Raw genomic sequence first — 69,469 nt, forward strand, 5'->3', positions numbered from 1 at the left:
TCTTTGTCAGCGTGGAGCTGGAGTCTTGTCAGCGTCGACGCGTCGGGCCCCCCCCACCCCCCCCCCCCCCCCCCCCCACCCGTCGCCCGCACCGCGCCCTGACGCCCCCCTCCCCTGCTTGGTACGTCCAGGTCCGTCCACCCCGCACGCCGCCGCTACGAAACAGCCCTCCTCCCTCCTCGCCGCCGACCCCGTCCACGGTTACTGACCTCCCCAACCCCCCACCCGCTTTTCTCCCGGACAGCGACGTACTCGGCCCAACCCCCGCGCGCGCCGTCCGCGTCCGCGTCCGCGTCCCGTCCCGTCCCGCGCCGAGCCGACTGTGAGTTGAGTCAGCTAAGCTACATCCAGTGCGTTCGCTTTAGCGCTTTATTACTACTTGTACCACTACTAGTAGTGCTAGTGTGCTATACTGCCCTGCTGGTAGCCTGGTACCCAGCGCCCACCTTCGCTGAGCGTTCGACGCCGAGTGAGTACTGAGTGCGTCGAGCCCGTCGCCGTCCGTCGTCATCGCCGCGAAAAGCGCCCGCCCGCGGCGCAGCCATCGCCCATCATAAAAATACTGTGTGGTTGTCTCCCGCACGTGCCGGAACGCAACTTGGAGCTCTTTCTTTCTTTCTTTTTTCCCGCCTCCTGAGAGAACACAACTTGCAGATATGCAGTACTAGTAATCAGTTGATGGTTGCCGCGTAGATACAGAGAGGGTGAACTTGACGGCGAAGGAAAACGAACGAAAATCTTTTTTTCTTGTAACTTGTGTGTGCTCGAGCATCTGCCCTATAGCCCCTTGACGACCGGAAGAGCCAACGCGAGAGCTTTCGTAGAGTACCGTCTTTTTTATCGATGAAAGAAACCGCCGCAGATACGTTCACGGACATTACAGCGATTCGCGATGTTTGGTGTCCGCAACCGAAACGAAGAGGATGAGATAAACAAATGTTTGAAGGCAATCTTGCGCAACTGAACCTATAAACAAGCCACTGAACAGAATAACCAGTGGGCATGCATGCTGCTGCACCCTGATACAATAATGCATCTCCTAGAAACCAAAAAAGAATCATATACAGCTAGAAATCAGCTCGCCGTATCTTGGAGGTGAACTGAATCCAAGGCCAAGTCAAGGAGAAACAAAAAATGTGATAATTCCCCCCCAAGGGCCAATATCGACCACAAAGATTTGATAATATTCTGACTGAAACAGACCTCCATTTTTAGAGCATAAAAAGATTTAGATGATATATTCTGACTGAAACAGGCCTCCATCTCTTTGTCATGAAAATTCTGCTTCATAACTGCATACAAATAGAATACAACACACAGGTCGGTGGCTAGCCTACTTCACGACGATGTTAACACAAGTCCTTGTTAACAAACGTGCAACTTCAATCATCCATCAAATTTTCTTTTTCACCATCCAACACTAAAGATATGGTATAGCGTCATTTTTTTAAAGAGGGGTTAATACTGAAACGTCAGTGCTGGCGACCTCTTGCCTTGGGGGAAAATTGTTGGCCAAGTCGGATCCACGAGGGTACCAGATGACTCCTGGATGTCTCAACGTTTTCGAGTCGCCTGCGACCACCTAACGCCCAGCTAGCAACTGCCAAAAGACAATCGAAGACGAACATGACTACATGAGCATAAAAAAAAACTGGGGCAACTGAACGAGCATGAGCATAAAAAAATATAGAGAAGAACATGAACATGTGGAATCGGCCAATGGGCGTCCACTGTATCTGCATCTGTAATTGACTATACCTAATTGGGAAAAGAATACCATGCACTTCCTCTTGTTGGATTGGTCTCCTCGCTGCCTCGACAGTTGCTAGGTGCGCTAGCTCATCTCGTGCTTCCCAAAGATGCCTACAAGAACAACAGGCACATGAGGTCACTGGTCAGTAAGCAGCCAATAGGGTCTTGAATTCTGATTTACACAGCACTCTAAATGTACTGATGCTCCAGTTACATGTCACTTGTCAGCAAGTAGCCAGTACGATCTTGAACTCTGATTTACACAGCGTTCTAAATGTAATGATGCTTCTGTTACATGTACTAATAATGAACAAGACAGGTCAACTACGAAGTGGCAGAAAAAAAAAAGGAGAGCCAATAGAACAATTTATGCCAATAGAACAATTTATACTTTTGTAGTATTGCAGTCAAATTTACTCACAGTTTTGTGCATACTTCTAACAATTTGAAAGTGCAAGGAAGTAAGTTACTTTGGATCTGATTGGCCAGCAATCAATCCTGTAACAGCAAAGTAAACTTATTTAGAACTACATGCCTGTCCTTGGATCCACAGGGAATTCGGATAACTATGGAGCCTGGATGATTAAAGAACTGCAAGCCAGCAAACAATGCTCATCTCATCGTTTTGGTTTTCCTTATCACTATAATAAACAAACCCCACTCGTCACTTTCCAAACAAACCAGCAAGAGAAGCAGCAGCAACTTTGCAATATACCGGGGAAGATTATGGATCCACAGGTTAGTCTGTATGACAAAAATAGTTCAACTTGGCAGATGAACAAAACTAAAAAACAAAAACTCAATTTGCAGTTCATCCCTTCTCACTTTGACCAAAATGAGCATGACCATATTATTGATGCACTTTAATGATCTGAGATTGCATAAAGTTCCAAGATATTTGCAAAGTTGCAGAAAGTAATGTTAGAAATTAGCTTTTTTGTGATTAATGGAAATTCTACAGGAATGCAAGGGCAGTAAGATACCGTAAGCACCATCTAGTTATGTTAGGCCATAGTGGTAAAATCTAAAAAGTGGATGTTTTTAACCCCCCCCCCCCCCACCCCCACAAAAAAAAAGGAAAGAAGAAGAAGTTTATAAGATTGGCATGCTGATCAAGAAAAAGAGATATTAAAGAAATAAAGTCAAGTGGTTATCTGATGAATGTAAAGGAATAAATAGGACTGTCTTATGCATTCATGTGAACCAACAAGAGAAAAAAAAAAAACCTTGAGGCTAAAGCAATGTAGACTCATCAACACAACTTTGTTTTCTCCCCTGAGGTTAAAGCAGAAGAAAACGATATGGACTCAACAGCACAACTTCTGTGAGATCTGTTATAGTCATCAGTCATCAAGTGCAAGTGTGCAACTGCCAGACTGGAAGCAACAAGAACCCTAGAAGCCATGAATGCATCATTCCTCAAAAGGGCCATTCAACGCAGTGGATCTACTATGTGCACATTTGGATCTTTGGATGCATTTCTGGAGACCATCACCTAACCCAACAGTGCCATTCTCACATGGAAGCATTGTGAAGATACTGTTCTTTAGGACCATGATGAGTTAACAATGAGAACTAATAGAAGATCTGCTATTTACTTAGTATATATACTGTAGGTCGTAAGTTAAGCTTCTCATGGACTGGACCACCAGAATAGATACTTTTTTTATTGTTTAGATGGCTAGGAAATCATGATACTTTGGACCATAAAGTTATAGACTTCTGTTCCAACTAGTGTGTGCTATAAGCTACACCTGATTAAGATTCCTCAGAAATTTCCAGAATAAAAAGGAAAATTTGCAAGCAACAGTGAGTACATGAGGTTAAGAAGTTATTTTTTTCAAAAGTAGACCAGAGCCAAGAGATCCGAGAAGCATTGAAGAATCAGAGAGTATGCATCTAATATACATCTCACAACTATTGCCATCTGTTGATGTTACAAACACAAGAATTATCTTTGGTTCACTTAATGCACAATAGCATGCAGGTCGGCTGAGCTTTCATGAAACAACATTTGAACATTCAAGATCTGAAGAAACAAAGTTAAAGTGCTGAATCAATGCAAGATAGATTGCCTATCTAGTACTTCCTCCGTTTCATAATGTAAGTCATTCTAGCATTGCCCATATTCATATAGATGTTAATGAATCTAGGCACACATATATGTCTAGATTCATTAACATCAATATGAATGTGGAAAATGCTAGAATGACTTACATTGTGAAACGGAGGGAGTAGATGCTAATCGCTGCTGCCTCCAAAATAGGTGCCACCCTTGGCTCCTCTTAACCACCCCCATGGGCCACTAGAGCCAACCATGGTGCTACCACTACAGGAAATGCAGTGTTATTGTGACCACTGATTCTGACATTGCCATCCCATGGGAACATCGCCAAAGCCAGCCATGGCGTAGCTGTACCCATGAAATGGCAGCTCAAGGACAAGATGCTTACCAAGAGGGGGAGAAGCTGCTGTTTACCAATTCCAGCATGGGTCCATGTGGTTAATTGGTTATTGCAGTGATGCAACTTCAGTGCACGTACTACATACAAGAACACGGCTAGTATTTCTTAGCTACCAAGTTATCGTCAGTATTAGGTTCTTGTACAGATGGAGTGCAGTAAACTCTATCTTGGTTAACTAGAATAGATTGAGTTGTGGGGGGACCAAACCTCTATACAAAATTGCAATAGTCTGCACCCTCCCACATTGACCCACCCTGTGGAGATGCCTCCATGGCACCATAGCCCCATTTGGGTCACAGGACACATCGACTAGGCTGAATGGCACTTATCCCAACCACGCTAATCACAAGTCAAAAGTCAAAACCCCTTGCTTGATTTCTAAGTTTAAAGGCAATGTTGGCCCTTTCAGAACGGAACAGTGTTCTAAACAGAGTAACAGTCAACACAAATGCGTCGCTCCACCAATCTCTGACAGAATTCAAGTAAATTACTCTCGTCAGCAAATTATATATACCAATTTTTCAAATCGCAATATGGAATTGTACTTATGAAAAAGGCTTGCCTTGAGATATATAATATACATATATCTATTACTTTTGGTGGTGCCCGCAAAAAGAGAAGACTTTGACTTTTTCCTAGCCCCCACAGGCCAAACTTCACACAAGAAAAATATGATAATCGAATACCCTTATTATGGATTTTTTTTTCATCGCTCTAGACAATAGGAATAACGTCTTTTAGAGGCATTAAAAATATATAGAACAAACTATTTTTATAAAAAAAATCATTGCAACGCACGGGCACTATGCTAGTGTAATCAAATTTTACTAATCATGGAAGCACTAAGTGACTGATTCTGGCTAGTAAAATTAGGACCCACCCCCCCCCCCCCCAAAAAAAAAAAAAGGAGGGTGGGGTGGGGAGTATGGGTTTGGCAAACAGTGTTGACTAACTGATAATTCGCATTTCTGTGACACAACTACTAGACAGTAAAACATCCAAAATGCATGTTAGGGCATAAGCCATTAGAGACTAGAGGCATAAATATGTATTCTAAATCCCAAGAAAACTCCAGAGACATTGAAAAATATTATTTCAGACAGGCCACATTTGTTCAAGTACAAATGGATTGAACCAGGAGCAAATAAGCACAATTAAACAACATCATCCAACAACTACTCCCTCCGTTTCACAATGTAAGTCATTCTAGCATTTCCCACATTCATATTGATATTAATGAATCTAGACATATATATGTCTAGATTCATTAATATCAATATGAATGTGGGAAATGCTAGAATGACTTACATTGTGAAACGGAGTAAGTAGCAAATAGCAGCAATACCACTAATTCGTTTGCTCTCGTCGAAAAATCATTTGACAATAGTTTGTAGGTTATAACTGTTGTTTCTGAATTAGACTTAGAAGCAGTTGTGGCTTAAACATAATGAGTTTGCTATCTTCCGATAATATTTGCTTTGTTATCTTGTGAAACATCACTTTTCCTGTGATTTAGCCTGATATGATCTGCAGGGAGCTGATACTGTTGTGTAAAATTTAAGTATTGTCTCAGTTTTAGCTAGTAGTATTTATCATAAACCAATTCTGTTACGAACAAACAAGAAGAATCTACACAAGCAACATACAGTAACACTTATACGTATGTAAACAATGTGCAAAAACGCAGCACCAGAATTCCTAAGGACACGAGAACTGATTTTTAGAGGAAATGCAGCGAGATGCAAAATTTGCAACCTTTTTCTAGTCTGCAAAGAATTAAGTGGCAAATAATAATCCAGCTAAGCTCATCCATAAAACATAGCATTTCCTCAATACAACTCCATCCATTCATAACATCCGGGTGAAATCAGAACAGGAAGAATCAAGCCTCGTATCACAATACCTCTAAGCAATAGAGAGACATCTACTCCAGGGTCTAACATATTCCGTCAGAAACAAGATCAAACACAACCCAAAAAAAAAATTAAAAATTAAGAGCCATCTTTTTCTTGACGATATTGTTTCATTCACTTGTAGCATTATCTCTAAAAGATTTTACATGGATATCCATCACTACTATCAATTCCTATCCAAGAAACCCAAGATTTTACACAACAGAAAGGGGAAAAAAAGTAGCAATAAGGAATAATCAGCTAGGCAAGAAGAGACTAACTACCGGGAGAGGCGCGGCACTGGTCGAAGCGGCGGAGCACCTCCGGGTCGTGCATGGAGAGCACGAAGCGCGAGAGCGCCTCGAGGAAGAGCGCCGCCTGGTACCCCCCGGCGGCGGCGACGAGCTCCGAAAGAACGCCTCGACGGAGCCTGTTGGCATCGAGGGCGACGTCCTTGAGCTCCTCCAAGAACGCCTCCACGTCAGCCGCGCCGGACACCTCGGCGGAGATGAAGGCCTCCTGGACACGGCGGAGGCGGTCGGAGATTGAGGGGACGGCCGCGCGGATCCGGCGGTCGACGCGGTCGGTAGCGGCGAGGAGCCGCGGGGAGGGCGAAAGCGACCGGAGGAGGGAGGTTACGAGGGACGGGTGGAGGTCGCCGACCCACAGGAAGGGGAGCTCGAGAGGCGAGCGCCAGTCTCCGGCGGAGACGGCCTGGGCGGGGTCCTGGCGGGCGGCGGCGTCGAGGGCGGACCAGTGCGCCTGGAAGTGGGCCTCGACGGCGGCGGCGGAGGAGGAAAGCGGGTCGTCCCAGCCTCCGGACGAGGAGGAGGAGGAGGAGGAGAGCGCGCGGCGGAGCAGGGGGAGGAGCGGCGAGCGGAGGGTGGATAGCCAGGCGGCGAAGAACTCCCGCATCGGCCGCCTGGCCCCCGGAGCCCCGCGACCAGGAGGAGGAGGAGGAGGAGGCCTCGGCATTCTTGCGGCTGCGGTGGCGCGGCGAGGGGAGGCGGTGGTTGGCCGTGCCCGGCGTTAGGGATTCCGGGGGAGATCGCCGCCGATTGGAGATTCGGAGGGAGGGAAGCGTGGGTGGGGAACGGAGACGGAGGTGGGCCTCGACTGCGAGTGATGTAGGAGAGTTATGGGCTGGCCCATTTGCTTTGTGTTTCTTTGACATTCAAACATGGTCTAAATCCAAAAAAGGTTTTATAATTTTTAATCATATTTTACAATATTTCCCTTTAATATATGATACAACTCCTAGTGCAAAGTGAAACAAGATATACTTTACTTGGTGCAATGTGTATTTAGTCTGTTGTACATCTATGTATATGCTGTCCCATGATAAAAGAAAATGTATACGCTGTTCCTTGAGAGCAACTTTTGTTGGATCCATGAATACATCCTTGAACGGTTTTTAAGGTTGAGGGAAAAAAGTTTGTTGTTGTCCCTACTAGACCCCTGAAATAGAAATACACCTAAATCTTCCCACATCCTCATCTGTCTTTTATAAAAGGAGGACATCTCTGCCACGTTCACCCTTCTCATCCTTCATTCCTTCCGCCCTCCTCATCCTTCATTCCTTCCTTTGGTGCGGCCTTCACCGCACCGCCGGTCTATTCCAACCATTTATGCGCCGACCGCTCCCTCCCTTCTCTACTCATTCTTGTACTCATTCTCGTATCATCTCGCTCGGCTAGCCTCTGCTCATTCTCGTATCATCGCCTCCGAGTGAAAATTCTTGCATCACCTCCCTCCCTCCGGTGAAACACGCCCGCAATTCACTTTAGACGTTTAACATTTCTACTTAAGAGAAACGTCCAGGGTCTTCTGTCTAGCTACACAAGATGGTAGGCTAGACGATCTAGGTTTGAAGCTTTATCCTTTTTAATTATTTGATATTATATCCTTCCCTAATATTCACGGACATTTCTACTTAAGATAACACCCATGCCTTCATGGACATATTAATTCATTTTTAAAATTTAAGAAAGTTGTTTTAAAAAATCATATTAATTCATTTTTAAAATTTAAAATAATTAATACTTAATTAATTATGCGTGCGCTAATGGCTCACCTCGTTTTGCGGATCTTCTCAATCTTCTCTTTTCCTCTCCTCTCAATAACTCCTAATTGTCGCGGATTATTATCTACTTAGGTATAAGAATAAATTAAAAAACAAAATAATAAATAGATTTCAAAAGATTATTTAGCAACGCAGTAAAAAAATATAAGAAAAAAAATGCTTTTTAATACCATAGACCAAAAAATCCTATAAATAATCTGAAAAAACGGGGCCTCAGCCGCTACCCGTGTGGCTTACATGAACGATGAACCCGGCCGTAACAAACAGCCCAGCGGCCCAGCCCACGCACGCCTCCGCGCCGCGCCTCAACACGACGGCGACCGAGCCGGCGCGGGCTGCTTCCGGCTCCTCTTCCGCAACGTCCCGCCGCAGCTCCGCCCCGACTCCGACGACGACGCCCTCCTCTTCCCGCTCTGCGAGGCCTCCGCCACGGCGGGGTCCTCTCCTCCTCCTCCTCCCGCCGCCGCCGCGCTCCTCCGGTTCACGCGTAGCGCGCGGCGCAGCCCCTGATCGCTCTCCCCGAGATGCTTCACCTGCATCATCTCGTCATATCGATCGATCATGAGATCCCGGCTATTACATATTATCAGGGGAAACGAATTCGAATGCCGAGCAGGGGAGGATAGGAGTTTCACGCGAGTACGCGACGGCACCTGTACGGCTTATAATACCTTGCAGAAGAGGGAGCAGTAGTCGTGCCCGGACGGCAGCGGCCGCGCGCACGCGGCGCAGGGGTTCTCCACGCTCGCCGACCGCTTCCTCGCCGTGCGCTCGTTCAGGAACACCACCTCGTGGTCACTCAACGTGTGCGACTGCATGCCCGATACCATGTAGGAGTAAGACTCATGATCAGTACAGTACGTCTGTACGTGACGATCGAATTGGTAGCTAATTAAAGGAACGCTTGAACCGTGGCAACCCGAGATCGCTGTACCTGGATGCCGTTGCAATCGAATAGCTTTAGGTCGTCGACGCGGACGACGAAGCAGGACGCATACTTCCAAATCTGTTATATTTTCCTCCATGTCAGACCAAGTAAAGATCGGCCAAAAGCTCGAAACACGTACGGCGTCGACAGGGCATGGCTGGGGGGGGGGGGGGGGGGGGCAGGGCATCTCACCGCGGAGAAACGAGGGACGGCGTCGTCGTATCAATTTACCTGTAGGACGCCGTGCGAGGCGTCGTGGGGGAGGCAGTGGCGGCAGAGCGCGGCGGCGCAGTCGACGCAGAAGTGGTTCTTGTCGTTCTTGCGCTCCCCCGGGTGCGCGCCGCACGAGTCGAAGAACTCCTCCGACAGCAGGCCGCGCAGCCACTGCGGGGCGCCGCGAACGGCCGGCGACTGCATCCAAGGTCACCGACGACGACGACGACGATCGAGCTGCGGGTTGGCACCACCGGCACGGTCAAGGCTGCGTGCTTAGACCACAGTGCGGCTCGAATGGATGGGATCATGGGATCGATCGAGGAATGCGGGCTTGAGACGATTGTCTCGATTCAAAAAGCGAAAAACTCGGTGGTTCGGCACCGCCATATGTGGGCGCGGCTGCTCTCATCGTCTCTGCTGCACGCATCTCTCGCGCTCTTCTGTTCTTGTCTCAGGCTCTAGCCTCTAGGCCACTCAATCACTCATCCTAGTCATAGGAAAGAAGTCCATCTTAGGTCCCTCAACTAAGTCCATCTTTTGTTGTTAAAGAAGTTTTATCTCGTGTTTGATTGGGACCAGGGGCAGATCCAGGAACAAAAAAAATCTTGGGGGGCAGGGGGCTCAATTACACAATTTTTTCAACTTCCAGCCAACTAGGAACCTTTAGTTTATCATTCATCGTGAAAAAATCGAAGGGGGTGCTCCGGGGGGGGGTATCCATGAGTTTTGTGGGTGTAGGGGGGACTCAAGTCCCCCTGCACCCCGCACCCACGTCCGCCCCTGATTGGGACTTGTATCAACCCAAAGGTATAAATATTCAGGGTCATTGTAATCTATCTACACAAATCGATACAATTACTTTTGGCGCATTGCCACCTTTTATTCCAGCAAGTTCTTAGTTTTGAGTTACGTTGCATCGTTTCAATCTCTGGTGAGGAAGTAAGTTCGGTCAATTGTATTATACTGTTGTTTAGAGTCATAATGGCATAGTTATGACTTTCTCAGTTAAATCCGATATTCTAACTAAGTTGGTGTTTCTCTAAGCATACTGTTGTTTTTGATTGATCAATATATTCGTCGCGTTTGTGTAGATCTATCGGCTAAATAAGTTTATTATCGTTAATATTATACTGTCTTAGTTAGGTCCGATCTATTAGGGCTTGTTCACTTTGCTACCATTTTCAACCTTACCAAGTTTTGGCAAATCTAAATTTTGGTAAGGTTGCCAAAATTTTGGCAAGATTGCCAAATTTTGGCAAGATTTAATATGTACCTATTAAAATTTAGCAACAAACTAAATGTAGCCACTTTTTTTTAACTTTGCTAAAAAAGGTAAGGTTGAAAATGGTAGCAAAGTGAACAAGCCCTTAGTTTGCTACTAATAAGTTTAATTTTAGTAAACCGATAGATTTTTATGCAATATTCCATCATAGTTCTAGCCGATAAGTTATCAACATTATGAGTTTTAGCTATTAGATGTATGGGCAAACTAGTCGATATACATGTGAATCTACTTACATGGGATTTCCATCCGATGTATGCTTTTAACCATTGGAGCTGCATCTATCACACTATGTCAATATTAGTCGATTGGTTCATTGGTTCAATTCTTTCTATCAATTCTTGTAAATTGAAGGATCAAATTAATTGACACGCCATGAACCCCAACTTTAGAATTTGCATTGGATTTAAGCAGATCTCTCAGATCTTTCTATGCTACGACATATTTTGTGTCAAAAAAAACATATCATAATTGTTAATACAGATCCTCTATGATCGACTTTGTGGTTGAGGGAAGAGACTCAGTCTCAACCTGCAGTAGAGGGAGGCAAAATAAACGTTTTCACTCATACAACAAACAGTACTAGGAGAATTGTCATGCCGTATTGGGCCCCCATATTCGTGGGCCTGAAGCTACGGCCCGCCTGTATATGATGCTCTGGATTCTTGCATGGACAGCCCAAGCACTAACAAGCAAGGCCCACGAGCCCCAAGCTCCCAAGCCAGCCCAGCCAGGTTTCGATTCGTGATCGGTGCAGATGCGGTCTACCGGTCTACCCGTCTCCGGCGCTACGAGATTCGATCTGAGCCGCACAAAATGAACGGACGGCTGGAGATGTCCACAGGTCTGGAATTGGGGAGCGGTTCCGGTAGGGCCGGTGGCCTCCCCGTCGGCGATCGCCGCTCGCGTCGCCGCCGACGACACCAGGAGCTCCGCCTGCCCGCCGCGCGCCGCCGAGCGCAGGAGGAGGCGAGGTTGGAAGGCGGTCACTCTGGCGTGGTACGTACTGAGCTCGTCTGGTCTTTCTCGTGCCTCCGGCTCCGCTTCGTTCGTCAACTAGGGTTTCCATGTTCATCGCTTCGACGCTTCCTGTAACTTCAGTGTGGGCTTCTCTTTGTTAGGTGTGGTTGAATCAGGTGAAGTTTATGGCGTGCAGTTTTTCTTCATTAGATTACAGACTCCAGGAAAAATGATAATGGTCGCAATTTGCAGACGTTTCACTGCAATGGAGTACAGAGAGGTCAGGAGGAGCATTTGATGAATCAAGTAAAGGTGTACAGAAAAATAAGCCTACTGGTTCGGAACTTTTCATCTCTATTTCCATTTTGTTGTTATTAAGAGGTCAGGAGGAGGCTGGGTGGTGAGGTTGTACAATTTTCTTTATCTTTTTTTTCCCATTTCAATCGCACGCTAATAATTATTTGGGTTTAAATCATATATTCCAGTCACTATCAACTTATTAGAATTAAAAACAATTCTAGTGCTACATTTCTAATCTTGGCATGTTTTGATGGTATAGAACCGAAATGTCCGTCATCTTTAATAAATGCCATTTAGATCATTGGGAACAATTGAGCTGGTGAAGCAGGGAATTAACCATTATGGGGGTTAGAATTGCTATAGTACCTAGACTATGTGAAAATCGCTGATAGAGCAATCTTTCATTTGTTTTAGCTAAGAATATGAGATTGACAATGCAAAAGCTAAATAAGTTTACTGGGGTAAACATGGCCAGTATTGTGATTTAAAGAATTATTAGTAGGAAACATGGTGATAGTAACATGTATGCTAGTTACTACTATTCATTTACACTTGAAGTTGGTTTTCCTTCATAACTTTTTGCAAGGTTTGATTGGTTTTAATTTATGTGCTTGCCCACCCAAATTCAAGGTAAACCATCAGTTTCAATGATTATATGGGCACCAGTCCTTGCCACAGTCCAAATCTCCTTGCTTACCTCGGTCCATGCTTAGTCATCTTGTCTGTTCATCTCATCATGTTTTCCTGATGACCATGTGACATGTCACACAAATGTACAGAATTCAATAGAAGTCAGTTTTTGAGTACTCATATCCGTGGTCTGTCAGTGAATTGTGAAAAGGTAAATATGTCCATGTTTCTTAGCTCCGGTTTGCTCCATTCAATTAATTTCTCCAGGCCTTATGTCTTCTCAGAGGCATACATTGCATACAGATATGTATTGAAAACATTCCTTTGCCTGCATTCACAGTCACATTTACATGGGTGCAGACAAAGGGTGGGAATTTGGATGCGAAGCAACCATGTTTATTGTGCGATCAGCGTTCGGCAGGTCAGTCTGATAATGCAGCGTATCTGTACCACCGCTGTGTGCATGTGGATGGCCGCTCTGAGGCGTGACATGTCGTAGTCACCTATGCAGGTATTTGCACAGTTCTGATTTAATTATTGATCTGTGTACTGAAATAACAGTATATCAACCCAAATGAGTAAGCTATAATCCTTTTGGAACCGTCTTACTACTTTTGCTTGTGATAACATCATTTAGCTTCCTGGAATAGTTCATATATGTTTCTTGCTTCTTCAATTTTACATTGCAGGAATGCATGGTATGATTGTATAACTTGTTACTCAACTTCCGAAGTCCTAACGGCATTTCAAATGAGCTTCCAAATTGTTGAATTTGCTCTTCAAGGAAAATCCACTAGAAAAAAATGTTGCTGACAATACCCAATGACAGGTGGATCCTGCTGCAGTTTACATCGGCATGTAGCAATTTGGTTCGATGATACTGCTCTGATGTCCTTGACGAGGAGGGAAATAAGGGTATTCTTTATGACCGTTTTGTCTGTAATTGCACCAGTAAAGAATGGAGAACTCTATATCTGAACATTTTGGGCTTTAGTTTTACCTCTTCTGAAACTTCTGATGACAATTTCTTCTGCATTTTTTCATGTTCCAGGTATATAAAATAAACCCGTATCGACCTTTGTCTGTCTGCTGTTTGTGGTGTCCTACATTGCAGGAGCTAATCTGATTTGAATTTTTATGTTTTTAGAACAAGTTAAGAAAGCAAGCAGTTGTGCCAAACAAGGGAGTACAAAGCAGTTGGGTCATAAAAATTCAGGACAGGATCTGTTCCTCTGTGCGTGCACTGTGAAACATATGCCATCATAGTGTTCATAACCACTGGCCCATTCAAGGGATGAGCTTATTTAAGAGAGCAACAGAAGAACTTCTGAAATGACCAGGGAAAAGATGCAAAAGCCGTGATATTGTGGTAGTAGTACACAAAGACATTCCTTCGTCATTGATCTCCAACGGGAGCAGTGTCTGATTACACAGTAACCGACCTACTCAAGCAATCATGCGTGTTCGTTGCTTAAAGGATGGCTTTTCTTTGCTTTGCAAGTCTTGATCCCTTCCTGTTCCTCCAATGGCAAGCAAAAGCTATGGCTTACCCAGCACTTTTGAGTTAGGACTATGGCTATTATGTGAAGAGCCATCAGTTTACTTGTACGGAAAATAAAAGCGAAGCTGGCATAGTGATGTAATAATGGTATGTATGTCACTAACAATCTCCAGTGTGGCGTCTTCAGTAACATAGTGTTGTTCAGTTAGTTTGCACTCTTGTTTTCATGTGTTTTACTAGCATAGATGGTCAGGGTTGTTCTACCATTTCCTTGTCACTGGACAACTGAGTAGATCACAATTATAGCTACCAATAAATGAGGTCGCTGCTGGTTTGCTGGGGTAGCACTTCACAAAGAGAGACTATTCAATTTTGGATATCATTTTCTGTCAGTGGCCACCTGCTAATTAGTTCGGCGTTTCATGCTGGTTAAAAGAAGTGCACATCAAGAAGAGGAGTAACTATAACCATGTGATGGACCGAATGAACTTATGATACATCATGTGTTTTACTATCTCTCTAGGTCAGAAATACTAGGACAACCCAGATGAGGAACAGTACTTCTTGTTGCTGTAGCTTGGACTTAAAAGGCCAGTCATGTGCTGAACTGCAGATACTTGATGTGCTCTCTTACCTTCAGGATTAAACAAGTGACTGCTTCCTTCATTGCAGTTGGGTTTTATTTCCAGTTTAATGAGCCTATGATTCTGTGAGTCGTCTTCTCTGCATAGTATTATAAACAGAAGAATAGAAGCTAGCATCTGCTGCTTGCTGGAAGTAAAATATTGCTAACACAGGTTCCTGCATCAAGACAACAGTGGTGGAGGTGGGGGACCTTTGGAGCAGGAGTTTAGGACCAACGCATGGCCCCTCCTTGTGCATGCATCATTGTACATATATGTACGTATACCTGTACATTCATATTTACGAGTATATACTACTACATTTAAAGAACACTTGATCATGCTTTCAAATGTATCTTTCAGACTTTCACCGTACCGTCCGCAATTGTGGTCCAAGCACTGTTACAACTGAGTATGTGTACCTTTGAGAAGGTGATTCAAACTTCAGTCATGGCACCTTGAGTTTGCTACTCATTTGGGTTGCCTGGCTTTTAAGGCCTTGAGAAGTTTGAGCTTTTCAAGTAACTTGTGCAGGTGTGCTTTATACATGGATTCCCCTTTATTTGGGTAGATTCAGTTGGACTACAAAGTGAGCACAAACTATACCTGAAAGCTGAAAGAGAAAAAGAGGATCAGGGATTGGAAGGATGGATTCAAGCTTTAGACAGAACATGTTGTAATGTCGCCTGAAAAGCTTGCGCACGGTTTGAGTGGTAGCTGCTTTGCTTAGTTACAAACTCTAGGTTTGATCTTTCTAAAAATCGTAAATTAGGAATGTGTAATCTTGCGGAACTGCTATTGACAGAGTGTACAAATGGTGAAATGGGTCAAAGTTGCCGGTCTTAAAATCGGAATGGTTTCTTTCAGCTCATTCCAATGGAGAAACCAAGTTCAGTCAAGCCAGATGTTCTCAAAAGAGCATTACATGGATAACATTTTCGGGGAAGTAAAAAGCCATTGTTCATGATCGCAAGCTCGCAAGAAAAGCAATGCCGGTGATGATGGCGATGGTACAGCACTAGTGGCTGGGCCGTAATCAGTAAGTATGGAGCAAGAACTCGAAGCTGTATACCCGTGTATTGCATTTCTCAGTTCATAAATATAACGAGATGCTAGCATACTTATCTATTGCTGCCTTCGAAGAAAAGGCGCCAAAGGATGAGCAATAAGCACGCGAGTATATTGCTCATGATTATTCAATCGCCCAGCAGGGCAGTGCTTGGGTTGTGGCAATATTCAAATCCAGCAGAGACGATCTGTTTCTGAAGACCGGAGACGATGATAACATACGAGCCTGACATCCAGGGTATCCATATTCATCTCTGAATAACCTGCCTATTGAAAATCCGCTTCTCGGTTTCTACGATCCCGATACTGCCTAGTATATCTTAATATGCCCCCGTACTCTACTTACTTGAGAAAAATCCATACATAGGCAGATTTTGCATTTGATTATTTGAAACAATATTCTTCGTACAAACCCTTGTGCAACATATTCACACGTGCCACACCACAGTCCACAGCTGATGGTAAAAGAGATCCTTCTGGAAATAAGCTGTAGAATGGCTGTATTTTCGTTATAAAAAGATAAAATAAAATTATGGTAAACGCCGCTGTTCTCCGCGAAACCATCCAAACTCCTAATCCGTAGCAGAGTGAAGTACTCACATGGCGAACAGGCGCCTGAATTAATGACGAGCCCAGCCCAGCTGCTGAGCAAGTGTGCCAAACCCGAACGCCTCCATTAACGCGGCGCCCCTAGCTCTCTCCTGCTCACTTGCCCAGCAGCCAGGCAGCACTGCCTCTGCCTGCGCCCCACGACACGCCGTCCCAAGCGAGCGCGGCGTCGCGGTCCCTCTCGTCGCTCGCTCTGATGATCTGATGCCCCATGGCCAAGCCGTCGCCTTGCCTCCATCCATTCCTTTTGTCTTTCCTGATTTCCTCCCGCCCGGAGGAAAAGCCTAAAAAGCCTCTCCCTCCCCGTCGAACACGACAACTCCAGGGAATAAACAACATCACCACAAACGCCACACGCTGCAGTGCAGAGGACGCAATCCAACAATGCGGTGCACATCAGGCGGCTGTGCGCCTGTGCGGGGTGCAGCACAGTGGCTGTACATGCCTTGAACTCACTCGCAGAAGATGTATAGCGATGGGGAGAGAGATTAATTGGATTTGGACAGGGGTAATCATAACTGATGAGATCATTTTACACACACCTAGCTATGCAGTTGATGGCGGTTGGTTGATTAATTAACCCATGAGCAGTGACAAAAATTAGCGGGCAGGGGGTTATCGGGACGTTTTTACAGCTTGTAGATGATGAGGAAGCAGGGGAGCACGGCTCGCCGGTCGAACACCATCAGCTCGCCCTTGCCGGCGCGGACGGAGTCGTACTCCTTGCTGGGCACGGGCTCGGCGTCGGCTCCGGCGCCGGAGGTTGCTGGCCCATCCGCCACGCGGCCGGCGATCACCCTGCACAGGAACATGGCCCGCCTGCCGGACGCCGGCCCGCGCCCGTTGGCGTGCGCGCCGCCGCTGCCGTCGAACGTCCGGATACGCAGCGCGTCCTCGCCCGCGGCCGAGGAGCACCCGTCATCAGGCGGCGCCGGGGAGAAGCGCATCATCTCGTTGCCGTCGGCGGCGCTGCGGGAGGCCCCACCGGCCCGAGCGCGCACGGCGGCGCGGTAGTCCTCGAAGCGCGCCACGGCGCGCGCGGGGTTGTGGACGCGGAACAGCATCTCCACCTCTGCCGTTGACGCGCCGGCGGCGGCGGTGGAAGCTACCGCGGCGGGCAAAGCCGCCTGTGTCGCCGGAAGCGGAGACCACGACGAGAGGAAGATAATCTCGACAACCTGCCGCGACGAGTGCCCCGCCGGGAGCTCGGTGAGCGCCGGGACCGGACCAAGCGGGACAGGAGGAGGCGACGACGGCGGAACGGATGCCGCCTTAGCCTTGGGCTTCCTCGGCTTGGCCGGACTTACCTTCGAACTCGCCGCCGGCTTGGCCTTAGACGACGATGACGACGACGACGAGACGTTCTTGTGGTTGTGGGCGTCGCCGGAGCTAGCGCAGCTGGAGCGAGGCAGGTGCAGGTGGGGCTTCTTGGGCAGCGCCGTGATGGCCGCGGCGACGTCTCCAATCGCCGTGGACTTACAATGGAACGACCGGACCCAGCTCCCCGCCGCCATCGGGCGGCGGCGGCGTGGCGGAAGCTTCTCCGGCATTTAGTAGCGACCGGTCACCGGTGGTGTAGTTAGTAGTAGTAAGCTAGCTGGAGAGAAGTGGAGAGGACGTACGCTTATTATGGTACTAGTATCCCTGTTGCTCGGCAATTTGTATATGGCCTAAACTTTGGAGTATTGAGATATAGGAGATGCTTCTGGCAAACTGAGTAACTGACCAGGTTGCGCAGCAGTCAGTGCATGAGTAGTACAGCTTATTTTATGGGAAGGAAATTACTGTGTATATTTACTGTTTACCTCAGATATCAACAGTGACATCATAAGGTAGCTAGGCTCGTACTCCCTCCGTCCAAAAAAAGACAAACTCTGGTTTCCGTGTCTAACATTTGACCGTCCGTCTTATTTAAAAAAATTATGAAAAAAATTAAAAAGACAATTCACACATAAAATATTAATCATATTTTATCATCTAACAACAATAAAAATACGAATTATAAAAAAATTTCATATAAGACGAACAGTTAAAATTGGATATGAAAAACTAGGGTTTGTCTTTTTTTTTTTTATGAAGGGAGTAGAGTCGTAGGAATCGTGTCGAACAGGCAAGGTATGTGGCTTTTTTTTTTTCTGCTGTATCCTGATGGCCGGTGTTACTGTTGGAACAGTTTAGACATCTCAGGTGCTGTTAAACTTTAGTATACGTACTTAGACACTAATTTAAAGTATTAAATATAGATTATTTATAAAACTAATTATATAAATGAAAGCTAATTTGTGAGATTTTTTAAACCTAATTAATCTATAATTAGAGAATATTTACTGTAGCATCACATAGACTAATTATGGATTAATTAGGCTCAATAGATTCGTCTCGCGAATTAGTCTAAAATTATATATGGGTTTTATTAATAGTCTATGTTTAATATTTATAATTATTGTCCAACATGCGATGTGATAGGAACTTAAAAAGCCGATCTTTACCCGTAGTACGTACGTGTTGCAGGCATTGCAGCATGGCTTTTTTTTTTCTGAGGCACTGCATATTGGTATAGCGTGGCATTTTGGCCGCTTGGTTATTATGGTCCCTATCAATTGGATTTTAGTCCATTGATATATGTTTCCTAGCTACATAATTGCACTCATTTTTTAAAGTAAATTACACATTGGACCATTTCAAAGTTTCTTTTCAGACAACCTTTTAAACAATGTTTTCACTTTAAACCAACCTTTTAAACAAAGTTTTCACTTAACCAGATAAATATATCATTCGTTGCATCATCCTTCCTTTCAATATATCCGGGGGCGGATGCAGAAACAAAAAGTTGGGGGGACTCAACATACCGAGTACACCGATATAAACACATAATCTCAGTATTAAACTATATTAAAATGCTATTATGAGACATTTAGCACCTCCTATCTTATCAACTATGATGAAAAAATTGAGGGAGGGGGGAGGGCTTAGGGGGGTATCCATGGGTTTTGTGGGTGTAGAGAGTCCCCCTGCACCTACGTTGGATCCGCCCCTGAATATATCTATTTTTCTCCCTTAACGCCAATCAATCTACTTAATCAACGATCCTGCAATGAGGAGAGAGCTTCAGCACTACCAATCCCATCACTGCTCGATCAGTCGCTGCTACGATTGCTTCAAGCCCAAGGCCAAAGCACAAGCCTGGTGATAAGGGTGGAGCCTGAGCTTGAGCCTGAGGCCTAAGGAACGGACGGAGTTGAACACTGAATGGAGCAGGGGCGCGAAGACTCCCTTTTAAATCTAGTTTTACAGATATGTAAAATTTGGAAATTTAAAAAATCTGGCTTCACCCTGCTGAGGAACGTAATTATTGAAACGAGACTGGACCGATAGTCCAATCGAAAAAAAAAAGAACAAAAAAAACTAGGCTAGAGCTCGAGCTCGTACCTTCTTTTTCATCCGAGCTTCTAACAATAAGTTAATGTGTCCCGGCTGGCGTGAAAAAAAGATGAGCGAAAGGTGTATTTTTAAAGACCCTAATGACAAATATTGCCGCTCAATAAAATTTAAAGAGTAAAATGCACTAGCGGTTCTTAAACTTGTCATGAGGTTTCACTTAGGTCCACGAACTTGCAAAGCGCACATCCAGATCCTTAAACTTGGTTTATTATATCATCCCGGTCCAAAGCGTCGTTTAACCGTGATCTTGCCTACCACGTACAATGACATGGTGGTTTTTTCCTTTCCCCTTTTCTTTTTCCTCCTATTCTTTTATCTTCTTCCTCCACTAAAGCCACCTCGAGCTTCCCCCGCGTCGAAGAGGCCGAAGAAGAGAGAAATAAAAGAGGAAGAAGGGAGAAAAAAAGAAATAACAATAATAATAATAATAATAATGTGCCATGTTGACATCTACATGTCATGCCACGTAGGGAAGACCACGGTTAAATGAGATTTTGGATAGGAATGATACAATAAACCAAGTTTAGAGACCTCGATACACACCTTGTAAGTTCGTGGACATGAAATCTGCTTACAAGTTTAAGGACCGCCAGTGCAATTTAACAACTTCAATCCATCCGTTCACACAGACACTCCATCCCGATCACTAGTACAGTACGTGGGAATTAAATGCTGCACTAATTGTCGTTTGGTTTGCAAATTAAATGAAAATCCCATTCAGAACATTTCGGCTTTAAACACGAGATACGATCATACGACAATGCATGGTCGTACATAAAAAAAAACAGAACAGAAGAAAACACCATTCATCAATCGAACCTGTTAGGTTGTTCCCATCACGTACACCCGGCCATGCACGCACGCGCCCAGTACACAGTACAATTAATCGAAATCCGAACACTCATCGTCTTCCACTTGGAGCTTTCCTCCACACCAATGCACAAGCTAGGCATGTGCACAGTAATCCTTGGCACACACAGTCACACAACCGTCACCCATATGGCATCGCAACTCTCTCGCTCCCTCCAAAAGCTCACTGCCACACCACGCAACATGGACCGATCGAAGCAGCTAGCCGTCCCGATCGTGAGATTCCACGTACGCGAGTCGTACAGGTCCAGTGGCAATGCATGCGCGCGCAGCCGTTGCGCTGCTGTGCACGTCAGCCGCGCGTCGCGTAAACCGCCCGCCTGCCTACCTCCTCGTCTCGTCGACTCGTCGTCTCTTCCCCCCAAAAAACGTTCCGCAACGGCAAGCGCGCCGCCGTGACATCGGCGCCAGATTCCAGAAACACACACGGGCAAAACGCGCCAGATCGGTCGATCGATCGAGATGGCACCGATTGGCGATTGGTCGCGCTCGTCTGCGTGGTGCCACTGGTGCGTGCGGGATTGAGATCCACTTCGAAGTCCCCGTGTCTTTGACGACACCCACGCTGTTGCTTGCCCGCCCGCTCGGTGGATTGGATGATATTGTTTCGTTGTCTAAGAGCAGGTACAATAGCAAGCTATAAGATAACTATAAACATATTTTAAAAAGATAAAGAAAGAAAAAGAAAAGCAGCGAGCTACAGATATGTAGCCAGCTGTAGCACGGACTCCAAGACGTACTGTGTGTATGACAGGTGAGACCAGATATTAATAGTATAGTAAACAACTATTGTATGAATTGGCTATTACATTGGCTATAGATTTTGGAGTTAGTAGTGGACTATACTATTAAGTTGTGTTCGGTACCCTTAGTTCCCAACATCTCTCCCTCGTGTTCTGCATACACGCTTTTTAAACTGCTAAACAGTGTGTTTTTTTCAAAAAGTTTCTATACGAAAGTTGCTTAAAAAAATCATATTAATCCATTTTTGAAAAAAAATAACGTAATACTTATATCGACGTTTGATGTCGCGGTTCCGGTATTTGCATAGTATATGGGGATCGTTGGTACTAGGATATATGCGAGATTGTACTAAAAAAGATGGAGACGGGGATTTTTATACAGGTTCGGGCCCCTGAATTGTCAGGTAATAACCCTACTCCTGTTGGCCGAAGCCGGTCGTTGCTCTTATTCACCATAATCACACCGGTACAATATTTGGGGTAACCTATCTATCTGTTGTCGACATGGTGGTCTGAGTGCTGACTCGCAGTCCGTGTCCGGCGAGATCAGAGACAACGTTAGATCCCTCTTGACGATAGTCGTAGGTACCGTATGGGGACTACTAGGCTTATCTCCGATGTTGATATCCGGCGGCTTGTCTTGGCGTATGTTGGCTTGTATGTTGATCTATTGTTTCGTGTCCCCTTTCCTCCTAGGGGGCCTTGTATTTATATCCATAGGTGTCCCTTTGTTCAAGTAGAACTAGGGAAACCAATATGAATACAATCCGAGTGGTCCTTGTCGTTTTTATGTAGAACTCTATTTATCCTTCCTTATGCAGAACTCCTCATATATCCGAAGGTTGTTTCCGTATAAGACATGATATGTGGTGGGTCCTACTGAGATTTAGTCAACTACTATTAGGTATGTGGTATCTATAACCCTGACAATTTAATTAATCACATGTTAATGGACCACTATGTTTTTCGTGCGCAGCATTTGGGTTTCCAACCCAGAAGTCCGAACACAGCCTTAAAACTTGCTACGATCCTGTTTGGCGCGCAGGTTGGCAAGTTAGGCTGGAGGGACGCCATATGATTCCGGGGCGATCGTCGTCCGGTACACGATCGAGCGGGATTATTGGATCTAGTTGCACCTAGGCAGCTACGATCATCTTCTTTTTAATCAGAGTTGCTATTTTGTTTTGTTCTGTTGTCTGGATAGTATGCGTATGTTTAGGACCCATGTGATCAAGGTTGACATGTCTTTATCCAATTGTTGCGCAGCATAGCTAGCTAGTAATAGTATAGTGCTAGACAGTAGACACATAGATACATTACACAGAGTTAACAATGCATGTTACTTCTTTGAAAAGTAGCAAAATGGCTCATGATTGCAGGTGTGGATATATTTATATATGCAACGTACATGATCGGTAGAAGACATACGGATGGACTCAAATTAGCTATCCGAGTTTTATTGTTGCCGAAGGCAAACTATCCTTTTCGATTTTGATTTATTTGAAGTTTGAAATGTCGCTGCAAGTTCGTAGATCAGCGTGTACGCATTTGAACAAAGGCAAATGAGTAAGGTGCGAAAAAGTGATCTTTCTCTTCGTCCGCAGGATCGCGGTCTCTCCCGCACCTTTTAACACAAACGAAATTCGCACGAGCCAATGCATACTGCATACTTTGCCCCCATTCAGTCCTACGATCGAGGACTCGAGGTGAGAAAGTAAACAAAAAAGAATACGACACATGACATTTTATAGTACAGGACTCAAGGTGATACCGATATGAAACTAACAGAAACGTGGGGACGCGCGAGAATATTCACCACAACCCGAGTTAAAAAAAAGAGAGCTCCGAATTGAACTACGTACTCAGCACCAGTATACCTGAGTACCACTGGTCCGTTCTATACACGTTTAAATTTGAAAGTTCAAACAAAGTCAAACAGAAAGGATTACGATTACTAAGAGAGATTAGCGACAGGAGAAAGCCATGCAAATGCAAAGCGTTGGAATCTGTAATAAGATACTCCGGCCCAAGCCAAGTTCGAGGGGGATTTGAACGGAGAGAGGCTGAGAATTCCGAGGCAGTTGCCGGCCCAAGCCTTGGCACGCCCACGCGGATCAGGATCCTCTGCAGTCGACTGCACCGTGCCATTGTCACTGACATGTGGGTCCCCAGTCGAAGTCGACTGCAGAGGATCCCAATCCCGGCCACGCGGGCGGCTGTACGCTGCGGCTGCGGCTGCAGCGCGTGCGTGCGGAGACGTGCCGAAGTGTTGGCCCACGGCGGTGGCTGCCGCGCCCTGCCCGATGGAGAGAGGGAGGCCGGCCGCGGGCCTCGATCTTCGATCTTGGGGAGGAGGCCGGCCGATATGACGATATCCCGCGCAGATGGACCTGCACGTCCTGGCTCGTCGAGACGTCAATGTGCGGCAGCGTTGGCCGTTTGTTGCAGATGGGGAACGTGGAAATGCTGCTGGGGATGGATGGCTGGACGGCTGGAGCCTGGACCGCTTGTGTAGCTGATCTCCTCTGTGATGTACCGCAGTTTTTGCCAGCGTAGTAAAAACGACGTGTACCGTCACTGCCACACCGCCACCTGCGATCCTGGGAAAAAAATGGCTCGTTGGTTGCGACTTACTACTAACATAAGTCCCTAATTAGGGGTTGGATACAACATGGGCCAGTTTGGTCACGCACAAGATGTGACGATACAGGCATACAGCCATATAGGCCCAATAACCCAAACCAAACCAAAACATGGATCTCCGCAGTTTGCTGTTTCGGTCGGATTAATCCATTCCACTTTACTCCAGCCAATCCTGGTTCCCGAAATCCAAACGAACGCAAAGCCCCCAAAAAAAAGAGTAAAGCGAAGGGCACCTTGGGGCTCGCGTCTGCCGGCGCGCATGGCTCCCGCATCCACCTCGCCGCCGGCGAAGGCCCAAGTGACGACGGCGCCGGCGAAGTCTCCCCTCGTCGGCGGACTTGGGGATCTGGACGCGGCCGTGTCCCTCCGCCTCCACGCCCTGTTCCTCCCGGTTCCCCGCCTCCTCCTCAAGGCCCTCGAGGTCGCCGGCGACGGCCGAATCTGGCTCCCCGTGCCCATATCCCTCCTCCTGATCTCCACCACCACCTCTTCCAAGGTATCCCCTCTCCTCGTCGGCCTCGTCGCCGGCCTCGTGCTCGACATCCTCTTCGTCGGCGCCGCCAAGCTCATCGTCCGCCGCCCTCGCCCGGCCTACAACGCCGCGGACATGTACGTGGCCGTCGCCGCCGACCACTGGTCCTTCCCCAGCGGCCACTCCTCCCGCGCCTTCCTCGTCGCCGCCTTCCTCGCGGCCGGCGGCTTCCCCCGCGAGGCGCTCTTCCTCTGGGCCGCCTCCACGTCGGCGTCCAGGGTGCTTCTTGGCCGGCACTACGTCCTCGACGTCGTCGCCGGGGCTTGCCTCGGGGTGTTCGAGGCCTGGCTCAGCTCTTTGTTGTTGAGGGCGATGTGTGCTCGCATCAGCTTCCTTGTGTGCTAGCTATTGTTCTCGCACGATTGGTTGCAGCATTTCTGTCCCGATTTGCAAATTTTGTGAGCAATTCAAGTTTAGCGAATACATTTTGTTCTTAATTCTTGATGAATTGAGCATTATGCGAAGCAGCAAAGGAGTGATCACCCCAATTGCTTCTCTAAGATTAGTTAATTGGTAGAATGGTTGCTATATATACTCCATTGGTAGAGTAAATTACTGCTCTTTCATTTCTGATTGTTGCAGATTAGAGTGATACTCTAACATTGTTAATCTGAGTATCTGGCTGACTTCATATATAAAATGTGTTCTTGACGGATTGTTCATTGTCTATGTTGCTATGCATTTGAACAGCATAGCATTGCTAGATATTCCATGGCAGATTGATCTACCATTTATAAACTCAGCAGAGGGAAGTGTTAACAGCTGCAAGAATTTTATGTTAGTAACATGGATCATTCATCATCGATCTCAGGTCAGTACTCCTCTTATCCAGTTCCAGTGAGATGTGCATATTGCTCTAGATGACTAGATCAGCACTGAATTAACAGATAAGTATGGTACTATTTTTCAGTGTTGTCATGGATAGTAGACATTATGGTCTATGGGCCTGAAACTGAGAGATCATACAGAAAGCAATCAATAATCAATACTACCAGGTACTGCTTGAAAGTTGAGTAAGAAAGCAACTTAACTCTATACTATTCGTCTCAATGGGATGTCATCATGTCAATTCAGGACATAGACTGTATTACTGACAACAATACTGGATGAGAAAACAAAGGAGCCAGTGGCCCCATTGCTGGATGAAATTTGGAATACTTGGCTGCACGACCTGGGAGAATGCAAGATGCGAGTGTGCCTGCTGTCCCTGTTCATATCCTGGTGTTGCTGGAGAGATGGAATAGCAAAAGCTGAAAAGAAGGTTGTTTCTTGCGTGGAAGCTTTGGATCTGAACAGTGACCTATCGTTGCTTAGCTCCAAATAAATATCCTGAATGCTTATCTGGTTATCTGGCAATAAGCGCTAGTAGAGTAAAAGGCTTCTGTTTTCTGTCTGAAATGGCGGTTCTCTTGCCCTTTGAATTTCAACATAGAAGTTTGTTTTGTGGATTTAAACTAGAGACAAATACTAACCTTTCAATGTAGCAGTGATTTTAGCATTTAGTTATGTTATGTAGATTGCCAATCAAACAATGTGGGAAACAAGCTGGTGACTGGCCACGGTGTTCAGAAATTGAGCAACAAGCTGGTACGCCATGAGCCCACACGATTTGATAGCTTTCGGTGTACATTCGATCATAGCATCAATAATTCCTCCATTTGGATTGGATACTCGGTGCATGTCAGCTCACAACCCACGTTCCATGTCGGAGTAAAACTCAAATGTAAGCGTATAAGAGTAATTCTAAACTAAAATTAAAATTTTCCCAAATTTGGAATGCAAGGTGCTGTTATTTTGGTAAGGGTGGCAAGAAGAGTTCGACGTTTCGACGCTGAGTCAGACAGAGATATAGAACCAAAAAGAAAAGAACAGGTAAACGGAAAGCAAAAGGAGTTGGGATATTTTTCCCAGGCGACGTGGGCGGCGTATCCAGCCAATCCCAACTGGCGCTGGCGCGAGCCGAGGCGAGACCAACTACCAATCAACCAACTAACCGAACAGCGCGCGCAAGAGATGAAGCGGAAAGCTAGCAGCAGCAGCAGCCCAGATTGCCCACGACTCAAACTCCCAATCCCCAACCAATCGCCTATAATCCTTAGTATAGTTAGTTTATTCCAACCCGAATTCCAACCTCCCAAGAATTCAATCTCTTGTTCCGTTTCGCTTCTTTTAATTCAAGATTGAATCAATTACATAGCGTGTTTGCTTGTCGTTGATGCTTTGCTTCCTGGAGGAGGAAACGCCCGCACACGCCGCCGACCACCTCTCCGTTTCCTTGGATCTTTCAGCTTCCTGTTCCTCACGAGATCGAGAAGGGGGAAAAAGAAAACGTCGGTTTTTAGTCTCGTTTGCCTCGATCCTCTCGTTCTTGGTTGGTTGGCGCCATGAGTAACACCCTGCTTCGAATCTACCCTTCCGAGCTGAAGATACCCTGTGAGTGCTTCGACGACCTGTCCTTTGTTTTTCTTGCTGTTTCTTGATTGTTTAGGACTGATTCAGATCGCCTCTGTTTCGATGCTCTGATGAGCAGTCGAGCTCAAGAGGCAGAATTCGGGGATCCTGGAGCTCACGAATAAGACCGATCATCATGTAGCCTTCAAGGTGAACACAAGTTGACAGTTTTTTTTTTTGTCAGAGTTGCTGTAACCTGATTAGGTTGAGTTGACTGAATGTCTGAATTTCTTGGGTACTGGTTGCTCGATCTGCAGGTGAAAACGACGAACCCTAGGAAGTACTCGGTGAGACCAACCACCGGAATCGTTCTGCCCAGAGGGTCTTGCGGAATCACAAGTTCGTCTTGCTTCCTCTGCTGCTGTACATTGCCCAACTGATCAGTTCATCGTGTTTATAAACGCATTGCTGTTCTTGCTCTGAAAAATCGTTGCAGTATCTATGCAACCGCCGAAGGAGATCCCTACGGATTACCACTGCAAGGACAAGTTTCTCATCCAAAGCGTCGTGGTAGAGGATGGCACAACGCAGAAGGACATTCACAGTGACATGGTAAAATCCTGCAGTCTCAATCGAGTTCATAGATGCTGATTGATTTATGAGTGATGTACTAAATGTTAAATGTTGCGGTTTGTAGTTCAGTAAAGAGGCAGGCAAGGTGGTCGAGGAGTTCAAGCTGAGGGTGGTCTACATCCCTGCCAATCCTCCCTCCCCTGTGCCAGAGGAAGAAGAGGATGAGATTGATTCCCTTGATTCAGATGTGGACCATGAAGTGCAAATGCCATCTACGTTCGATGCTGTTAGTACTGACATTGTTGTTTATATCAAAATAACAATGATGATATGCTTGTTCCTAATGATAATTTATTTATGTTCAGGCATCAAGGAAGGGATATACATCTGGATCGCAAGCTTCACATGACGAGGTTATTATCTTTAAGCATTGCTCGTTGGCAGAATATTCCTTAGAGCTTACTATTGAACTAGACATTAAAGATCATAAACACGTACTCCCTCCGTTTCACAATGTAAGTCATTCTAGCATTTCCCATATTCATATTGATGTTAATGAAATTCATTAACATCAATATGAATATGGGAAATGCTAGAATGACTTACATTGTGAAACGGAGGAAGTAGTAGTTTGTTGATTTGTTCAGTATAGGAATTCTACTGTTCTAAACAACTAACACCCAGCATTTTAATTGCATTGCTAACATTCTTGATTGTTTCGTGGTTCTTTAGGGCGTCTCTTTGACCAAAGCTGTATTGAGTAAATATGTAGATGAAAATCAGAAGCTTCAACAAGAACTGGTATGGATTTTCTTTAGATAAGAATTTGGAGAAAATTGATACTTTCAATGTTTTAAAAAAGAACTGACCGTTTAATTCGCTTCAACTTCTCCATAATTGAATAATTGAGTGATTCGTATGAAATTATTTTTTCTTGCTACCTTTAATGAGGTTCATATCATGATATTTGTTACGAGACATTGCTCCCTTTCGATAGTTCTTTTTTACTTAACCTTTTTTGCATACAACATATCGTAAATTTACAACATCTGCGTGCAAAAGCACCAGATCCACCAAAAGAAAAGAGAAGCAAGACTAGGGCAGATCAATTACTTAACCCCAAGTTGATCTATTGCAGGATCTTCTTAAGAAGAAAAGGTCATCATCCGATGGGGGTTTCACAGCTCTGTTTGTGCCTTTTGTCTTTGCGTTCTTCGTCTTCATTGGATACTTAATGGCGGGAAGCAATGTTTAGCCAGAATAGCTGCAAAACATACGCATCGTTTTGCAGAATTTTGTCCCTCTGGCTGATCAATTCTTTCTGTTTCTCTTGGTAGAAATATATTTCTTCATTATAGGTGGTTGTCTTCCGTTCTTGTGAAGTATAATATACCTCTTAAAGAATGGGAGAGAACCATTCATTGTAGATAGACAAATAGGCGTTCTATCTCTGAATTGTTCATATATAATAAACCTATGGTTCATTATACACACACGTTTGCTTGTAAATGCGGTTGAGTGTAAATTTGCCTGCAGTATGGTCCTGGGTGAGTTCCAGAATCCTTTCACAGAGTACGTACCCGGTTCCAAATTCAGCGGATGAGATTACATATTGTAGTAACATTGTGATCCTCTGCTCCTGGTCATTGTTCACCCAAAAGCTTGAAACTAAGCAAATATTAATCAAAAGGTCTCTAAACACTCACAGTGACCAAGAAACACTTTTTATTAATCTCAGTATTGAACAATCCGTTAGGTCAGCAGGAACCACCAGGGCCTCCAACCCCCAGAACAAAGGTGGTAAATATGTGGTATAAAGTAAACTTACGTAAAAGCTCATGTAAATCCTGACTAAAAAGTCATCTAAGTTACACAACTATATAAAACTTGTCCAAATTTGACATATAAAAATAACAAATTTTGAACCTATCTCATAAACAAAATCGAGTTTGGACAAGATTTTTACATGTGTAATTTTTTCATTTGAATTTTGATGACTTTAGTCAAGGTCTACACGTGATTTTATCTAAGTTAAAGGTTTCCACCATATATTTACCTAAACACAGGTCTTTTTGGGGAAAATTTGAGATTATAAGAAGCATTTTGTAAGCAACCAACTATAACTAGTGAGAATTTGGAAAACAAAAATGAGTTTCCTAGCTTCTAATTTTCTAGATTCTGTAGCTACGACATTGTTAACCTTAGTTTTGGGAAGCTTAAGATGCTAAAAGACAACTGGTAAGCAACCCAGCTTCTAAGAATTTTAAAAAATAAAATGGGATTTCTAGATTCCATAGCTATGTCCCTGTCGCGGACGCACAAAAGACGCATACCATTCTATTAGAAGCAGTACGATCTTATTTGGTGGAGTTGAAAATTATAAGAAACAACTGACAAGCAATCAACCAACATATACTGAATATGGGAAAGTTTCTTTTAGCTTTTCTAAATTAAGTACTGATTCTTAAACTTAAGTGAGAATCTAGCCTGTTCAGGGGCGACGGCTAAAGGACATAGCACCACTAGTCTACGCGATTGCAAAAAAGAAGAATGCAAGCCTGCAACAAGTATCGCTTTCCCGATCAATGGTTGGTTGACCTCGGTTTGCCGGTAACCTCAGGCTGGACGACAGAACTAATTAGCCAACTTGTCAATGTCTGGGTGCTGTTCATAGCCTGCAGTTGACAGAGTACGAAAAGGACAAGATTACATGGAAGCTAACTAGTCACGGCGAATACATGACGACATTGGCCTACAACGCACAACTTCTTGGCATAAAAGCTTCAATTTCAATGCCCCTATCTGGAAGCCCTAGGCGCCGCGCAAATGTAAAACATTCGCTTCGCTTGGCTTGTTATCCAAAATAGAGTATGGACCTCCGACAGATTGGCAACCCGTGGGTAATCGAAAATGGCTCCATCTGCCCCCTTTGTCGAAGGAATCAGGAAACGGCCCTCACCTCCTGGTGGAGTGTAGATATGTGAAAGAATCTAGGCGACACTTGCAGACTGGACAGCATGTGAACAAATAAGACCAACGTTATGGCAACAAGCCTCGACGCTACTCAAGTGGTGGGAGGCCACCGCATGTTCCAACGAAGCGCCAAAGAAAGCCTTGCAGACTCTAATGCTATTAGTCGCCTAGGATATTTGGAATGAAAGGAACCGCAGAGTTTTTCAGCACCAAGAGCTTCCGGTGGCTAGTCTGATAGCCAAAATTAAGGAGGATGCCAAAACATGGGTCTTGACGGGCGCGAAACACCTTGATAGGTGGCTTACCTTTTAACATGTTCGGGCCAAAGGCCTTGAGACTATAAAGTTTTCTTTTTGCGCTTGCGCATGTACAATTTTATTCCTCTATTCAATGAAATTGGCGGCTCACTAGTTCATTAAAAAAAAAAAGAATCTAGCCTGTTTAGGAAGAAGAGGATTTTGTTCGTTCAGAAAAAAAAGAGAGAGAGAGAGAGAGAGAGAGAAGGAGGAGGAGGATTTTCAGGCTTCGCATTGCCCAACCTCTGCTTCTGTTGGCCCAAGAAGAATCCCAGGCGCCCATGGGCTGGCAGTTTACCACGGACCTACCTAGCCTACCTTAGCTATCTAAGCGGGCCGACCTAGTAGCCACGTACCTAGTGTAGCTTAAAGTTGCCGGGCCAGCAGGAAGCCACGCTGCAATGGCATCTTCCCCTGTCCTTCGCGTACGTGAAAACAAACCCAGGTAAGCTTAGAATCTTCTTGCCCGTTGGACTGGGACACCCACCAATCCCACCATGCCCCGATATTCCTCCGGTCTCGGTTCATGTGATGTCCTCTCTTGTGTGATCACGGAGCAAGCATTCTTAAACGGCAAAAGAAAATCACCAACTTGCTCACGCAGTCACGCTGCACCGCGCGAAGCGACGCCCGATAGGCCAAGATCGCGAGATAAAATAACAACCAATGATCATAAGGAAACAAGCCCGCGATGTGTCGTGTGCAGCAATCTTGGTCATTTGCGGGATCGAGTGCTTCACAGCTAACCAAATATTCGGCCGATGATTTAACACACTATCAGCGTAGATGTACGTACGATTTGTTAATTAATCTACGAGCCTTGCTAGGGCAGGTGTTCTGCCAGCCAATCCAGATCGCCCTCGTATGCACGCTCACATGATGGCAGGGCAGGGTTCACATGAGCTCTAACGGTCGATTAATTAATCCCGGGGCTCGACTATAAATACCTCCCTAATCCCATGATCAAAACCATCTCAAGCAGCCTAATCATCTCTAGCTGATCAAGAGCTCTTAATTAGCTAGCTAGTGATTAGCTGCGCTTGTGATCGATCAATCTCGGGTACGTAGCAATGGCGTCCAAGGCGTTCGCTCTGTTCCTGGCCGTGAACCTCGTCGTGCTCGGGGTGGCAAGCGCCTGCGGCGGCAGCCCGTCGTGCCCGACGCCGACGCCGTCGACCCCGACACCGTCGACGCCGACGCCGACGCCGTCGGCGTTCGGGAGGTGCCCCCGCGACGCGCTGAAGCTGGGCGTGTGCGCCAACGTGCTGGGCCTGATCAAGGCCAAGGTGGGCGTGCCTCCGGCGGAGCCGTGCTGCCCGCTGCTGGAGGGGCTCGTCGACCTCGAGGCGGCGGTGTGCCTCTGCACGGCCATCAGGGGCAACATCCTCGGCATCAACCTCAACCTCCCCATCGACCTCAGCCTCATCCTCAACTACTGCGGCAAGACCGTCCCCACCGGCTTCAAGTGCTAAGCAGCGTGCATATGCAATGCCTGCATGGGTTGATCCTACGTACGGTGATTAGTTGGCTTTGACGACTCTTGGTTTGATTTGCTTGCTGCTCTGTTTATTTGCTACTACGTTACGTACGTACTTTGCATGCAACGCAACGCATGATCGATCGTGCATGCTGGCTGTTTGTACGTATCACGGTACCAGTTTGTATTCTCTCTGTACTCTCTCCTTTGTCTTCTTTGTAGTACTCTTATTCCCGCTATCCGTACGTGCGCATTTGTTGTAAGGGCCGGTGCTAGCTTGTGTGCCGGTACCAACTTCTAATAAAGCTTTGGTTTGCAACTTCAGATATATATGTACTTCTGTTTGTGTTTGTTTGCTGTGTGTGTACATATGTGTGCGTGCACGACTACAGCTCCGCGCGTGCCAAATTTGTGAGAAGTTTAACATCGTTATATGATTTATGCTTTTAGTTTTAAAAAATACTTTTATAATATGTACTCGTATGTTGTTAAACTATACAGAATTTTAGATACCGTAGTTAAAGATAAAAATAGTTGACTTTAGGACAAAACTAAAATATATACCATATATATACATACATATATATATATATATATATATATATATATATATATATATATATATATATATATATATATATATATATATATATATATGAAACGGAGGGAGTAATACTAATACTCTAGCTTTCGGTACTGCATCTCTAGAATCAAAATCGTTTATACTCTCTCCATCCATATTATAAGTCATTTGATTTGTAGTAAGTCGCACTTGAATAGTTTGAAAAAGCTCATTTAAAAAATCAATAATATTCTAACATAAAACAAATGTACTCTTGAAAATATATTCAAGGATGGATTTACTAAAACTAGTTTTGTGTTGTAGATGCTTCTATGTTTTCTAGACTTAGTTAAACTTAAAACAAAAATAATATAAAACAAACATCAATGTCTTATAATATGTAATAGAGAGAGTAGTAGTTTGCCCATACATTCGTCCAGGTTATGAAATAACACTTTCAATTGTTAATAATGACTATCGAACAACTTTAAAATTTTCTATATGCTTTGTAGTTGGTTTCAAAATGGGATATATATATACTCACATGCAAATTTATTTTCTATCACAAACAATTCCGAACTCTAGAATAAATAAAATACACCATGATACCACAATTAATTTGTGTGGTGTGTGCAATTTAGTTACTCATCTCGAAATTAATTACTTAAATGAGCTACTCATCTTATTTTGAGGATGTAAATCTCATTGACACATGTTACATGGGCTGTTCGATCGTTGACAAAATGCCAAGTTGAACGCCATGGCGGTCACTACACCATGTCCAAATTAACATTCCCATCCGACTTTAGATGGAAAAAAATATCTATACTGACATCCAGTCGGTCGGTAAAAATTTTTCGACAAACATACAGACCGGTCTCTTTTAACGTAGAAACACATAATGTAATACTTCTTTTTTTTTAAAAAAAAAGCCCTCATAAAGAACAAAGCGCGCAAAACATATATATAAGGGGGATAATTTGCTTTTTATTCCTTTTCTTAAGTGCCTACCTTGCCCGTGTTACTCTCGAGCACATCGTATTAGGTAAATATGACATCCAACTTGGCATCAAACAGCCACACGTCTTGTATTTAATGATATATGCACCCTAGAGACAAGATAACTACTAACTCACAAGATAAGTGAGGTAAGTTATACCACCTCACAAGTTAGGGAACTGTCGGTGTATCTTACTATTCATATTAATATTTCAAAAACCCAAAATAAACGTTTACTAATATGCACTTGTCTTGTATTATATATAGACCATTCAAATATGTTTATTATTTCTTTACTTTTTTTCTTCATTTAATAACTCCAAAACAATGTCCTCGCAAAAAAAAACTCCAAAACAATGAATTTACATAGACATAGTTGGTGTAAGATGCTACATTTATTACTTATTACTTGAAATTTTACTTGGTGGAGCCTTAGTTTTTCTTTTTCGTAATCAAATAATTTTATGACTTGAAATTAATAAATATATAGCTTTACCTAGTTTGGAGTCTTAATTTCAATTACTATGATTATTAGGGAATTCGGTAAAACATATCAAGTAATAATCATTGAGTCATATATTTACATCTTAGTTTAATTATTCTTAAATTTGCAATTAAGGATTAGTTATAGTTGTATACCCATGTCCCTAAAACCATTATCGTTATGTCCGGTCTGACCTTATCCTCAAACCAAATACATCCCATAAGGGTAGAATGTGATACAAATAATAGAGGCTAGACACATCAAACATTTCTAGTCCGGACGATTGCTCCTATTGGCTCACCAACAAGGCATGCAGTTGTTAAGATGATGTCCTCATGGTCAGTTCTCGTCAAGATTTGGTGTCCTAGCTTCTATCGACCTTCCATTGTGAAAGAAATTAATCTCACATTCCTCACATTTTATTCCTGTCGACGCGTACCTGGTAGTGGTCGTGAGTATAGAATAATCCAAACAATATTTTGTTAATCCTTACGGTTTTACTCCGTCAGTAAAAGTCTGTTATCTCGAAGGGAGATTTGGGTTTGGTGTATTTGGAGTTACGACCCTCTAGCGTGATGTGTTATTTGTGTGCCTGCGCGTGCAAGCGTGTGTGTATATATGTATAGAGAGAAAGATGGGTAATCCTTTAGTTTGTTTTTTGTTCCTTAAAAAAAAAGGTGCTTCTAGAATGTTCTTAGTGCCAAACTTAATAGTACCCACCGATCCCAAATATAGGGCCTGTTCACTTTGATGCCATTTTCAACCTTACCAAATTTTAGTAAAATTGCTGAAAAAGTGGCTACATTTAGCAATTTACCAAAATTTTGGCAATGCCAAAATTTGGAAAGGTTTTTTTCATCAAAGTGAACATACCCATAACGATTAAAATTTATCAATGAATATTGTGTAAAGAACTTGTAGCCTACTCCCTCCGTTCCAAAATGTAAGACGGAGGGAGTAGCTAGCTAGTACACCCCCACCGAATTGCCACCCTCATTTAGTTCTCACAGAATTTTAAACTATAACCATACTCCCACCTCTCGTATATATTTGTGAACGGAAGCGGTAGACAATTAAATTTTAAATCACTCAAAACTAAACCATAGAGGACAGTATAACTAGTTCTCAACATGTTCCGATTTTAGTTGTGCTCTACTCCCTCCGTCTTAAAAAAAACCTAACCTAGTACTTAGATGGGACATAGACTAGTACACATGTCCATATTCGCTATACTAAATTATATCCCATTTAAGTACTAGGTTAGGTTTTTTTTAGACAGAGGGAGTACACCTTAGTAAGAGTATATACAAATTAATTAAGCACACCTCTTAGGAAACTAACATTTTTTCAGTGTGAACTACCTCCTGAGAGCAAGTTTAATACTAGTATAGTCAAATGTTAGCTCTAAATCATTTATAACTAATCTAATAGTCCATTCATGTAATAGTTAGTTATAAAAATATACTACACCATTAATATCCAGCCACCTCTCATACACACATAACGTTTTGGAGTCTGTGTTAAAGCTGGCTACAAATTTATAGCATGCTTTCTTCTTTCTCTTCTTTTTTCTTCTTGATATGTGGTTATAGTTGACTTATAACCTGCTATTGCTATATGCTCTGGGTGTTGCACTAGATACGGGTGTTGCACTAGATAGTACAGCTGCAGACATAGTAGTTCAGTGAATCAGTACTAGTATATCCCAAGGGCCAATAACGCTACAGCGCATACATTTCCACGCTAGGCCCTACCTTGCAGTGTGGGAGAATGGTTGAATCAGTATGAGCCACATGTACAATTAAAATATCTCTCCAACAAGATCAAAAAAAGAATATCTCTCCAACAGTTAGTCATTCATAACCCTGTGTCGTATGCCATGTTGTTTTCTTGTGTTAGACCCGTTCTGCAATAATGCAACTGTCACGAGCCCTTGTTTGTTCTTGGCAACTTGGAAAAAAGGAAATGACGATGATGCATGCTCTGCCGATCTGGAGCGTCGCTGCTTACTCCTATTCCCGCCGTTGGTTTCAGGTAAAAGGAAACTCATCCTGCATGTACCAAAAGGCAGAAGAAGAGTCACATATGCAAGCAACCTCAAAGCAACGCACGTACACAAAATCTCATGGATTTGTGAGTGCCAAACACATCTCCCCGTCGATCGCTGGTCGTGCTCCTCCTCTGGGCCACTGAGTTTCTGTTGCGCCACTTCGTTGTTCAGGCTATCCGGGCCATCTGCCGGCCGGCAAATGTGACGTTGATGAGTTGTGCTTCGGCCAGTGATCACAGAGCGCGCAGAGAGGCGGCCAGCGGGTCCAGAAAAAAGCAGAGAGAACGGATGGTCCAGTCCATGTACTCCATGGGGCAACACAGCATTGACTGCGCCCTGTCCACAGCCACGAGCTGGACAAGACCCTTGTCGCTGGCTCACTGCCAGTTTTATCTTTGCCAGCTCAAGATACACACACCTTTCGTATCACTGTCCACGGTCATGCATCTGATCTGGCCTCCATGCATGTGGTTTGGGTTCCCTTTTATTTCCAAAAATTCATTCGTAATGACATTTTTTTTTCTTAATGTGAATCGAACATCATTTTTTTATAACAATCCGGCTCAGGTGGGGTCGGCCGAGGTCCAATAACTTAAGGTTGCTCGGACCCCAACAGTTCTTAGTCACACCCACTCGGGGAAATGCCCAATCTCCCTAAAAGACTAGTCCAATAGGGAAATGGTGACTCTCTCTTTTAATGTGGCTTTCTCCTTCCAAGCTAAGCAAGGTGGGATTATTCAGAGGCTCACACGATCGCCACCTGACTTTTGCGTCTTTGCCAGCGGGTAATAGTGGAGGATGTCCTCATCAATTTTTTTTGATAATAGAACTCTTTTTGCCAGTGTCACTGACCCATATTTTCTTAACAAATGAGGAGTAATCAACACTGATAAACCGTAAAGTGAGCACAACTCAGCTTATTAGGTTCATTGTGACGGAATCAGTATACCCGAGCTCAATTACTAGATTTTACACGGGTGCTTATATTTATGATTAGTTATTTTTTGGTGATAGACGACATATATGTCAACAACAAGGCGTCCATGGTGACTCCTCAAATATTAAGATATACTGATCTAGATTTTTAGAGATGCTCATAAGAGTGTTGTGTGCGCACGTGTTTCATAGAGGTGAATGTAGGGATACTGTGAGCGTTATGTTTGTACAGTGTTTCTTACAAAATTTAACACACGTAGCCTCGGTTGTCTAGGACTATCTCTGTTTTAAGTTATAAGACTTTCTAGCATTGTCCACATTCACATAGATATTAATGAATCTAGACGCGCGCGCGCATACATATATATATATATATGTGTGTGTATGTGAATGTGGGCAATGCTAAAATGTCTTATAATATGAACGGAGGAAGTATTAGTCGGTAAGTAGATAGCAGTAGCTCCCAATTAATTCCTGTCATTTTTCCACTCAACTCAGCGACCAGTGGAAACAAACCACTTCAAATTTTTACCCAATGTTCGCAGCAATCATTTTTAGGTGTACTCTATTTAGGAAAGAATATACACCTTTAAGACATTACGAGTACATTTGATGGATTCTATACATAAATTATATGTGATTTAACATTTAATTACTTCCAGTAGAATGATAAATTATTTTTTGGTAATTGTAGAGAGCGCGGTTTAAATGGTGGGGATCAAACTTACTTCCTCTGTCAAAAAAACTCAACCTAAGAGAGAATCCTTCTAAGACAACGAATCTGAATCTGAACAAAGGGGTAGTCCAGATTCATTGGACTGGAGTGGTCACATCCCCTCCTAAGTTAAGTTTTTTTTTATGGAGGGGTACCCATTACCCATTGTACCACTTGTCCCTCTCACTTCGCGCTGACAATGCCACTTGCCCATTTCTATGGATTTGGCCTAAATTGTCCACATTTCATCTCAGAAAGCTGCTAGCTACTCCCTCCGTCCAAAAAAAGACAAACCATGGGTTTCCGTGTCCAACGTTTAACTGTCCGTCTTATATGCAATTTTTTTATAATTAGTATTTCCATTGTTGTTAGATGATAAAACATGATTAATACTTTATGCGTGACTTGTCTTTTTAATTTTTTTCATAATTTTTTTAAATAAGACGGACGGTCAAACGTTGGACACGGAAATCCAGGGTTTGTCTTTTTTTTTTTGGGACAGAGGGAGTAGCTTGCTTAAAGTGAGTGTTTTACTTATGACTAATGCAGTTCGTGGTACAACACAAAGAGGTACTTTTGCGTGTGGTATTCTTGAACATCTAGCTACTTTTTTTTTAGAAAAAGACGACCTAGACTTAGCTGGTGTTATATATTAATTAAGCAGAGGGAAAAATATTTACATGCGTGTGAGTATAGGGGCGGAATCAGGCATGGGGCAGCTAGGGCTTAGGCCCCATGCCTAGCTCCATAATCCCTATTATAATCTTGAAAAATGCTATATAATTTATAAAAATATTTGAGATCCCATTAGCTCAGCTTTAGGCGTGGAAATTTTCTGGCTCCGCCATTGTGTGAGTATGTGACTTGCTTGGGTTATAAGTTGGCATGCAATAGATGTGTTTTGTGAGGTGTTTTATGCACATCCGCATATGCATGACAAATATCGTGTTGTCAAAATCTATCAACATAAGTTGCAATTAGCTCGGCATAGTTTTGCATGTACTTACTTCGCTGTATAGGAGGTGGTGCGTCCTGAAATGCGAATTATTACATGCACGCGTGATTTGTCAGTCTTAAAAAAGATATGCTCCCCTCATGTATGCTGGTCTTCAAATCCAGATCCGCCTCTTTTGTTGTCTTGCATGCATGTATATCAGCATCTTTGTGAGTTACTAACAAAATTGGTTCCACATAGATATATATTGCTATATCTGACTTATATTAATTACCTTCAGAGGTAATCTTAATTGAAACATATTTTCTTCCTTAAGATAGTTGTTTCCCACTATATACTTCACACAACCGCATATGGTGCGCCCTTTTTAGTGCAAACAATATTAATTTATTAACAACTTTAATTTGAGGCCAACTCTTAGGCTCTTGTTATTATTTGTCACCCACACTTATAAATCAAAATCATTTAATTTCCATATATAATATATAATATATAACCCGGCCCTATGCAAACAATCTGTATACATAAAAATATGATGTATAATAATCAATTTTGTGAAATACAGTCAACTAATCAGAATTATATATGTGAAATACATACAGAGAGGGTACCACTCAACAATTAACCGAAACATGAAAAATTAATCAGAATTATATGTGCGAAAATTTGGCTTATGCATATATATGTATATATTTTATAATATTATGAGCTTCTTTGGATATTTAAAAACATAAAACTATATAAGCCTAATATGTCAATTGAATGGTCATAGCTTACATTAACCCAAAATATAGCTTTTGATGCTCATAGTTGTACACCAAATAGTGATGGAGTTTGGTTCATATTGGATAAATAAAAACTACTCCCTCCATCCCACAATATAAGGGATTTTGAGTTTTTAATTGCAACGATTCATCACTCGTCTTATTCAATTTTTTTTTGCAAATATAAAAAACGAAAAATTGTGCTTAAAGTACTGTAAATAATAAAGTAAGTCACAAATAAAATAAATAATAATTTCAAAATTTTTTGAATAAAACGAGTGGTCAAACGTTGCAAGAAAAAACTTAAAATCCCTTATATTATGGGACGGAGGGAAACACTAAATAAACATATAGAAACACTAAACAAATTAATAAGATCATAAAAGATAAATATGCTAATTTAAATGATCAAGTGTAATATATGAACGATTATTTATAGATGATAAAAAGAAGGTTCAATCAATTGCTAAAAATGGAGTTTTGATGCTCATAAATGATAATTGTACTATGTATCACGTCAAAAAAATAGTTCATGCCCATTGTAGGTACACTGGGTAATATATCGTCTAGTGTCCAATGTGATCACCACATGTATTTGGATCCCACTCATCCAAATACATATGATGAACCCTACTGAGGGTGGTGAGGGTAGTTTAGCTTGGCTCTTGCCCTGGTCGGTTGTCTGTGTGGAATGGTTGGCAAACTACGGGTTTGGTTTTGCTTATATGAATTTACGAGACTTTTGCTGCTATCTTTGTGTTGTATGACGGGTTTATGAACCCGGTTATGTTATATGTATCTTACTGCTCTCTTATCCATATTTATGCATTTGTGATGCTTATGAATAGCTTGCGATGAAAGTGTGAGGCTGGTCGCTTTTTCTAGGGACTAGCTAAGCATGATTAAGTGTTTTGAGTAATTGAGATGATCGTGAAATGTAGTGCTTTGGTTCAAGTACCCACTGAGGTATGTAACACATTTGATCGTCGTCTTTGAGTGGTTTGACGGGTATATATTAGGTTAAAATTGCCTAGCAAGTTATTCCATCGAATATCTCTCTTACTCACTACTCGGCATCATAGTTCATATATTGAAAGGTAAGTGTTAACCGTGATCCTGGACACACTGAAGATGAGTGACTATTTTTGTATGTATGGATAACACTCAATCAAATACATGTGGTGGTCACGTTAGACACTGAACGGTATATTACTTGGGTTGCCTACATATACAAACAACTAAAGTAAATGACTGGTAAGCCCGTTTTCTACAACACTTGCGCAAATCCGCATCTAATATATGTGCATGATCGATCATTCAGGATGTTCTTTTATTGTGAAATAAGCGTAGCTTAACTGGTTAGGTTTCTTTAGTTGGAACCAACTCATCCGGATTCAAGTATGACATTTATGTCTATTTTTTCTTTTAGTGATAGCCAATGTACCATCAACAGTGAGACACTCGTAGTGACTTCGTCAATCCCAATATATGATGGTTCAGTCTTTCACATATGTTCATATGAGAAGGGTGTGCTTTTGTATTAATAGGGATGTGTGTGCACGAACTGTGAGCATCAATATTTGTAATGTATTTCTTAAAAAAAAGTACGTTACTCTCACAAAAATCATATATGCACATAATGTATTAATCTTGGGGAAGATCTGCGAATATGGTTTGTCAGGAGGAGTCTTTTGACAACAACAGATTGCTAGGGTTCTGGTTCTCTCCCCTACAAATACCCACGTACTCTGCTGAGTTTTCGCACCTCTCTCTAGCTGCAGACCATCACTTACGTAGCCCTGTGTGCAACGGCGCAAGTGCTTGTACGCTTTCAGCTAGCGTAGCCATGGCTTCCAGGGCATTCCTCCTCGTGGCTCTAAACCTGGTCCTCTTCTTCACCGTGGCCAGCGCCTGCGGCAAGTACTGCCCGACGCCTTCGACGCCGTCGACGACGCCATCGACGCCGTCCTACAGCACCAAGTGCCCCAAGAACGCGCTCAAGTTCGCGGCGTGCGCCGACGTGCTGGGCCTCGTCAGCGCCGAGGTCGGCCAGCCGCCGTACGAGCCGTGCTGCGGCGTCCTCGGCGGCCTCGCCGACCTTGAGGCCGCCGTCTGTCTCTGCACCGCCATCAAGGCCAACGTGCTCGGCATCACCCTCGACATCCCCGTCAAGCTCAGCCTCCTCGTCAACTACTGCGGCAAGAACGTCCCTAGTGGCTTCATCTGTGCTTAAGCTACGTAACGCGCGTACGGTGTAACGACGTGCTAGCTTTGCATGCATGAGCACGCATGCACGAACACATCGTTCGTTCTGAGTGCCTGCATGCATATCGGTCGAGTCTTTACTTACTCTGTTATTAGTTCTGAATGTAGAACTGCTTCAGATATCAATCCAGCGAGTTAACTGTACTTGATTTGTTTATGTTTCTTCAGTTAATCAGTTTCTGTCATCATTTGGTCAATTAATGGAGGATTTGTTCTCCAAGGAATTGCATGCAATGGATACTCTTTTAGATTGAATTTGGCGTGTCTATGTCTGGGTGTGGTTGTAATTTGCTTGCAGTACGTTCTCGTAGTTTAATTGTAAGCAAGCAATTGTACGACAAAATGTACTTAGGACAGTTAATTTGTTGGAAATTTCGGTGTGAATTATTTTTTAAAATTTACATCTGTTCCACTAAGAAACAACATATAACAGTAGATTGGCTCTCAATTTTGTTCTTTTTAGTTGGAGGGAAAAACAGAGACACAACATATATAGAACCTATATATATATATGTATAGAGTTTGCCTCCTTATAAATTAATACACGCTCAACTAGTATATATATTAGTGATTTTGGATTTTAAAGTTCAACTCTACGGGCCTGTTCACTTTGATGTAAAAAAAACCTTACCAAATCTTGGCATTACCAAATTTTTGCATAGTTGCCAAAATTTTGGCAGGATTTCTTTGGCCTGTTCACTTTGATGCCATTTTTAACCTTTACCAAATTTTAGTAAAGTTGTCAAAAAGTGGCTACATTTAGTTTGCTGCCAAATTTTTGTAACTATATAAGAAATCCTACCAAAATTTTGGCAAGTTATCAAAATTTTGGCAACTATGCCAAAATTTTGGAATGCCAAAATTTGGTAAGGTTTTTTTTGGCATCAAAGTGAACAGGCCCCTTATATAGTTACCAAAATTTGGCAGCAAACTAAATATAGCCATTTTTTTGACAACTTTATCAAAATTTAGTAAGATTGAAAATGACATCAAAGTAAACAGGCCCTACTTATACACCATGTCACCATCGTAAAACAACGTAGTTGTACGATGAAATTACCACCGAAATCACGTCGATTAATCCACACGTATGTACGTGTTTTAAACCGTCATACAAAGGCGCTGCATGTATATGTAGGCCGCCGAACGGTACTGTATTCCTCGTGATAAGCCTACTTCACCGTGAGCACAAAGAAAGCCAATTAGGGCCAAGTTTAGAGCTGTCCACTTTGACGCCAAAAAAAACCTTACTAAAATTTAGCAATAATTTTGGTAGGATTTCTTATATAGTTAATAAAATTTGGTAGCAAACTAAATGTAGCTACTTTTTTGTAGCTCTACCAAAATCTGGTAAGATTGAAAGTGGCATCAAAGTGAATAGGTCCTTAGTTCTAAATTTTTTCTTTTAACTTTCAACTTTTCCATCACATCAAAACTTTTTTACACACAAACTTCCAACTTTTTCATCACACATTGTTTCAATTTCAACCAAACTTTTAATTTTAACGTGAACTAACACACCCTGGAACAAAATTTTCCCTACTCCTAGAGTAGTAATTTGGAAGACGGCGGAACCCTCCAGAAGCATTCACGTGAATACGTGACACCTTCTTCAGGCTTCAGCTGTCCAACATGACGCGAACGTACGTAGCGCGACAGGCTTGACGTGATCCATGCAGGCCTCTTCTGCGTGGCCAGGCAGGCCTACTGGCACATCGATCCGCTTCACCCAAGAAGCGGATTCCTGGTCGCCGGACGGCACAGCCGCGGCGCAGACGCGCAGTGAGATCTTTTTTACCTCCACGGCTCGCGCGCGCAGCTGCAGTAGCCAGTGCTATGAGTGTTGGGACCCAACCTGCCAAGTGCCAACCAAACCAAAGGCGGCAGATGCGCGGAGCCGGGAGCCCGTGACCGCGCGTGGGCCTGCCGGCTGCGGGGTGGCTGCACCACCGGCCACCGGACGAGCGCGTCTGCGTCTGAGTAGTTTGTGCGCATATACCCACCAAAGAAGGTACCGATCGACCAGTAACAACCCATCAGGTGTCCAGTTGGGCGCGGGGGCGGCGGCCGCGCGGCCCACCCCACAGGACGGACGGGCGCGCGTTTCATCGCCCCGTGACGAGGTCTCGGTTTCATGTGGCCGGTTGCCCGGTCCGTCCCCCGACAGCTTGATCACGTCGTCACTCGTCACACGCGCTGGATTTCTTCGTCTCGCCGCTGCGTCGGGTAGGGCAGCGCACGGCACAGTGTATGCAGCGATCGGGTTCACCGCTGCGCACGGCACGCATAGTACACGAAATTTAGTGGACGTGGAGTCCGTGTGCCGAACACGCGGAAAAAGGAGTCGCTGACTGGCAGTGCGATGTACGAGATGTCTTCATTGCCCCGTTGGATATCCGGCTTGGATTGAGCATTGGCTAATTTATGAACACACAGACATAAACACTGGTGAATGGAATCAAACCCGGCCCTCACAACTCCGTCATAGCAGCTTATCTGGTTTTTTTTTTATCATTGCAGCTTATCTGGTGAACAGACTTTTCTGTTGTTATAGTTGTTCACATATTCATCCATTCTTACATCACAGCGCTACCTACTGACTTTTAATTGGAAGGCTACGTATACGCCTTGCGCCAATCTCTATAAGTAAAAAGTTTTTCTCAGGATGTTCCCAAGATGAGCCACATCGTCGAGCGAAGATGACCGTTGGATTTATATGTAGAACCAATATTTACCGTTGAATAAAATAGAAAGGAGGTATCCAGAACCTTCATGTGGCTTAGGTTGGAAAGATTCATTAGATGTTAACAGAAACGACAAAAACAAATGTGCTATAAAGATAGAGATGCAAATTAATGACCCTTTGTAATATTTATTTTATATAAATAGGTCATAAAGATGGTTTTTTAGTATTTTTAAATGGTTACAATGTAAAACTTATTTACAAATAGATCCATAGCTCAGGACGAGTGTTTAAAAAATAAACATATTTTAGTTTAGATAGATTTACACGAGTATAATACATAAAAATTATCTAGACATACATAAGTACATTAAAAAAAAGAAGTACGTATGTTCTAATTAGTATGCTATAAAACAGGGTGGAAAACTAACAATTTTCAATAAAGTAACATCTACATGATAAATTCAAGATCATTTTAAATGCATAAATCCTTACAATACTTTAGCGGTGATCAAATATATAAATCTTATAAAAATCATGGGCTATGAAGACTATGGGTCACTAAGAGGGACAAAGAGTGTGTATCAACAACAAGGATAGGGTTTGCTCTTTTTTCGTAAAGGAATTGAACATAAATATGCATGCTCTTCGAACTTATAAATGGTGTGTGTTTTAAATGCTACATCCGAGTTTCTTTTCATTAAATACCATTGTGTATTTTTCATTCATGTGTTCCTCAAATCATTAAGCTATTCAACATTCCATTCCATTTCGTTCAGACTAAAAGGACACGTCTAAACCTAAACAAAACATGTTTACTTTTGAACTTCCCTATTATGAGAAAATTTGACCAAGGATGGCTACTCATGACCGTGTAAATCACTTAGCATAATTATCGGAAACTTTATATTATCATGTTAGTCTATTATCGAATTGTTATAAATTTAAGAGTAAATTTCACAAAACTACAGGTATTTTGACCAAATTATCACAAAACTACAGATTTAAAGAGTTGTATCACAAAACTACACATTTAGCACCAAATTTATCATAAAATTGCAGATTTTAGGTTAAATATCACAAAAATGCATATTTAATATTGAACTTATCACAAAACTACAACTTTTGAAGTTTAAATCCCTAGCACCATTGTTATGGTGGAGCTATAAACATTATTACTTTGTGATTAAATTGGTTCTAAACCTATAGTTTTATGATAATTTAGTTACTAAACATGTAGTTTTGTGACGCTTCATCTTAAATGTGTAGCTTTGTGATATATTTGGTGTTAAATGTGTAGTTTTGTGATAATTTGGTTATAGTATATGTAGTTTTGTGAAATTTACTCTAAATTTAAACTAATTAGCAACATGTAAATATATTTAATAAAGAGGGTGGTTATAGTTACGTGAAAAATACGATTTAATAGGCTATATATGAATATGAGCTTTGTGAGTGTCCAATAGCGACCTTTAAATTACAAATCCATGTGATATGTCATGAGTGTCAAAAATACGATTAACCTTGATTGACCATAACTTATCTTTAGCAAAATTGGCAATCATCTGCTACTCGTTCAAAGAAAAGTTCAGATTGACCTCAATATCTCATTAGTCACAACATTACGTGCATTAACTAGATTGCCAACAACATTTGTTGTTCGATGACTGTATCATTAGAAAGATTTATTATCTTATTGCCTATATCTTGTTCACCGTCACTCTCGAAGGTTAAACTGAAAGTGCTCCCTTTCCTTAAAAAAGTACACTTTGTTTTTTTTAAAAAAAATTAAAAGATGCAAATGGTTGATTAAACTTAGTCCTACAATTTGACTTTTTAAATTTTGCAAGTGAGTTGATTTGGCATCAAACAGGGGATTAGCTGAGCCTTTGGACCTCGAAGTCCCCAAAACCATCAAATTAGTCCCCTAGGAAGGACAGACAACGGCGACCATGGACGCCGCCGCGGCCGATCTCGAGGCGCGGCAGCTGCGGATCCTCCGCCGCGTCGCGGACCTCGAGCTCGCCGCGCAGCAGCACCGCCTGGAGGCGCTATCTATCTCCGCGGCGCCCTCGGGGGGCGAGGCGGAGACGGGCGCCACGGAGGCGCGGCTCTCCTCCATCCTGACCGCGAGCGGCGTGCTCGACTTCACCTTCCGGCGCGTGCCCGCCGACTACTACGACCGCGCTCTCGAGGAGCGCCGCGACCTCCTCCGCGCAGATTCAGTCAATCAACTCTGCAAGAGCATCGTCATGGTACGGGCCTTCCTTTTCCTTCCCGTGCGGCATTTTGTCGAACAGTTGGCCTGCGTAACGTCGGCTTGGAGAAAGCTCTTTGGATTTGTGTTATCAGTAACTTTTTAGGGTTTTAGACACAATGGTGTCGTTGGTGAGGTACAAGATAATGACTTGATACTTTTTGTTAGCATGACGTGGTAATTGGTAACATGATAAATTGGAAATTGCTAGGTAGTGAACTATGAAAGAAATGGTTTAAGTTGAAGTATACAGCAGAGAAGGATAGCTGTAGAGCTGCTCCTTGTGATTTGGTTTCAGCTGGACTGTTGATAGATGGGAGCAGCTTTATATATTAATATTTTTAACCAGTTGGATCAACTTGGTCGAGAGCAGCTTCAATATTTTGACATCAAAATGTTCTCTGTTTTCATGGCATTTGTAGAGAAGAGGGTGTGTACTGCTAAGCAAGAAATGTTGTGCTTTTGAGCACTCTTAGGAATATTTGCTCAGCTATACATGAAGTTTTGAGTTGCATTGAACTTATTGACATTCTTCTCAACTTTAGATTCAGAAATGCAATATGGACCGAACTTCACTGCCTATCAGTGCAGTATTTTATTTATTGAAATTTAACTCTTTTATGTTTGGCTAAAACAACATTAATGGGAGGAGGGATGTGCAATATTTTGTTATCTGACCGTAGAGCTACAATTTCATGTTTATGCCAACATATCTGTAAATAATGAAGCCTTTGTGTTAATGCTGATGTTGAAGTTACCTATTAGGTGAATACGCAAGCTGCTGCAGATGTTGTTGACTGCAGCAATCCAAAGAATTCAAAATATTATGTCGTTGTTGTTCAGGTAAACTGTAAGTTTGATCTCAACACACTATCTTCAAATTTAATTAGTACATTTTATCTTCACACGGATATATTTGCAGTATATGGCACGGCTTAATGCAGACAGCATCAAGAACTTCATCTATTCCCTAAACGAGAAGCAGATACCCAAGAAGAGATTTAACAGTAAGATTTATAATAATATATTGAAACATATCTAATCTCTACAAATGCCACCGATAACCTTTTATTGGTCATCAGCATTCAAAGCTTCCATGAAATCCCTCAAAGGTTTTCTCCCATCCTTAGTGAGGTATATACCTCCCTACTATTTATGAGGTAAAAAAATAAACCTGTTGAACTGATCAGAAGACAAGTTCATAATTGGCAGTGGCAAGACTTTTAGTGTTAGTAGAGAGGAGTAGGTATGTATCTCTTGACTAGCACAAATACCTACACCTCTAAAAAAACGTAAGAGAAGGTCAAGAACATATATAAAGATGAGTTCACAATCCTATTCTAACCTATAAGATTAGTTCTGGTACCTCTCCATGGAATGCTATATCTGAAGTATGAGGAGGAATATACCTCTCACAGGATGGGAGAAAACCTTAATTCCTGAACAACATGGTATGCTGTGAATTGGTTTTAATATCAACAACTAAGGCAAGCATCTTGTCTGATGGTTTTTACATACAACAATATTTTTCATACGGTGGTATTTTTTTCACTTTAAGGAAAAATGTGTGACCATGATCAAAGATAAAGGAATGCAGTATATCGTGTGTAGATTTCAGCATCCTGCAGTAATGTTGCCTCTATTATATTTTAGGCATTTCAAGATTTGTAGGTGTGTCTGAAGACCTACTTTTTATGCCAGTTCTATTCTTTAACTCATGTTGTTTACTTGTGTTTGTGCAGTGAGGCTGGCACCAGAAGAGGAGTCACTCAAGCTTACAGGGTTTGTTCACAATGCTGTTACATGCATTGGAATGGAAACAGACATACCGGTATAAATGTTACCTCTAACTTTAGGTTTTATGTCATAAGGGTCAACTTCAAATGGGGAGATCTTGCAAGAATATAAGGGATAATCATGTTTTTGCACGCTCATATATAAAACTCTGTACTTTACAAATCCTGTTAAACCTTTCTTGAATTCTAACCCTGTCTGCATTATGTCTGGTGACATATATGGTTGATTTCATTTTCAACTCTGAGTAGGACAAACTGTCTTATCAAGTTACACTTCTGATACATTGCATTTTACGCGTGGATGTTTTGAGTTCTTGTATTTCTTGTTTCTCTGGAAAGAGAGGGTACATATATTTTGAAGCTTTCAAGGCATCTGATACAATGAGTTTCTACACAGGTTATCATTGATGAAGCTATTACCAAGTTAGATAAGGATTTCTTTTGGCTGGGTGGTGGAGAAGTTGACCTCAAGCTTGGGGTGCGGACCTCACAGTTCCTAAATGCATTCAAACCATTTGTGGTGAAGTGTAGTTAGTGATAACTGTACAACGGAAGAGAAACTTTGAATCCATGTGGTTTTACCATCTTGATGAACACATGAGACATCGCCAGGGATGTAAACCAATAGGTTTTTGCTTGGATCTGGGGTTGGGATGTCTGTCTTTTTTAGAGCAGGCGTTTCTGTTCCAGTTGCACTTCTCGCATTAGTTACACTATTTTGGTAAGATTGATGCAGCAAAGGGGGCATTCTTGGGAGAATTGAGATAATTGGCACAAGTGGGCATGTACTAAAAACCTTTGTAGTTCGTGCCTTCAATATACTAGGATTTACTTTCAGTTTTGCGTTTCTAATCAGACACCTGGCTACAAGTTTGTTTTTTTCTTCTGATTACTGAATGGTGCCATACAATTGTTCTTTTGAGGTGATGTTGTTTGGGGGCTTTGGAACTAGTATCGTTGATTCAAGAGCTTGTGCAGGTCTGCTGGATCAAACATGAAGAATGCAAGAGGCTGGAGCCTGACTGATGGAACGTGTACAAAGCTCCATCTAAGAAAAAAGGAACTCAATAAGCAGTTACCGTTTGTTGAAACTTGAAAGTTCTGAACTTTTAGAAAGCCCTTTTATTATGCACTGTACTCTGTACAACACGTTTTGCTTGACTTCAGCATAAACTGTTGACTGCGCTCCAGGTGCACAACATTCACGAAACATTTACTCCAAATAGTCTCGGTCTTCTGGAGCTAGGTTTATTTATTAGCCAATGACGAGCCTAGGGAACTTGATCTCAGAGACTCTAGTACTCTATCATTAACCACAAAATATCAGCAGCTCTGTCGTCTGAACCAAGAAAGGTTAAGATCATACTGTGCGGTGCCGACCGGCCTGCTGAGCGCGTTTGTTTCGCATGGAGGGACATATGTAAGATCAACTTTTTGATTCTGTTAGTGGGATTCTGAGAAGCAATTGGTGACAATCTGGAAAAGCTAGGGTTACTAGCTTCTAGTTCATCTCGATTCTATATTTACAAATTCTCATAATTTAGGTAAGAATATAGACTGCATGTTTGGAGGACCTGAAGATTCTAGGAGATGTTGCGGCTGAACTTCCCTAAACAGGTCCTTTGTGAGGAGACCAGTGCAGGAAATAGATCCAACATATGTAATTGGTAACGAAAACCACCTTCAGCAAAGGGCATGCACATTGCAAACTCATGTTTTGATTCACTCATGCCTCCATATTTTGTAATCCTATATATACAACATCACAGGCTTGATGCTTGATGGGCTAAGTAAATCGGAGAGATCTGACGCTACATACTTCTGACCAGTGATCACACTATCAACAGCGAACTGTTTTCTCTCGATATATGCCTCCAAAATTTGGCCAATTTATGTGAAAAGGCCGAACATGCTATCGATTTGGCATTTTTGCAACTGGCTACCTGTTGTGAACAGCTGGTGCTGTGTGTGCAACTGGGTAGTCCATGGCTGCTAGGGTTTCCGCGGTGTACGCAGTGGTCGCCGGCTTTGATCCTACTTGCTCTCTGTTAGTCTCAGCTCCTAGCACCGAACGCTCTCGCGCAACCGACCTCACCTACATTATTTTTGCAGAAGGGGATTAAGAAGAGGGCCAGATACCCAGTTTGCTATGGGGATTAAGAAGGGAGCTTGCTATGTGTATATGTGAGATCTCAGACTGAAATGCTTGCATATATACATACCTTGGTTCCTTCAAACCGTTTATTCAGAGAGCCAGAAGAACTCCCTGCAAATCACACGACCACTTGCTATGAAACAATACTACCAGGAATGATCAATCAAATTTGAGATCGAGGGAAAAAGAGATAGGAGTATATAGGATTAGCATGTTCCATTCGAGCTATATATCAAAATTAACTCCCTGTAGCCAAGCTATAGCTAGCACTCAGTCTGTCAGTTTGCAAATGAGTGTTTGTAGATAATTTTACTAGCTAGTAGCTAGTGAGGCTCACAGCGGGGGAGGGCTCTCATCAAAACATGCACACGTACGTGCATTATGTGTTCTAGTGCTAGCTAGGAGGCACAGCTAGAAAAACATACAGGCTAGATAGGATTATACTAGACAGATTACTAGACAATCAGAGGGATGGATAGCATTGACATTATATCATGTCATCAGTTATGGCACGGAGTATGGGTTTTAGGTTGAGCATAATCCAGGTGAATTCCCTGATCATCCTCGTGCTTCCGATGACGAAGCAGCTGTTGCGAAACCCTAACAGCGGGTCCAGTATTTCGAACTCCACCTGATGATGCCGCCAATTCCATCTTCGCATTCAGCGTCACCTCCTTGCCCACTGATTGATCGATCGGCTGCTTGCTCCCAACAACATCGTCTCCAGCCACATCCTGCGTGATACAGAGAAAAAAAAAATCAGGAATGAGAAAAAATAGTTCCATAACAATGATCATATATCTGCTGTGACCTTGGGAACCAGGGAAGACTTCTTGCTCGAGTACTTGTCACTGATACGGAGGTGATCGTGACGAGCTTCACATGAGATGATACAGAGAGTGAAGAGGAAGACGATGAACAGGAGAATGGTGGTGCTGGTGTTGAGCTTTAGCTTCCCATTGAGAGTTTGCGGAGAGCTTTGGCTAGGCATGGAGCAGATAGCAGTAGTGGTTCACTCAAGTGGATATATATATAAGAAGCTAGAGAACATGGAAGGGTCTGGATATATGATATGATCGAAATAGATAGAAGTGAGAAAGGCTTGCACTGTACTGCTCGGAGCTCACCCAATGCTTCGAGGGGTTTGCTAGAACTGAGGGAGGAAGGGACCATGTGTGATAGGTTTACATTGGAGCAATATATACAACTGCAGAACGACATCGGGGTATGTTCAGAATAGTTTCTTCATATGACAAGTTGTAAGACAAATGCACCTTTGTTTTTTTTTTGGCATTAACAGCTCTGTTTCTGGAATGGGTTACAATAACTTTTGACCATTTTCTCCACTGTTTTAGCAGCTGAAATTTGTGATTGGAAAGGGATATAATATTAGAATTATTGCATCATATAAGAGGGTCAATGTGTAAATCTTACTAGAGAAAATCCAAAATGCCATTGACAAATTCTCCATGTTAAGAAAAGCTATTGACGAATGTAACTTTTAGGAAATACCATCATATGAGTCATACCATTGTTGTCAGATTCCATCCATTACTCTCCATTAACCCTATCGCATTTTTCAAATGGGCTAACAGAGTGGAGTTAACGGATGGAATCCTGATGGTGATGATATTTTTGAGATAAGTTGACTCGTATGATGATATATTCTGGAAGTTGAATTCGTCGATAACATTTCTTAGAATGAAGTCCTTGTCAATGCTTTGCTAATATTATTTTTCTAGAGGTAAAATATCTTAGCAGATCGGGTTTAAATTAAGAGTAATGCTCCGGTGCAATCTACTTGCAGTATTCTACTCCAAGTAGAATTAATCTTGACCGTTTATTTTAAAGGGCAGGTAAGTAATCTCCTAATATCGTTTAGGGGTAATTTTGGCATGGGATGTTTTCTTCTGTTCGCATCGTATCAGGTCCGAACTCCGTTGCACGCAGTCACCTCGCTATTCCTCCCCCGGCCTCGCTGCCTTGTCCGCCCCCTCCGTCGCCATCCGTATTCCCCGCCGTCGCCTCCTTGTCCACTTCCTCAGTCGCATCGTCCGTCTGGGAGCGGACGAGTGTGGTGGCGTCCGAGCGAGCGACGATCTTGAGCAGGAGTTCTGGCGGTAGTAAAAATTCCGGCCTGGGCTTCGGCGGCAGCGTCACGCACACACGCAACGTCATTTGCTTGGCGGCGTCGTCTCGGCTCATTCGTCTTCTTGCCGTTTCCAATCGCTGTGTTGTTTCATGGATTACATGGATCGATTAAGATCTTGCACGACCAACTCCGACGAGGATGACATGGTGATCGATCTATGGATCGGAAAACAATAATACCCCTTCGCGAATTATTTTTCCTGGACAAAAACACCCCTCCACATTTCTACTTCCACTAATTCTGGTAGGAGTAGAACTAGATCTTAACTCTACAATTAAATATGATCAAGGGCCTAGATTACTTTCTACTCCGAGTAGAAAGCACCGGAGTAGGACTCTTAAATTAAATGCTGTGTGACTTAGTAATTCCACTATACAACGTGCAGAAAAACACAGTAATGCAGAAGTACTAACAGTACGTTTTAAACTAAGCATTCATGTCACGAGTAACAGAGATAAAATCTTATAGGTGAAGGAAGAATGGGGCATGCATGCATGCCATGTACTATTGGTTATGAAGAGAACCGAGGCAGAGTCATCTCCTCGACCGCACATGAATGTCTCGATCCGTCCCCTTTCTTGAGGCTGTTATACAAGTACAGATACGTGAATTTTGTAGGCAAGCCGTGGTTAATTCCCAGAACATCTCTTGATCATGTGCTTTGCAATTATTACACGCAGTGCGATCCACTGTTCTAGTTGTTGCTAGCTACTCCTCCTAGCTAGCATGGAGCTGGTCCATATATATCACCTAAACTGATAAACTAAGCACAGTTTACATCCTCGATGTAACCAAGTTGGCATACTTAAGCCGTACTACTTTACTGTTGTTTGTTATTTTGTTGGTTCCAGTGTTGCCATCGCTGGCTAGTTAAACCGTAACGTTGACATGTCTGAACTAGTATTTTAGTAGAACGCCACAGACAGACCCCCAGCCTTTGACATTTCTGAATTACTCCTCCTCAGGTACAATGTACTCAACTGTACACCGGCTTCACTGGCTACGTATATATGGATCGATGTTAAACAGTCAAAGGCATGGTGAACAGCTGAACAACGATTGTGTTGCAAAGTGGGCGTGCAGGTTAATGTCAGGTACAGTAGTCAGGTGTGTGTGGAAGCTGGAGCTGACAAACGCGCGCGGCTAGACGCAAGGAGACAAGCGAAGCAGTCAGAGCAGCGGTGCACGCGGTGCGCGCGTGGATCTGGGAACGGGAGGCACGGCTGGCTTCGGTGGTGTGGCCTTGGCGAGGCAAAACGCATGGCGCCCCGGCCGCGCGGGGGCGGGGGGGCGTGGGAGAAAATGCCGGGAAAAGGACGGCAATTGCACGAGGGGGTTGAGAGAGAGACGGATCGAGATCGCGCTTGCCTCGCCGTGTCGGCCGGCCGCGCGCCTCCCGCTCGTTCCCCGGTACGCGCGCGTACGTACACGACTACGTGTGCGCGTGGCTGCGTGCTGTGTCTACGTACTCCTGCCACGCGCTCCTCGCCGCGTTTCGGTACCGTGAACCCGCGTTCGCGTAGCGCGGTATACTAGTTGGTAGCTAGCGCCGCCGTGGCGCGTCGCGCGCGTTGCTCCGTCACGTTGTCTCACAATCGCGCTCGAGCGAGCACGTACGTACGCGACGAGCCGTGCGCTGCTCCAACTCCCAACTTCCCAAGGCATAGCTTTGCCTTTACGCATTCCGGTACGGGTAGGTGTAAGATCTGGTTCGTTAACAAACACGCGAGGATCTAGCAGCAAACTGATGATAAGAATGTAAGAGTAAGATACGGTAGCGGATCATATCACAACGTACAAGTAATATGCTCGTGCTAAACGTTACGGTGTAACTCTATTTGTCTTTAATAATTTTTAAAATTTTCATGTTAGCAAAAAAATATTACTATATGAACTATACATTTGAGCTTTAATTCAATTTACTTCGTACATCAATTATATTTAACATAAAGTATAATAATATGATATACCAATTGATGCAGATATATAATGCATATATTTGTGCCCCATGTCATAATGCATAATAATATTATATTAAAGATATATGATAATGCGCATATCTGTGTCTTAAGTCATAATGCATAATAATATGATATATAATGCATATATCCGTGACACGTAAAATAATTTACAATGGCGTTGATATCAATATTTATTCATCTCACAAGCGTCATTTCTGTATGTGGTGTGCGTGTGTGTATATATCTGTGTCATTATAATGCATCACCAGTGGGTGATATTTTTTTATATAATATAGTGCATTTTCATATTATAATTATTTTTCTATTACATGCCCATGCTAATGCTATGGGGTGACATTTGATAACTCAAATTGAAAAAGATATAACATCATAGTGACTTGTGCTCCTTCCTGTGGGGTGCACTTCTTTTTTAGGCTTTGCCAAAATCTTTGTCGTTTTTCTCGACACCCCTCTTGATAATGCAACATAAAGTTGCCCATGTGAGAATACAGGCTCTGGAAGATAGATGCCGACATTCGGGATGGTTTGTCCCTGTGATTTATTAATTGTCATTGCGAAACTTAGACGTATAGGAAATTGCTTTCTCTTAAACTTGAAAGAAAGGGAAATATCATCTGAAGGAGACAGAGAGATCCTTGGTATGAACACCCTTTTTCGTGCATGATGTCCACCAACGATTTCAGCATCAATTGCATTGTCTTGGAATGCCCTGATCATTAATCTTGTTCCATTGCATAATCCATTGTTAGGATCAAGGTTGCGGAGGAGAATAGCATGGCAGTTGATCTTAACTTTCAGCTCATGTGGAGAGAGGCCATTTGGAGTTATCGTGTTAAGAAAGTCCAAAGGGTAGTTATTTTGGGAATCATCATCGACAGAATCAAAGCTATGGTAAATCTTTTCCTCGCCAGGAAACCTGTCGATCATCTTCCTGTTCAGCTTATCCACGAAATCATTTTCTGTTGAGAGAATGGCCCGTGTGCTCATATATTCCGCGGAGGTTGTATATCTCTCATCATTGAGTGAGGGGAACACATATTCACATATTCAATCAGTGCGTTCACTGAATCTTCAATGTCTGCATAACCAATGACAATTTCATTAGGCAGACGGACATAATCATCTTCGATCGTGTTTTCCGTCCCGTTAACACCGCTGATATCAGCACGATATGACTCGTATTGACCTCGGTTCATTGATTAATTGCAGTTGGGTCTATAAAATTTCGCTGAGTTTTCACATTGAACATGTGGGGACCTATACTAACATATAACCTTGTGGTCACCATTGTACAAGAAGAGACAAGACACTGCATGCATTTAAAAACACACACAAATTAGCTCATGTAAAGATGAAACATTTACACAGTATCATTCACTGTCCACTAATCCTATCTTAATATAAAGTTATCCCCCACTAACTCTTTAAGCTTAACATGCAAAGATGCCACATTATCATCCACTAACAAGATGGTACATCATCATCCACTAACAATCATCACATTTAAACATCAAGCAAACATGCTATATCTTTATAGTTTTTATAATTTATGAGCTTTTCAAATACAAACATGTTAAATTATTATCCAATATAATTCACATAATGTTCCAATGTATATCTTTATTATGTTTTATGATATTCTATAAACTTATATAGCTCATCCTCACTTAGTTAGTGCTTAAATGATTAATCTATGGTTCGAATTATATTTTTCAGTTTTTCCTCTAATTAAGTCATATCACATCAATTGTTTTTAGAATTTAGATGATTAATCTACGGTCCAAACTATCTCCCTACTTTTATTCTTCCATAAAGTCATACCACCTTACTTTTTACGTTTGAATCACCATTCTGCATACTATTTAAATTTAAATTATCATAAATCACATTAATTTACTTAATCTGATGTTATTTAACTATCTTACACGTTGTTTTTTTATTGTTATCATACTAAATTCTCGCAACAATGCGCGGGGTTTCACCTAGTAAATTAAAGAACTGTACCCTATAGCAAAGGAACAAAGTGGTTAAACTTGGGTTCATGGAGAATTTCCTTTAATCAACTGGAAGAAAATTAACACTTTGTGGCCGCAATGTTCATATTTTATAGCAAAATAAATTTCCATATTAATTCCAAGTGTGATTGAACCCAAATTCCCAAAAAGGACTTCTGTAGCATAACTGTTCATAAGAGGTACGGTGTTTCCTATAACCTGACACAAAGATCAAATTAAAATACACTTAGAAAAAGGATCAACACAAACATGAATAATGTGAGCAAGGTTGATATTTTCATTTTACCTTTCTCTTTGCATATAAGATCACAAAAGCTTCAACCATGCAGAAGTGGCTTTTTTAAATCGCAACACATTACACATGAGTTAATTGATATGACATCTACCATGTTAATTCACACACACCGCACGTGTATTGTTATATCCAAGGACTTTCGTGTTTTTCTAGAGGAAAGTACTTTTGTATTTTAATGAAAGCTAGGCTTGAATATATGCTTTTGGCATGATATGAATTTATGTTCATACTTTTCATTCAGTAAGCCATTTTCCTGCTGCATTGTGCCCCGTACTGTTCAGTTTTTAGATATATCCATTAATTGTATATGAGAGACAACTAAAGGAATCAGTATATATATATATATATATATATATATATATATATATATATATATATATATATATATTTGTGCACGCTGCATTGCTAGTGGTCATAATAAACCATAAACCATGATAAAGACCATAATGAATACTTGCAATGGTTGGCGGTAGAAAATAGTATTGATTCATAAAGCATAACTTCAGCACTATAGGTTTCAATAGAGGCTGATTTATATCACGGAATAAATCAATTGGCAGAGTAAAAACCTTTGGTTTTTAAGGAGTAAAAATATTGGTAAACTGCTTTTACCTTCAATTCAGGTCATGAACCGAGGACATGGACTGGAAACAGCAGGATATGCGCACAGGAGGTTTCCAATCAGCGGGGTCACGCACAGTGGTCTGCTGAACTTCTGAAGAATCTGCTAAGACATCTATTTTCAGTTTTTTACTCAGAGGGTAGAGAATAATAATCTACAAAATGTCTGCTATTGTGATTAACCTTGCACCAATTAAATCATATCCTACTTAGATAGCTCACAAATTCTACTCGCTTAGCCGCTGCATCTCAAAACTAACATATAGCATTGCAAGAAAATAGGAGCACGTCCAGCTATTTAGTTGTAAGCAGGAATTCTCATTGTGTAACACTATATGACAATATATCTGAAAATCGAAATTTGGTTGAGTTTGCCCAAGTGTGCGATTCTCTGGACAAAAAGGGGGGAACAGGGATCAAAGGAGTGGAGCAGGCAGCGAATTGGGATCAAACCTGAGTGGAGCACTGGGTGTGGATGGAGCTTGTAGTTATCAAATCAATCCGGTAGGGCATGAGGGTCTCTACCGTTGGTGGAGAGGGATCCGGTAGAGCCGAAGGTGGGATCGTCGCCGATGAACGGTGGGGGGGGGGGAAGGGAAGGGAAGGGGCGACGGCGGGGTGAGGAGTTTCGTCGGCGGTGGGGGGAAAGGGAAGGGGCGACGACGGGGTGAGGAGATTCGTCGGCGGCGACATGCTGGAGATGGGGCAGTGCGAGAGAAAGAGGCGGGGAGAGGGATGTGCGTGTGGGATGAGGATGGAGAGGAGACGCGGATCTGGAAGGCGAGAAAGAGAGAGGGGGGAGTGCGCAATTCAGGGAGGTGGAGGTGGGATTGATCTCGATCCTTCGATTTTACACTGGACGATCTGAACCGTTGAGTGATAAATGTAATAGTGTAGGAGTGAAAGATGAGTAAAATAAGTTGGTGCATTATAGGGTAGATTTGAGGAGTAGTAGTAGGGTAGTACTAGTAGAGTACATGTTGCCAAAAGGAGATGGTCACATACGCTCCAAACTGGGCTAGTTATTGGGCCGAAAGCTACAAGTAACAAGGCCTTTCTGATCGTGCCCTCCGACGATGAGGCCCGACGTAAGCGCCGTAGCTCGAGAGTCAGGAGGCCCTTGTTGGGGCTGAAAATCCAATCATCCGAGGAGTCGCGTCGCATCATCTACGAATTTCCCTCTTCTTTTTTCAGCCGTATAAAAAAAAAAAGCTGGTGGAACAATACACGCCGGAGTATACCGGACCGGTGCAACAACGTTCACCACACAAAGGAAAAACAAAAGAATCTCGGTCCGTGGCGCACACGCGCGGCGATGCAAACAAAGCTCCGCATCCCGTCCGTCCGTTCGTTCGGCGTTCGCCATCAGGTCGGCGCAACCCGAAGAGATAACGCCCCCGCCGTACGCTGTTGCCGTCAGAACAGCTGATATAATATGTAGAAAAGGCGTACGAAATGACACCATTGCCCCCCGTCTTCACTGATGGCCTTCTTTAACAGACACGGAGAGGGACGGAGGGAGCCGAGCAAGCAAACGTCGGAGCCGGAGGGGAAGGATAAGAAAACGCTCCTCATGGCCATGGGGGGACCACCGGACAAAAGGGTGGTGAGCAAACCTTGGAGAGCTCATTCCAGCTTTTCATCATTATTGCCAAAAGGTTTAGGGGCACTGTCCCTGATCTATAAATGGGAAAGAAACAATCCGGAGATAATTTCTTGAGACTAAATATGTGGTTGAAGGGGGGCAATAACACCTTTATACATTTGGTTAAAGACATGTGACTAGCTATGTGAGCCTGTAGAATGTGCTCCAATTACGTGGCTTGGTTTTCTGATAATTTGTTTTATTCAAGTGAGAATAGTATATGCATGGATCATGGAGTAGATGGTACTCAATTTATTTCAGAAGATAAGGTGTCACACGACTGAATTTAATCAACGGTATAGTGGAAACATGTAAAATTACCATTGGATAAAAATAAACATCTAAAATTTATTCGTGATGACGTGGATAATTCTCATAATTCAATTTTTTTATCCGATAGTAGTTTTTAGGTCTGCACTACGTATTTCCTTTTTTTAAAAGGACAGGTGATTCTACTGAAATTTCCCACATGGGTATTTTTGTCAATTGCAGTAGCAATGTGCAATGATAACACAGATTTGTTTGGGACCAATGAGCTTTAAAAAAAATTCTTTCTTTTTGCACTGTCCCTTTCTTTCTTTCGGGGCCTTTGGCGAGTATTAATTACTCGTATTTTCTTTTGGACCTTCCGGCCCAGGTCTCGAGCCTGGTCGCAGTCACAGCGTCACTGTTCAAAAGACTGTAAAAAGTGAGCAAGGTGACTGATGAGGGTAAACAAACGGTGCAGGATTCCCTGCCCCTGCAGCTCAAACGGTGCCAGGGGCTCTCTTCAAATGCAACGTCCTATCTAGGTGATTGTTTAGTTTCCCCTTGCAGCTCAAACGGTGCCAGGGGCTCTCTTCAAATGCAACGTCCTATATAGGTGATTGTTTAGTTTCTAACTTTTTCTTCATCAAAATTTTAATTTTTTTTTGTCACATCAAAACTTTTCTACATACATAAACTTCTAACTTTTTTTCTTCAAATTTTTAATTTTAATCAAACTTTTAATTTTGATGTTGAACTAAACACAGCCTAAGATGACTGGCCCAATACTAGTAGGAAAGATTAATAAAATGCTTGCCATACATTCGAGAAAATTGTCACGAGCAACCAAAGGTTTTGTTTGGCTTGATTAATTGTATTGTAACATTTGTTTTCATTTGACTGTGTCAAACCTTTTTCCTTTATTCTTTACCAACTTAAACATGGATTGTACTCGTCCTGTGGCCAATTCTTTACGCCTCTTTTGAAACATGGGTTTGTCGACTAATTTCGTAGGATTACAGCTGTATATATACTTTTCTTTTCTATTTGGCTCATTGAAATTAAAGATTAGAGTTTTTTCGGAGCCTATCTTAATGTTGACTCATGATAGAATGCTTAGCTCGGTGTCGTCCACGGGGTGACTTCCCTGAGGCAAGGTTGTCAGTATCCAATTCATACATATCCTAATATCTTACGATACTACGATCTTACCAAGCCAAAACGATATCGATCCCACCTAGTATCTTAATTTTCATAGTATCTCGATCCTACTATTCATTACTACACGATCCTACGAAATCTTAGGTGGTATCCCGATTCTACGATGCCTACGATACTACGAAATCTTATTTTAAATAACATGGTTTGAAAATAATGTAACTAAATATGCTCAAATTTATATAAAAATCAGCTAAGTATATCAAAACCAACGTGGTTTCTCTTGATAAATGTCTCTATTTGCATTATATATATCATTACTATATTTTTTATACAGAATGGCTATATATAATTAATATAAATATTAATTAAACTTTAAAAAGAAAATCTCATAGTATCCGGATACTACGATACGATCTTACGATACGATATTACTTTGAGCAAAACGATACTAACTAGGATCGGTATCCCGATCCTGACAACCTTGCCCTGAGGTCAACACGTGGTAATGCTCAGGGGACGACCATAGCTATAAGCACTTGGGCATCCGTTCACTGCCCATCACGTGGCGAGTTCTCGCGCGCGCTAAACACGTAGGAGAGCTTAGGAGTCCCCGGCAGGAGATCACGCGGGTACCACATCTTGACACTCCCCGGTATATGTGAGCGTGCAGAGGATATATAGAAACACAATTTACGGAAAATTCGGAATTAAAAAAAAGAAATATTAAAAGACAAGTCTAGAGTCCATATAGAAATATATATAATTTACAAATAACTAAATTTTGATATTAAAAATAATTAATAACTAACACGTATATAAAATACAATATGAATATTACACATTTGTAGTTTCGTAAAGTTATTGCAAAATTTAAAATTATGATGTCATTTTAATATATTTGAATAATATAATGAGAAAACATATATGCCACTTTCTCTGTTTCACAAAGTAAGACTTTTTAGAATTGCTCATATTCATTTAGAAGTTAATGAGTTCATTAACTTCTAAATGAATATGAGCAATTCTAAAAAGTCTTGCAATCTTAAACGGAGGGAGTATTGTATGAGAGAAAATATAATGATGTTAGCTGTGCAATCTGCTCGGACCACCATGCTAGTTTCTAATAAATATATCAAAAAAGTAAGTACTGACATATATTTATAAAGCTGTAATGGCACGACTTGAATTTAGCGAATTGTAATTATATATTTTAAACACATGAGAAATTATAATTGCATGACCCAATTAACCCTTTAATTTTTACAACTTAATCCTATAATAAATAATTTAGTTTGTTTTGTTGTCTTCTTCGTTCTTTACTTTTAGCCCACTAAAAAAGTAAACTTATAAAAGTCTTCCCCCTTTGAAACGTGGAATTTCTTATAAGGCAAAAACGAAAACAATACATGTTTGGAGTGCCCTAACACCTCAAATTCTATGGATTATAAAAACATAGGAAAAGATAATCATTTGAATAGTACGCGGAAAGACACATGAATTAGACAAGAAGATAGACACAAAATATTAGACAAGAAGATAGACACAAAATATATTTTTTAAGAGGTTGAGCTATGTTTTTTCTCATGTTAGAATTTTTTTAAAATTCGCACGTTTTGAGCCCCAAAGGAATTTCATATGATTTTTTTATAACCATTCCTATGATTCAAATGACCGCATAAGAAATTTTGTACAAGACTAAATTCCTCTAAAATTTGTTAAAAAATCTTTTATTCCAAAAGAACCCTGAAAGTATTTCATCGTTGATTCGGTCGCGTGTCTGTACTAGTAGCTTGTAAGCTGAGGCAGTAAAAATTACCTTCGCCGCAGATCATCAAGAAAGTACTAACAACAACGCCGTTTACCAGAAGAATTGACTTAAGTCCTCCAATCTAACCACCGTACCAACCATGAACCACTGTACAACCAGAACATAATGTACTTGCCGAGTGTAAACCACCAAAACAGCCGTCAAAGTCCGAAAGGTTTTTTTTTTGCAGTCAATGTATCTGCATTGACCGACTAGTCTCACTATAAGTCTACAGTAATTTTACTAGCAGTACTACAATAAACTCGCGTTTTTATTTTCTGCAGACTGCAGCAGAGAGGAGAAATACGAGCAGATAAAACATAACTAGGGGCGTAAAAAAGACGACGCTACGCTACAGTACAGAGCCGAGATTGAAAACGATAGAGGGAGAGAGAGGGGGAGGGACCCCCCCCCCCCCTCTTTTTTAACCTTTTTTATGTTGCACGCATCCAGGGAGAGGATTGGCAGTGGAGAGAGAGAGAGAGAGAGGTGTCCATAGCAAGCAGAGCAGGAGCAGAGCCAACTGCACAAGGCAAGGCAGGGGGCCTCTCCTCGCTGTTCTACTGCTGCTATACTCTGGCATCGCGTCGCGCGCGCAAGCAAAAGGGTAGTTCCTCGATCAAACGCTCCAAGAGAAATCACCCCGCCACGCCACGCCGCGCCGGGCTGGGCTGCTGCTCCCAGATCTCGCCGAGCGGGGCGCGCGATTATGTGGGATTAGGTAGATGAGGGCGGCGCTGTTCGGTGCCGAGAGGAGCGGGGTAGTGGACCACGGCGGCGGCGATAAGGAGGAGCTGTTTTGGCCGGCGGGGAAGGGGGGGCTGGTGGTGGTGGAGCCGAGGTCGGTGCTGGACTGCACGCGCAGCCCGAGCCCGCCGTATTCCACGTCGACGCTGTCGTCGTCCCTGGGCGGCGGCTCGGCGGACTCGACCGGTGTGGCGGCGGTTTCGGAGAGCAGCACCGCCGCCGCCGGAGCCACCAAATGGGGAGCCCCAGGCGAGCATGGTGGCGGCGGGAAGGAGGAGTGGGGCGGCGGGTGCGAGTTGCCCCCGATACCTGGAGCACTGGATGTGGGGCTCGTCGAGGGCGAGGGCTGGGACGCCACGGCCACGCTCGGCAACGCAGCCGGGCCGGACCAGTCGTTCTTGAACTGGATCATTGGGGCCGGCGGCGACCTGGAGCAGCCTGGTCCGCCGCTTCCAGTGCTCCAGCAGCCGCTTATTGACAATGCGGGGTTCGGGATCCCGGCGGTGGACACCATGGGCTTCTCTCTGGATCACCCCCTCAGCGGCGTCGCCTCCGACCTCTCGTCCTCCGGTGCGCACACTGCCACCGGCGGTGGCGGCAAGGCCTCATTAGGGTTCGGTCTCTTCTCGCCGGAGGCCACCTCCCTCGAGCAGCCGCCGCCTTCGATGCTGTTTCACGAAGGTATCGACACGAAGCCCCCTCTTCTGGGTGCGCAGCCGCAATTTCTCCTGAACCACTACCAACCCCAGCCACCCAACCCCGCCGCAGCCTTGTTCATGCCTCTCCCGCCCTTCCCCGAGCACAATCACCAGTCGCCGCATCTCCAGCCACCGCTCAAACGCCACCACGCCATTCCAGATGACCTCTACCTCGCCCGTAACCAGCAGCAGTCATCCGCGGTGGCGCCAGGTCTCGCCTATTCACCACCGCTACATGGCCCGGCTCCGTTCCAGCTCCATCCTTCGCCGCCACCGATTCGCGGGGCGATGAAGTCGACGGCGGCGGAGGCGGCGCAGCAGCAGCTGCTGGACGAGTTGGCAGCGGCGGCAAAGGCAACCGAGGCTGGCAATTCCGTTGGCGCGCGAGAGATATTGGCGCGGCTCAATCAACAGCTTCCCCAACTTGGGAAGCCCTTCCTCCGCTCCGCCTCCTACCTCAAGGAGGCCCTCCTCCTCGCACTCGCCGACAGCCACCATGGCTCCTCCGGCGTCACCTCGCCGCTCGACGTTGCCCTCAAGCTTGCAGCATACAAGTCTTTCTCTGACCTGTCACCTGTGCTCCAGTTCACTAACTTTACCGCAACACAGGCGCTTCTTGATGAGATTGGTGGCATGGCAACTTCCTGCATCCATGTCATTGACTTTGATCTCGGTGTTGGTGGTCAGTGGGCTTCCTTCTTGCAGGAGCTTGCCCACCGCCGGGGAGCTGGAGGTATGGCCTTGCCGTTGTTGAAGCTCACGGCTTTCATATCGACTGCTTCTCACCATCCACTGGAGCTGCACCTTACCCAGGATAACCTCTCTCAGTTTGCCGCAGAGCTCAGAATTCCTTTCGAATTCAATGCCGTCAGTCTTGATGCATTCAATCCTGTGGAACTCATTTCTTCCTCTGGTGATGAAGTTGTTGCTGTTAGCCTCCCTGTTGGCTGCTCTGCTCGTGCACCACCGCTGCCAGCGATTCTTCGGTTGGTGAAACAGCTTTGTCCTAAGGTTGTCGTGGCTATTGATCATGGAGGTGATCGTGCAGACCTTCCATTCTCGCAGCATTTCCTGAATTGTTTCCAGTCCTGTGTGTTCCTCCTTGACTCGCTTGATGCTGCTGGTATTGATGCTGATTCTGCCTGCAAGATCGAGAGGTTCCTAATTCAACCAAGAGTTGAGGATGCAGTGATTGGGCGGCACAAGGCGCAGAAAGCTATAGCATGGAGGAGCGTTTTTGCAGCAACTGGGTTTAAGCCCGTTCAGCCCAGCAACCTCGCCGAGGCACAGGCAGACTGCCTCCTGAAGCGGGTGCAGGTCCGAGGATTCCATGTGGAGAAACGCGGAGCTGCTCTTACGCTCTACTGGCAGCGTGGGGAGCTTGTATCCATATCATCTTGGCGGTGCTGATCAGCCATAAGCTTCACTCCACCAAGGTTCCACCACCGTTTGCAAGCATTGACCACTCCAGTAATGTCCATTTATTCTTGCAATTAAATGTTGCAAATGAAATTGTTGTCTTGAGCTGTTGAACTCTTCATATTGCTTTTCGTTGCAGCTTATTAGCTAGCCTAGTGGATTTAGGAATATTGGTGTCAGTCTCTATAGCTAATGATGTTGCTTTAGGTTGTTGCCATGCTCTGCTCAATTAGCCATGATCATCTCATTGGAAACACTGCTTATGAGTAGAGACTAGAGAGGGTAATTTAACCTATCAAATGGTTGTGTGGTACAGAATTAATATTATACTGCTGTTGCTCTGTAATTCTTTGGGTACGTTAGTTCTGCATTTCCATTGTTATGCATTGAACTGAAATGGATGCACAATGCATACCATTCTAATAGTTAGTGGGGATGGCTATCATAGGACTAAGACATTGATATAACTACATATGACTTAGTACAGCAATAAAAGGTTTTGCCAAACAGCTCAAATATATTTGGAGTAATAGGTCATAATCAAGTTTCAGAAAGAGAAACAAAGATAATAAATTTCCACGTCATTCTCTCCTTTTTAGTTTGTGTAAGCTGTGCTTAGTAATTTTTGCAGATTAGAATATGATATGCAGAGCAACTACCGGTGTCGTAGTTGATTTTGCATAGCAATTGTGTATCTATCGATCTGCACAAGCTCCTGATTGAAATTCTCTCAAGTAAGTTTGTCTAAACTGGATCAAACCTTAGTTTATAACCCCCTTGACTGACCATCAACGGTACAAGAATGCCAGACGATGTTTCTTTCCACAACAAACAACAAAATAAATTTATTTTGTATCTCTACTCTAGAAATGGATAGCCAATGTGTAAAAATATATTGCCCGTAACATGAGAAATTCACGCTTCACAGTCCATTCAGTTATATTTCCACAATAGACGTAATTCCAGGATAACATGACGAGGGCGAAACTAAAAATGCTTATTGTAACTTCCATGTTATGTCCTGTGACGAGGACACGAGGTATGCATATATTCCCATTGGCGAGATGGTACATAAATCAATCCTTGTAAACTTGTCACCTTGGTTTTAGACCGTATTCCATTTCGGGAGAGGCCTAGTTTTCTTGGTGATATGTTTTCTTGTGAACTTGTCGGTGTTGGTAATTTGCCGGATTTGCTCCATGTGTATCCCACATCTACTTTGACTCCGTTTCACTGCATTACTGGACACTGTAATTGTCATCGTCTGAGTTGTTTCACTCTACAGTGGAGACATTTCTAGGCTATTTTTTTATGCATATCTACTGCTTCAATAATGCACATACATACACCTCTACCCGTGCTATCATGTGATTGTGTCCTATACCTCGGATTAGAAAATGTGAAGGGCTATTCTATTAACGACTGGAGAGTTGATTAAATTTACTACAGAACTGGGAAAGACCCGGACAAGAACACTGGCTACTATCAGGGCTTATTTCATCTTTGCTCATCTCCCACATGGACGTGTCCCCTCCTGCATGATCGCCTGCCCCTGCATTTCCTTCCATCCACTTACAAAAACTAATCACCTGGAGTCTCAATTATAAAACTAGTTTTTTATGATTTGAAATTTCTGAAACTCCGAATTAATTAATATAGAGTTGTACTCGATCTAGATTCTCAAATATTATGTTATACGATTTAACAAATTCTGAATTAATGAACATAAAGTTATACCCCCTTTGAAGTCTTGGGTATAGTGTTTTTATGATTTAACAATACCGGAATTCAGGATTAATATACATTAATAAATATTGTGTTGTAAGGGCAGTTTCAACCCTCCACTTAGGATGGTGTCTATGGCATTAACTACATTGTCATATAGGACTTTTAACTTATGTGGCACTATATTAATTAAGAGAAATGAAGAGATGAAGAAACTGGGTCTTATGCAAGACACAGCTTCAACACGAGAACCTATGCACTAGACACTATTAAGTTTTGTACTAGGAGAGAATAATGTCTTCATAATAGATGAAGAATAAATATGATTAGTAGAGAAGAGAAATGATGTATTTATTAATGGTCCACTTTAAGAAACCATGGTTTGTGGAGTGAAGTTTCTATTGTGGTGTCTTGTTGACATGGCACCATAGACACTACTTATGGATACTGTGGGTTGGGACTGCCCTAAGGCCTCGATTAGTATTTTTTATAATCTAATAATTTTGAAATTCCAATAGTTGAAATTAACAAACACCGAGTTATCCTTAGTTTAGAATCTCGATAATAATATCTCTATGATCGCATAATTCTGAAATCAAAATTAATAAATATTAGTACTAGTTAAAATTGATTGTTTAAAATGTATAGCACGTGCAGGTGCACTACTTGCATAATTGATGGCTAGTTAAAGGGAACGTATTTTATGCGCTTAAGTTTTTCGTGTACATATCATGTATACTAGCTAACAAATTTCAAAAAAAAAATCTAAAATAAAATTATACAGGTACTTTTATTAGTATTACTTATGTGTCAAGTTTTACCTTTAAATTCATTATATTTAGCCTAAAGAAAAGGATAAAATTCCTGATAATTTTGAGAGTATAAATCGGTTCGAATTTTATCTTTTTTTCAATCATATATAAAATAAATTTGAAAATGAGACTTTACACATAAATGTACTACTAAATACAATTTTTTCTCGTAATTTTTTTAGAAGTTTGTTATGTGTGCACAATGCGTATACGAGAAAACTTATATGCATGGAATGCGTTTACTAATTAAAAAGTAACAACAATGCGAGTGTAAAATATAGGGGTATACCGAGAACTGGCCTGGTCGAAGACGATTTGTGGCTTGATCCTAGCCTGATCCACCATGTTTGTCTGGCCTAGGACCTTGTTTGCTTGCCATACGGAGATCCTCTGCTGCTCACCTGGAACGATCCATCTTTGCCTCGCAAATTGCAATTAGCCTGGGCCTCAAGGCGGCAGCGACGATTTTATGATTACCACGGTAATCTTAATCTCGTAGTACGCCACAAACCGCCGCCGCTGAATCCCGTTTGGCCGGATCCTGCCATGACTTGTCACTCAGATCCCACAACCTACACGAAGCCACTCCCGTAGGTCTCCTTCCCAAATCCTTGACGGATCCGCGAAGCCATCCGCCGCGCAAAGCTCTCGCCATGGCCTGCCGGCTCACCGGATCTCGCCGTCGCCGCGGTTTTGCGCGAAGAAGCCGGAGAGGCACAGAAGTCGATGGCGGCTTGTCCAATCTTTCCGCCCACATTGCTGTAGCCTGAAGCCTGAAGCCGTAATTCCGTAAAGCAGTTGATCGGAAGCGATAGAAAGCGGTAAATGTGTTTTTGGCGAAGCTTCTGCGGAATAAAACTTGCAGGATTTTCAGCGGAATTTTTTACATCGACATAGATTTTGGAAGTACAATTGGATTCTATGAGTTTGTTTGTCACAGCTCCAACTCCAGCCCAGCTAAACAATTTCAGCTCCACCTAATAGGGAGCGTAGCTGGGTGGAGCGCTCTCACGAAATAAACTAGGAAGGTGGAGCAGGGTTTAGGAAGCTCCATAACTCCACTCCAGACTAAACTCTTAGAGCTAAATTTAGAAATTGGAGCTGTATCAAACATGACCTATATGCAATTATTATTTTCACTATCAAAATACCCGTGATGAAGAGATTTTTCATTGTAGAGGTTATCAATTATTGCAAGTTGCAACATACAGATATATTTTGTTTGTATAATATATATTTAGAGTTTATGCCTTAAAAAAATGAATTTTAGCGGTT

General features: G+C 42.9%; 10 protein-coding genes across 15 annotated transcripts; 6 read left to right on the forward strand and 4 right to left on the reverse strand.

Moving 5' to 3' along the window:
- Positions 1-877: 877 nt before the first annotated feature.
- On the reverse strand, positions 878-7,196 carry LOC127761515 (protein INAPERTURATE POLLEN 1 homolog). 3 transcript variants are annotated; one of them, XR_008015261.1, is made up of 3 exons: positions 6,394-7,196; positions 1,778-1,863; positions 878-1,600 (listed from the first exon to the last, which is right to left on the reverse strand). XR_008015261.1 is itself a non-coding variant. In XM_052285821.1 (1 exon), the coding sequence occupies exon 1, from the start codon at positions 7,082-7,084 to the stop codon at positions 6,386-6,388; it is 699 nt and encodes a 232-aa protein (XP_052141781.1). In that variant the 5' UTR covers positions 7,085-7,196; the 3' UTR covers positions 5,542-6,385. The 3 variants fall into 3 exon arrangements, 1 of the variants encoding a protein (XP_052141781.1); XR_008015260.1 differs by having other exon boundaries at positions 881-1,600; positions 1,759-1,863; XM_052285821.1 differs by lacking the exons at positions 878-1,600; positions 1,778-1,863 and having other exon boundaries at positions 5,542-7,196.
- A 1,208-nt stretch (positions 7,197-8,404) lies between these two features.
- LOC127764499 (protein RGF1 INDUCIBLE TRANSCRIPTION FACTOR 1-like) lies at positions 8,405-9,676 on the reverse strand. Its single transcript, XM_052289382.1, has 4 exons — positions 9,352-9,676; positions 9,127-9,198; positions 8,864-9,004; positions 8,405-8,725 (listed from the first exon to the last, which is right to left on the reverse strand). The coding sequence occupies exons 1-4, from the start codon at positions 9,535-9,537 to the stop codon at positions 8,498-8,500; spliced, it is 627 nt and encodes a 208-aa protein (XP_052145342.1). The 5' UTR covers positions 9,538-9,676; the 3' UTR covers positions 8,405-8,497.
- Positions 9,677-11,452: 1,776 nt separating this feature from the next.
- Positions 11,453-12,997, forward strand: LOC127762625 (uncharacterized). Its single transcript, XM_052287106.1, has 4 exons — positions 11,453-11,617; positions 11,740-11,754; positions 11,831-11,914; positions 12,869-12,997. The coding sequence occupies exons 1-4, from the start codon at positions 11,453-11,455 to the stop codon at positions 12,995-12,997; spliced, it is 393 nt and encodes a 130-aa protein (XP_052143066.1).
- Positions 12,998-15,996: 2,999 nt separating this feature from the next.
- LOC127763349 (uncharacterized) lies at positions 15,997-18,055 on the reverse strand. The gene has a single exon (XM_052288017.1). It carries the CDS (start codon positions 17,857-17,859, stop codon positions 16,939-16,941), a length of 921 nt encoding a protein of 306 aa, XP_052143977.1. The 5' UTR covers positions 17,860-18,055; the 3' UTR covers positions 15,997-16,938.
- Positions 18,056-24,130: 6,075 nt separating this feature from the next.
- LOC127764219 (vesicle-associated protein 1-3-like) lies at positions 24,131-28,991 on the forward strand. Of its 4 annotated transcripts, XM_052289070.1 has the most exons (10): positions 24,886-25,349; positions 25,449-25,533; positions 25,613-26,971; positions 27,069-27,139; positions 27,247-27,328; positions 27,426-27,541; positions 27,627-27,788; positions 27,868-27,915; positions 28,235-28,303; positions 28,641-28,991. In XM_052289070.1, exons 3-10 carry the CDS (start codon positions 26,923-26,925, stop codon positions 28,755-28,757), a joined length of 714 nt encoding a protein of 237 aa, XP_052145030.1. In that variant the 5' UTR covers positions 24,886-25,349; positions 25,449-25,533; positions 25,613-26,922; the 3' UTR covers positions 28,758-28,991. The 4 variants fall into 4 exon arrangements, 3 of the variants coding, with proteins under 3 accessions (XP_052145030.1, XP_052145031.1, XP_052145032.1); XM_052289071.1 differs by having other exon boundaries at positions 25,449-26,971; XM_052289072.1 differs by lacking the exon at positions 28,235-28,303.
- A 2,745-nt stretch (positions 28,992-31,736) lies between these two features.
- On the forward strand, positions 31,737-32,572 carry LOC127761604 (14 kDa proline-rich protein DC2.15-like). Its single transcript, XM_052285915.1, has one exon. The coding sequence runs from the start codon at positions 31,842-31,844 to the stop codon at positions 32,241-32,243; it is 402 nt and encodes a 133-aa protein (XP_052141875.1). The 5' UTR covers positions 31,737-31,841; the 3' UTR covers positions 32,244-32,572.
- Positions 32,573-41,482: 8,910 nt separating this feature from the next.
- Positions 41,483-42,122, forward strand: LOC127761618 (14 kDa proline-rich protein DC2.15-like). The gene has a single exon (XM_052285936.1). It carries the CDS (start codon positions 41,560-41,562, stop codon positions 41,944-41,946), a length of 387 nt encoding a protein of 128 aa, XP_052141896.1. The 5' UTR covers positions 41,483-41,559; the 3' UTR covers positions 41,947-42,122.
- A 4,426-nt stretch (positions 42,123-46,548) lies between these two features.
- Positions 46,549-49,569, forward strand: LOC127761469 (uncharacterized). Its single transcript, XM_052285762.1, has 5 exons — positions 46,549-46,916; positions 47,684-47,761; positions 47,841-47,925; positions 48,661-48,749; positions 49,112-49,569. Exons 1-5 carry the CDS (start codon positions 46,614-46,616, stop codon positions 49,247-49,249), a joined length of 693 nt encoding a protein of 230 aa, XP_052141722.1. The 5' UTR covers positions 46,549-46,613; the 3' UTR covers positions 49,250-49,569.
- Positions 49,570-50,653: 1,084 nt separating this feature from the next.
- LOC127764620 (uncharacterized) lies at positions 50,654-51,957 on the reverse strand. Its single transcript, XM_052289521.1, has 4 exons — positions 51,681-51,957; positions 51,501-51,603; positions 50,937-50,980; positions 50,654-50,809 (listed from the first exon to the last, which is right to left on the reverse strand). Exons 1-4 carry the CDS (start codon positions 51,858-51,860, stop codon positions 50,654-50,656), a joined length of 483 nt encoding a protein of 160 aa, XP_052145481.1. The 5' UTR covers positions 51,861-51,957.
- An 11,282-nt stretch (positions 51,958-63,239) lies between these two features.
- On the forward strand, positions 63,240-67,455 carry LOC127763419 (scarecrow-like protein 6). Its single transcript, XM_052288112.1, has one exon. The coding sequence runs from the start codon at positions 63,519-63,521 to the stop codon at positions 65,646-65,648; it is 2,130 nt and encodes a 709-aa protein (XP_052144072.1). The 5' UTR covers positions 63,240-63,518; the 3' UTR covers positions 65,649-67,455.
- The last annotated feature ends 2,014 nt before the right edge of the window (positions 67,456-69,469 follow it).

The sequence above is a fragment of the Oryza glaberrima genome, chromosome 2, assembly GCF_000147395.1.
Source record: "Oryza glaberrima chromosome 2, OglaRS2, whole genome shotgun sequence".
In the NCBI taxonomy this organism is placed as follows: domain Eukaryota; kingdom Viridiplantae; phylum Streptophyta; class Magnoliopsida; order Poales; family Poaceae; genus Oryza; species Oryza glaberrima.

Coding starts and splice junctions, on each gene's coding strand:
- LOC127761604 (XM_052285915.1), top strand. CDS start 31,842: ATGGCGTCCAAGGCGTTCGCTCTGTTCCTGGCCGTGAACCTCGTCGTG.
- LOC127762625 (XM_052287106.1), top strand. CDS start 11,453: ATGTCCACAGGTCTGGAATTGGGGAGCGGTTCCGGTAGGGCCGGTGGC. Junction 11,915..12,868: donor ACAGAAAAATAAGCCTACTG/GTTCGGAACTTT, acceptor ACATGGGTGCAG/ACAAAGGGTGGGAATTTGGA.
- LOC127761515 (XM_052285821.1), bottom strand. CDS start 7,084: ATGCCGAGGCCTCCTCCTCCTCCTCCTCCTGGTCGCGGGGCTCCGGGG.
- LOC127764499 (XM_052289382.1), bottom strand. CDS start 9,537: ATGCAGTCGCCGGCCGTTCGCGGCGCCCCGCAGTGGCTGCGCGGCCTG. Junction 9,005..9,126: donor TCGATTGCAACGGCATCCAG/GTACAGCGATCT, acceptor TCGGGCATGCAG/TCGCACACGTTGAGTGACCA. Junction 8,726..8,863: donor ACTGCTCCCTCTTCTGCAAG/GTATTATAAGCC, acceptor GAGATGATGCAG/GTGAAGCATCTCGGGGAGAG.
- LOC127764219 (XM_052289071.1), top strand. CDS start 26,923: ATGAGTAACACCCTGCTTCGAATCTACCCTTCCGAGCTGAAGATACCC. Junction 27,140..27,246: donor ATCATCATGTAGCCTTCAAG/GTGAACACAAGT, acceptor CTCGATCTGCAG/GTGAAAACGACGAACCCTAG. Junction 27,542..27,626: donor AGGACATTCACAGTGACATG/GTAAAATCCTGC, acceptor TGCGGTTTGTAG/TTCAGTAAAGAGGCAGGCAA.
- LOC127761469 (XM_052285762.1), top strand. CDS start 46,614: ATGGACGCCGCCGCGGCCGATCTCGAGGCGCGGCAGCTGCGGATCCTC. Junction 47,762..47,840: donor ATTATGTCGTTGTTGTTCAG/GTAAACTGTAAG, acceptor ATATATTTGCAG/TATATGGCACGGCTTAATGC. Junction 47,926..48,660: donor ACCCAAGAAGAGATTTAACA/GTAAGATTTATA, acceptor GTGTTTGTGCAG/TGAGGCTGGCACCAGAAGAG.
- LOC127761618 (XM_052285936.1), top strand. CDS start 41,560: ATGGCTTCCAGGGCATTCCTCCTCGTGGCTCTAAACCTGGTCCTCTTC.
- LOC127764620 (XM_052289521.1), bottom strand. CDS start 51,860: ATGCCTAGCCAAAGCTCTCCGCAAACTCTCAATGGGAAGCTAAAGCTC. Junction 51,604..51,680: donor AGTCTTCCCTGGTTCCCAAG/GTCACAGCAGAT, acceptor TGTATCACGCAG/GATGTGGCTGGAGACGATGT. Junction 50,981..51,500: donor GGAATTGGCGGCATCATCAG/GTGGAGTTCGAA, acceptor TGTGATTTGCAG/GGAGTTCTTCTGGCTCTCTG.
- LOC127763349 (XM_052288017.1), bottom strand. CDS start 17,859: ATGCCGGAGAAGCTTCCGCCACGCCGCCGCCGCCCGATGGCGGCGGGG.
- LOC127763419 (XM_052288112.1), top strand. CDS start 63,519: ATGAGGGCGGCGCTGTTCGGTGCCGAGAGGAGCGGGGTAGTGGACCAC.